Below are 71490 nucleotides of genomic sequence, written 5' to 3' on the forward strand. Positions count from 1 at the left end.
TAACAGCGAGTGGGAGCAAGGAGAGAGAGAGAGAGAGAGAGAGACAGAGAGAGACAGAGAGAGAGCGCACCGCAGGTAATTATACTCCATACACTTGTAATGTGGGGGTCAGCCCGAGTCCCTCCCCCTTTGTTCTACAATCAATAGCCTCGGAGGAGGTGGTGAGAGCGAGGAGGAGAGACAGGGAGGAAGCGAGGGGGAAGAGACGGAGTAACAAAGTTGGTGGGTCCTTATATTCTACATGAATCATTTAACAGCAGGAGTGTGGGCAGGTGGGAGAGCACAAACACAGCGGCGCACAAACACTTAAGTAGTCAGGTGCAACAGGGAAATATCTGGTGGCATTAACAGGCCCCTACAGGAGAACAGAGACTGAACCTCGCAAACGGATTGGTTGAAGAGGAAGGCACAATAAAAGAGCCGAAGAAGGCGGGAGAGAGAGGAAGAATCACTTTTACTTAATCTGGTGATCTGTGGGGAAAGAAACAGCAGTGACTTTATTGTCCCCATCTAGCAAGATAACTTAGTGGGTTTATTTGACAGGAGGATGGTGATAAAAAAAAAAAAAAAGAGAGAAGAAGAAGCAGAGAGCGGGAAAGAAAGTACACCGATATTCCTCCTCTAACCAGTTAGACAGAACATCCTTTATTTTTTAACAAGCACCAACCTGAGTGCTGCATTCTCCTGAATCTGCTGCTGTTCTCACCACTCAGAGAAGTTACTGTATGTTTGCATATATCCTTCCTCGAATAACAACCTCACTGCCACAGTTACTGATGATTGGCTTCCCTCCATATATAAAGTATACTGTATATCTGTCCCATCAGAATCTTATTGAGGCTTTTGTGTTTATCACAGCCCAAAATTAATGAGCTTGTGACCATTTTTGTTATTTTGTCACAAATTTCGCCAATATTTAAGCATGATTTCATTTCTTAGATTTCAGAAATGCCCTGCTTGATGAAGTGCTTCTTTTCCCTGTATAAGGTAACCTTGGCACTTCTTGCCAACAAACTCCAGAAAACAAATGGTTCCTTTTAGGTCAGCAACTCACCATTATTTTTATAAATAGATGAATATGTTAATTTCTCAATGTTTTGGTCTAAATAATGGCAGAAAACACTAAAAAGGTCCAAGGTGATGTCTGTGAGTGCAAATATATTTAATTTATTATTGTCGAAGACTAAGAAAACAGCAAATATTCATATTTGAGAAGCTGAAACCAGCAAATTTGTACATTTTTGCCTAAAAACGAATTCAACAATTGATCTTTTATGTAAATAGTTGCCAATTTATTTTCTGTAAATCAATTAATCTACTAATTGTTTCAACTTTAGTTTGTTTTAGGTGTTAGAAATGGTTCACTTTAACTTTAAAAAATGGTCAATCGAGAAGCTTTGCTGGAAGAATACACAGCTTGGGGCAAGAAGTGCCTGAGCAGACAAGTTCTGCAACAAAGTCCTGGCCACAGTGGTTAAAAGGAAGGTTTGTTTTTGTAGAGACTGAAGCTTTGTTTTTGACCTTGGCTCATAAAAAGCAATTCTGAATAAGGTCATCTGCTTCGATGTAGCCTATGAGGTCTGCTACCTGGCCCCTAATCCGACAGGTCCTGACAAAGTATTAGGTTTCGGGTCAGGTTCAGGGTGTTTTGATGTGTAAAGAGTAAAGCTTCAGGCAAAGGACGTGTGCGATTTATTAACAAACTTGTCTCTCTCTCACTGTCCGTTTAGACTTGCAAATTAATGCTCAGTAATGGATAAATTTTACAAAAATATAGCTTTGGGTGTGAGGTCAGGTTTGGGTCTCAAATTTGGCAGAAACAGTCGGGTCATTTAGGTCTTAAAGATGCAAATATGGGCTTGGCTTGGCTCTCAGATTTAGGTCTGTGTAGAACTCTACTGTGGTGAAAAAACTGCAAGCTGCAGTATCGCAGTGATTGGTTGAATTTGCTTTCAGTTTTGCAACTTCAAGATCATGAGGAATTCCTGGAGGAACTAATATATGGTGAAGCAATTATTTATGAAGCCCTTGTTATATACAGAACCTTAAGGATGAAAACGCAGATTATAAAACAGCACATCACGCTGTGTTTGTTTGTGCACCTCCGCACACGTATGAATGGATAAAGGATGCCACTTCAGCTGTGTCTCCACATGGAACCGAGATAGAAGGCCATTGTTTGCTTCTCGGCTGAAATAGGAATCTGTCTTGGTCCGCATTCGCTTCCTCAACCTCAGAAGCAGATGGAGATAAGGAGGGACGCTATTGCAGTAATGTCAGTCTTCAGCCAAATGGATAAACCTGGATGGCAGGCTTTTTGCCGGCGATAAGGATGTTACTGCCACAGATCTGTGCCAGACAAGAGTCGGCTATCTAAAAGCCGAGGAGAATGAGGCTCGCAGCTTCACAACACAGAGCACGGTGAGCTGATGCTACAATTTTCAAAGATCTGAATGGTATCGCAGTGACGACAGTCTCGAGGTATCTTTATTCTGGATGTCTTTGGGATTGATGGTAGCTTGCGCTGTATAAAAGGCTCTTTATGTAGACACTGACAGCTAATGTCACTGCGGAGACAAGTTCAAATGCCTTTCACTTCAGCCCAGTTTTATTTCAGGCACCATGCTGCCATTTATGGACGTGATTAGGCCTTGATGTATACCGGGTGGGAGAAGTTTTTGCCTGTTATGCAAACCAGGAGTTGCCACACCAGCTCACCCTAGACAGAGCTGGGTGTGGCGTTTCTGACAAGCCCGCCACAAATCATTGTTTTGTTTCATCCCATCAGTGCTTTGAAGCGTGAGGCGCCAGCAGGGGAAGTGCGATTATTCAGCTAAATTCTGCAAGGGAAATTACAGCTCTGTGGTAGCAGGTGCATCTACAATCACCCACCCCTCCTCCCAAACACACGCACACACCCCCTCTTCTCACCCTCAGGTATAAACACGCATGCAAACGTGGACAGAGAGGCGCATATGCCATAAAAACACACCTGTACATAAAATACATACGCAAAACGAACACACGCATCAAAACAAGCCTTCTCAGTCACACCTGCTCTTTTTCTCCTTTGCACAAATCCTCCCCTACATCCCTGGAAACATACAAGCAAGCACAATCACTCAGCGACACAGATCCGCACATGATCTCGCCACAATGCGGCATGCGGGGCAGGCAGGAGCTGCTCCAGAAGAGGTAATTCTGTTCCTGTTTGTTCGACAGAGGGGAAGATAGGAGCTGGAGGGGAGGGTGTGGGGGGGAAGGGGACACAGGGGGGGAATGGAAAGTGTAAATCTAACATAGGGCCCTGTGGCAGAGCCCCCAGGATCAAATCCAATTCTGCCAAGATACACATTAAGCCCCGTCAATCACAACAGTGTCCTTGGAATGCGGCAGAATGGTGATGAGAACAGCGGGGGAGTCTCTTTTCCGCAAGAGCCGGGATGAAGCCACTCGGGCCGGAGATATACTTGCGTTTAACTACAGGTTTGCGTGCGCATGATGGCTGCCTTGTGTATCCTGCGTCCGTCGCGTTGGTTGCGCACATCCTTAGAAATTAACGCTATGCATCCGGAAGATGCAATACATACATGAACAGTAGGGGCAGTGTAAGGGGCAATATGGGGATGTGAGAAGGTCAGGGGTCAATAGGACAAAAATGGCAGAAAGTTTTTTGAAGACAAGTTAATAGACCGAGTCTGTACGATGTGTCATTGCAGCTGCACAGTGACTAATATGCTTGTAAGAAGTCTTTGCTTCTTGTTTACATTGTGCAAATCCGGAAATTCAATTTATATCCTTGGTGTGAAAACATGCGAAGTACATAGCGAAGTATGTGAACAATTCCATTCACTATGCAGCCGGTTGTCTACGTGAACGCATGGTTAAAAAGCAAGTATATCTCCAGCCTAAGACACACATCTGTGCACACAAAAAACACTCACAGCACCCCAAGGGGTCCCCATGTTTAACCCCACCCAATCACACACACACACACACACACATGCAACATCCTCCACACTTCTACATGTAAACTGCACCGAAACAGAGAGGAAAGAACATGCATCCAAAACAACATATTCAACATCTGAGCCAAATCACACTCCCTAAATCTAATTTAACTTTCAGCAAAGAGGAACATTGCATGCTGTTTGGCTCGCAGCTTGAGTTCATTCGGGCTACAGTGGAAGCGACAGTTAGCCTATTTACTTTTATTCTGGACTTTTGCTAATTATCTTAACTACACAAGTAATTATCTTTCACATCAAAGGGCTGCGCTCTGAGCCCTGCTGCCCCCCCCCCCCTCTCCTCCCAACACACACACACACACACACACACACACACACACACACACACACACACCACCGTCCCCACATTTCCGGAGCCAGCTGAATCATGACATTAATAGATAATTAGGCGATCGCCTCGCTGCCATTTGATGGGGGCACATGTGATGAGCTGAAGAGTGACTGACTGGAGATGCACAGGGTGAACGGCGGCTGTTAGATCTCAGGTGTTAATCTGCAGGCTTGGTGGAAGCCGACATAGTTTGTTACAGATTAGCAGTAAATAAATGACGCCCCAAGGGACCATAGACACTTTTTTTTTTTTTTTTTTTTTTTGGCTTCATACGTGCTGAGCAGCCCTTTCATCTCAACCATTAGCGAGGCAGCTTCTGATCACAGTCCGCTCTGATCAATGAATAATGTAGCTGCCGGTTTGATTGGTGCCCAAAAGCCATGACTTAATGGCAGGACCTTGCAACTGAGAACATACAGCATGTATTTGCTTTCACTCACTTTATCTGCTTCATTCACAGATGCCTCTGGGCTTCTGTTTCTGCAAACAGACAATAATCAGGTCATCTGGCATCAGGCTTGAATCCTTCATTAACAATCTAACGATAATCTCCACAGAAACATGTGACTGTGGGAAAAAATTTACATGAACTGCATTTAAATTCTTTTGAAGTTGTTTGTTTTGCTCACCTTGGAAACACACTATTTCTACTTCTCCTCTGTGGTAAGAAGTAAACGCACCCCATAAATATTTATCTACCTAGGGCCCGTGCTATTCTGGCCCAGTGTTTTGAACCTAGCCACTGGAGATTGGGCCTATCAGGGACCCACAGAGAGAGAGAGAGAGAGAGAGAGAGAAAGAGAGAGAGAGCGAGAGCATGAGAGAGAGAAAGACAGAGAGAGAGAGAGAGAAAGTGGGAAGGAGAGAGGGGAGAGGAAAAAAAAAAGAAGAGGGAGCTGCAAGGGAGTGGTGGAAGATAAAATTTTTGTGCGTGTTCCAAAATGGAAAGTGGACAGTTTGCGTGATGTTTAATGCAGGAGGATCAGGGCAGGGTTCAGAGTGTGTTTCCTTTACGAGTCACCTCACACACCTCCAACTTTCAGCCGCAAATAAGACCACTCTCAGCAGCAGCATTTTTAAGACATTTTGTGCTTGTAGAGAATGTTTAACCTCTCGCCCCACAGGGAGGTCAGCCCTGTGTTGTTTGTTAAGACCTACAGAACTTAAAGTTCTGGCTGAGATCCCAAAGTTTATAAACATACTAAATATGTCAGGCTAACTTTGCGGGGGAATATGTATAAAATGATGCAAAGACATGCATAGAATATTTCCAGGCGTAACAGCATGAACTCTTTGGGTTTGAATATATTCAGTTTAAACATCATACAGCTTCAGTGAAGAGCTGGAACAAGCTGATATCCAATGTATTCTGTATGTCAGAGAGGCAGAATAAAATGTTATCTGACCTTAAAGTTACTTAAGAGGAAATATAAGTGAAAAAATTGGATTTCAAGAAGCTGATGTGCTTTCACTGCAAGCAACAGTGATTTTCCTTATCAATTAATCTGGTGATCATTCTTCCCATTAGAGCTGCAACAATTAGTCGATGAACCGAGTATTCGATCGACAAGAATTTAATCAACATGTGTTTTGATAATCAAATAATCACAAGTATTTTTTTTATGCAAAAATGACAGAAATTGCCAGGTTTCCGCTTACATATGTGATTATTTAATGCTTTTCTTTGTCAAACATGATAGTAAACTGTATATCTTCAAGTTTTGGACTGGTTGATCAAATAAAACTAGACATATGAAGATGTCATCTTGGATTCTGGGAAGTTATAACAGGCATTTTTCACTGTTTTCAGACATTCTAAAGACAAAATGACTAATCCATTAGTCAAGAAAATAATCACCTGATTAATCCATAATGAAAATAATCATTAATTACAGCCCTACTCCCTACTTATCAATTATTCATTTAGTCTATGAGAAGTCAAAGAAATTGTGAAAAAATGCCTGTCATACCTTCCCAGAATCAAAGGTGACATCTTAAAAAGTCTTGTTTTGATGGATCAAAGGTCCAAAACCCAAAGATATTCAATTTGCAATGATATATGACAGAAAATTCCTCTTATTTGAGAAGCTGAAACCAAACAATGTGTAGCATTTTCCCCTATGTATCCCAAGTTTTGCTTGAAAACTGCCTGAAACATTTAATCAATGCTCAAAATTGCTGTCAATTATTTTTCTGTTGTTCAACTAATTGGTTAATAGACGGATTATTTCAGGTCTACGTGCTTTAACTTCATATTTATCAAGAAGCTTTACTGTATTACAGCATCCAATAGCCATAGTTTCTAAGTGACATATATGCAAAGACCCAAGATCTTTGCTGTGAGAAAAAAAACAGTGGCTCAGGCACAAAATAAGCAGCTTCACGCTTCAGTGTCATTCAGTCCTGAATTAATCTGGCGAGAAAAGTCAAAAATGCCAAGAAAATCTGCGGAAAGGACCTTTTTTTGTTCTACTTATCATCAAAATCGTGCAGGTGGAGGGAAAGTTATCAGGAATTAGTTGCCAGGTCTGACACCGGTATGCAACACAGGCAATTTTGGCTGTCATTTCCTGATGTGGAGCCACAGAACTGCTGCTGGTGGCACAAGTTCATAATAATCAGATGCATGAATATGGAACATGCGCGTGCACATTCACAGCTATGAACTTGTGCGGTTCCCCTTGTCTGCCTGCCTGTGCATGCAGAGGAGTGTATCTGTATGAGAACGTGACATTTCCTCCCCAAAGCCGGGTGACACCTCTGTGCAGGGGGGGTTGCATTATACATCCGCGGCCCTGTCTCACACACACACACACACACACTCTCACCTGTTCGCTAGTGAGCTCTGCAGGCTTCCATAACTTCAGAGCCCTCCACCTGGATGTTATTGCCGCCCGTGGCACCCTGCTCCACCACTCTAATGAGCCCGCCTCAACTCAGTCAAAGTCATCTGATGACACTGATGTGGGAAGATTGATATTCACGCTTGACTTGCCGTCCTCTCCACTTGACTGCTGTGTTTACCTCCCCACACAATTAGTATCTGGTGAAGACAGACAGACAAAGAGAGAAGAGAGAGGGATGGAGTCAGACTCTGCTGTGTGTTTGTGTGTGACCACATTAGCTGCAATTGTTTATAAAGATGGGAGATGTCTTTCAACGCGGCTTGAAGGTGGCTTTCTATATCACAGGGCCATTACTTGCTCATTTAATCCCCATAAAGCTACTATACCACTCTGAATGTCGGCAGCTTGAAAAAACAAAAGCTGGATTGGCTTAAGTAAAATGCATATTTCATATTTTCATCCAAATTTGCATCTAAGACGTGCCTCGCTTAGGCCTTTTAAGGCACTCTTATGAATGAACCCGCAGAGCAAACTCCACTAGTGTGACAGAGCAGGTTCAAATCCAGCCCACACAGCGCTGTTTACATGTCTCTCCTTTCCATCTCCATTAGTTAACTTTCATCTGAATATTAGCATATAAACAAATAAAACACTTAAGAGCAGAATTGACTGCCCACTCTCTGTGAGACAAAAAAAAAGAAAAAGGGGGGAGAGAAGAAGAGATGGCTAGTGATTGGCATTAGAAGACTTTTAGCTAAGCTGGAGGGGAGAGAAAGGCACCAAACCAGCAGCCATGTCAACAGCAGCCATGTCTTCAAACTGATTTAGCATTAATTGACATTCTCTCTAATCGGTGCATTCACCATTTCAACACAGTGATGAAAACGGTTTATATGCTGAATACTGATGCCCACCTGAGAGGAGGAATGAGTGCAGCTGAGAGGAGCAGGTGGACATTCAGGTGGGTTTGTAAACGGACGTCTTGGCAAAATGGCGGGAGACTCTGTATGGAGCCACAGCGCCCCTCAGTGGACAGACTGGGAATGGCGGGCTCTTTCTGTGGAACTGATACCAAACATACTGTATCTCTGAGCAGTTTTTAGGGTGTTGGGCAGTGGTGGAAAGTAATTAAGAACATTTATTCAAGTATTACACTTAAGTACAATTTTGAGGTTCCATTTTATGCTACATTATACTTCTTCTCCACTTCATTTCAGAGGGAAATATTGTGCTTTTTACTCTACTAACTGACAGTTAGGCTGCTACCTTTCAGATAAGATTTTACATTTAAAATACATATGATAAGCTTACAAGATACAATGTGCTGCTACATATTAAACCAATGGTTCAACCTTTTTGGTTTGTGACCCCTTTTAAAACAAACAAAAAAAGCAATATGTCTTCTTGTCAGGTTACAGATGTTGCTGAGGTATTAGCTACCAAAGATTTCCTCTCTAAACTTCTCAATGCTTTAATTTAAATAATGTTCAAGAGATAACATTATCCAGTATTTCACCACAAAATAAAAAATAAATGTATACAAAATGATGCAGTAGAGTGCATTTTACTGATAATACATCTGTAAGTGGCCGTGTGAATGTCAGACTCTCAAACCTTTTATTTTTATGTTGTTGGATTGGTGTCCTTCACTTTAAAGGATCAGAGTATTTCTTTTACCAGCTAGCTACAGGTTTGTAAAATCAGTGATGAAATAGCTCCAGAAAAGCACTAAAAAATTTACCTTGCCAACTGGAGAAGGGAAACTGTATTGATTTAATACAGTTCCTTTTCCTACTCTATGAAATCGTACCTTGTTTGTTTACTTGTGACCATTTCTGTTGGGAGCTGATTTAGAAACTCAGAAAATCCTAGATAGGAGACTTTAAAACATTCAACTGGAAATCGTGTTTTTGTCTTTTTATATGTATATTTTGTAGTGTTTGTGCACCATGCCTGACCCTTAATAATCACATGTAAAGTGCACAGAAGCCTGGTGAGATCAGGTTTGATCCACAATATAGGCACATTCTGTCAGAGCCCATTAAAAAGTTGATCCTTCTCAGCAGCCCATATTAGCTTCCAACCTATAGAAAACAATTTTCCATTTCAGTGGACAATCAGCAGCTGAGTAGATGATCAAGGTGCAGCACCATATGCCCAGTGGTTGGTTGAATTTTTGTTTGCCCACTGCCAGTCATGAAGGAGCTGAAATCCTTCAAGTGACCTTCAGAGGATGAGTCCCTTGTGTTCCTAAATGGTCCAATTTTAAAGGGGCAGAAAAGGCAAGTTTTCTTGACTGGATGAAGCTAAAAAAAAAAAAATCCTGGCTCCTACCATTCCCTTAATATCCCCACATATTTCATTAGACTCCCCTGCCCAAAAAATGTCCATGTCTTTCAAACTATAACTGTTACCTGTGTGTCTGTAAAAAGGAGATGAATATGTGTTTATATCTTTTATTTTTTGCTTTACTACAAAAAAAACAGTCCCAGCAATATTTTGTATGACCTGATTAAAAAAACTACTACAGTTAAATACAAAATGAAATATACCAAAACTACCCAATGCTACCCAGAAAAAAATAGGCAATAGTATAAAATGAAATGTTTTGTAGTCTACATCTACAAAAAAAAAAGTTAGAAAAGGTTACTTAAAAAGAAGGCAAGTATCCACCACAAAATGTGTCACTTTACCACAATCAATTTGCACGTCGTTCCTTGAATATGAAGTAATCCAAATACTTTACAATAAGTTAACGCAGGCACATCTCCCTACGACTACAGCAAAAATCAATAACAGTCAAATGTATCACATAAAATACATTTTCACTTTTTTCCTCCTTTTTTGGCAACAATTTCACACATCACACAGAAAATCAATCAGCAAAAACTTCTGGGTAGCAACATTTTTGGTTTCTTGAGAACAATATACGTCCTGTGTCCACAACATCAGACTGCCTGTATGAGCTTCAGAGACTTACATACTGTATAACTGTGTATTCAAATCATATAAATATATAAGAACAAAAATATACTAAAACTATTTTTAATACAAAAAGGATTAATACCAAATGGAAGCTTACGATTATAAACTTCAATAACTTAAAAAAAAAAAGAAAAAAAAAAGGAATACTTTGATACTTTTCAGAAAACATGACATTTTAGCCCTAATCTCCTTAATACTAAGGCTTTTGCTGTTTTTTTTTCTCTTTTGATATACAGCACTGGCAAAATAGCACTCACACCTCAGTGCCAAGAATGCATCAAGTATAAATACTAAGAAAACTCCTGTACAGTACCCATTTATGTCAAAACTACAAAATAAGTTAGTGTCAGGCAACTGTACACATTATTTACAGTTTAAATACAAAGGAAGGTACTTGTAAATGGAGATGATTTGAAGTATGGAAATGTGACCTTGACATTAACAAAGACTTTGGCTACAGCTGATTCAACTGAATGTACAACTGAAAAGCCCTCAAGTAGGCAGGAAATGTACGTTTTTGTCCAATTTAGCTATTTTGCCAGCAACTGTAGCTGCTTTTTTTTTTTAACCTTTAAGAGAAATAGTGATCGGCTACCTGCCAAAATAACGGACAGAGTTGAAAATGTATCAGTGGCAGCCAAAATCTACGAGCATGTGATTGGTGTGAAGTTCTCATCTTATGTCTTGACACCAGAGACATGTCTGGTAAGGTTACCAATATGTAGGAAATCAATCACTAATGTTTCCACCTTGAAATGATGAATGATGGTGGTTGGAGTGAGGATGGAGGGACAAAGGAAGCAGTCTCTAAGCACAGTTACAAGCCTGGAGGTGGAGAAGTAAGATAGACACATTCATTTCAGCAGCAGCCGTATCCCATCGGCACATGGTAGGAGTGTGTACGAGTAGGAATGGATGAGGAGAGACACCACCTGTTACAGCAGGTGCCAAGTAAACATTTGAGTCTCCTGCAGAGACAGAGAGAGGGAGGGGAGAGGAAGGTATTTGGTACAGGAGAGGTACAAGTTTGTGTGTTTGTGTGTGAGGGAGAGAGAGTCAGGGAGTGTCTTCAGTCTACGTCGCTGAGGTCACTGACTGGCTCGTCCTGCACTATGCTCAGGTGGTTCATGGCACGGCTGAAGGCAATCTGGACAGCCTTGCGAATGCTGGATGTCCGTCCTTCCATCATTTTGATCTTGTCAATGGTCTTGTCCATCCCCAGGGGAACCATCTTGGATCTAGGAAGCCACTGCCTGAAGGGGGAGAACAGATTCAAAACATTACAATGTTTAAATACTTCCCAGGAATAATCATGTCTCTTTTCATGCAAAAACTGTGATTTCTCACCATAAATGAATTTTCATTTTAAACAGACCTACAGATAATTATCATAAACTGGTGTTTATTCTCATTTTTTGATGTTATTCTTTCATTTCAGGTGGAAAAAATAACTTCTGTGTCTCAACATATCCATCTTGCCGACAGATTTTGAACCTCTTTGTTTTTGCCAAACAGCTCAACTGCCAGCTGCCTTTTTTTGGATGAAAAGTAACTGCAAGAAACTGTTGCAGCTGAAAATATGATCCGTTAAGTTTTCATAATAAGAGCAATGTAAGATCTGACTTTAGTATTAAGCTACAGCAGTTGCTTGGAAATGTTAGAGGCTTAAAGTAGGGATGCAACTAACCAGGTAATCCACAACATAAGATGTTGAAAAAATTGTGAAAAAACAACCATTACAGGTTCTCAGAGCCAAAGGTGACATCTTCCAATTGCTTGTTTAGTCCACACCCCAAATTTACTTGATTTACAATGATATAAAAACAGAAAAAAGCAGCAAATGACTGAACTGACAATTGACTGACTGGAATCAGCAAATGTTTTGATTTTTTCCTTAAAAAAACGAATTTAACAATTATATGATTACTAAAATTTTCCAAGAACATAGAGGCGCTCACAGACACACAAGCACATGTATGCTTAAAATTACAGGTTTTCTGCAGGCAGTTTGTCAGGGGGAAAATTGTGGCGAGAACTCACAGTTAATGCCAAAATTCCAGTTTCTGCTATTCGACCATTATAGTAGCAAGAATAGTAATAAGTAACAATAATCCTACAATGCTACTATTGCCTCTGTGACTGCTTTAGGATGGGAAAACTCAGGAAAAATAGGGAAGATACATGACTGAATGTGTGCCATGACCAAAAACCAACCAAAGAGTTGAAAAACTAGATAAAATAAAAGATAGATAGAGGAGTAAGTTTTAATTTATGTAATAAACCAGTGGGTGGATAGGAAGGAAAAAAGAACTTTTTACTTTTTTTACCAACTGATAGGAGCTTAAACTAAAAATATAAAGCTTTATATTTCTTTTTACTCTTTATTTTAATTATTATTTAATTACCAATATTATGTATTGGTGTATTAAGTTGTATTTTCAACTTGACTGATATCCTTTTAGTACATTTTGTTAATTTCAGGGCTCCATAATGATCACTCCAAGATATGGACTGTGACACCGAGGCTACAGCACCATCTTCACTGTCAAAGAGACTGGAGACATTTTCCTGCTGATGGGAGGCGGAACTTTCAATTGCCTCTTGAGGCGAGAGCCATTTGTTGTCTCTTGAGAATTTATGCTATGCAGCTACAACAGAATAATGATCAGCTGACGGACAGCTTGACAGGTTTACCCTTGTCGACACCTGTGTCGGCTTAAATCATTCCCACACTCACCAGCTGCGCTTGTTGTCGAAGAAGAGGACGAGGTAGAGTTTCTCTTCGGCTTTGTACTGCATCTGTTCTCCGATGCGGAGCACGTCCATGGGGGGCATGGGGATGGACACCCCGTTGTGCTGGCAGCCCACACGCGGCATGTGGGGGTCGATGATCTACACACAGCGGGGGAGGCGAGAGAGTTTTACACACACACAAACACACACATACAAGCTTGTGAATGCAAACGCATGGTAAACGTCTACACATGGAATCATTTGAGCATATAGTTAATGTAAATATATACACATACGCTACAGCATGTAGCTTGTGGCGATAGGATTCTTTTCCTCATTTGTCCTTTCATGCTAAGGTCAAATTACTCTTAACAGCTAAAGGCTGCCACCTAGAGGAAACACATTAAAAATGCTACTAAATCCATCTCTTCTCTCTCTTCACTCCTAAAAGAACAGCTGTAATAAAACTATTGCTTCCCCCTGTGAGATAAGACCATCGCATTTATGTTCCAATGTGTCTCTATGTGAAGAGATGTCAACAACACTTGAGAATAAAAAGACCTTAGTCAGTGATTGTCATGCGTTGTCTCCCCCACAAACACTCACCAAGGCAGGGTAGGAAGGGTATCCGCTACATTTGGCCCAAACTAGCTTTAGGGGTTCCAATGCAACTGTTGCAGCACTAGTGGGCATCCAAATATTGCTGTTGCCAACCTCTATGGAAGTGGGAACGACATCAAACAAGTTACGTGTGGGTTTAAAGTCATTCTCTCTCTCTCTCACTCACACACACACACACACACACACACACACACACACACACACACACAGAGCGACACATTTGCAAGGCCATGCTGCACAGTAAGTGCATGAGCATAAAGCGAATCAGGGTGGGAAATTAAATTTGCCCTTCAAGAGCTGCAGTGAACGACAGATATTACAATTTACCGGCTGCTTTTACCTGTTTAACCAGCCAAATGTGAATTTTAGACAGGGGAAAAATGTCCAGATGCTGACTGGTTATATGCCATGTGTGACAGGCAGAGTTACAAAGACTCGCCGGTCACAGCCAAAAGTCACAAGAACTTGGCTGGTAGTTGCTGTTAATTTCCAACCCTGCTTTTTATGTGTATGAATACCAAGTGTCTGCACATTCTATCAAGTGAAACTTTTTAAGACCGTATTGATGTTGAGGCTAGATTTAAATATGCCTTCAATTCTCCTGTTAAAACAGGGAAGGTTACAGGGTTTAATTGTAAAGATTTTAACATTGACAGAACCTGCAGACATCCAGGAATATACACCATTTATTGTACTACAAGGCTACAATAAATTAATTCACAGATGTATATGTTGACTTTGTTTTTAATAACTGAATGTCCAGTGAGGTTAACCATTATCTTACATTTAGTCTGTAGCCAAAATATTCTCAAACAAGCAAAATGCAAAGATGCAAAGAACTCGACTAACCGGCGGCGATTCGTGCAGCTTTTGCAAAATTCCCATTTTCGATGCAGGCGATTAATTCGCTCTTATCGTCCACAGTGTTTCTCCGGACCAACGCGGGTTTGCCTTTCCCGCATTTTGGAAGACTGAGAATGGTGCTGGAAACAGAACAGGAATCAACTTTGTGAGTGAAACATCTGGTGCCATGATGACTCAAACACAGAAAAGATATATTGCCCTGACAGACAAACTAACTGACACCCTATCATACCCTAATTCTAGCAAGGTAGTGTTTTATTATTCACTGTTGCTGTTCAGCTGCTGCTTCGGTGACGAAATGTCAAACAATTTAAAAATAAATGTCACAAGACACGAGAAATGTATCTTTGATCTAGTGGATTACCTGGTGCCTCCTGGCAGACTGCTACATGAGGAGATGGAGGACTCGGAGGCGCAGCGTCTCCGTGGCTCCACAGGTCTATTGGCTCTACTGGGCGTTTCAAGCTCCTTCTCCTCTTCTTCTTCAAGGAAACCGCTTGATAGGCCTGAGAGGAGAGACGGGCAAAAAATTCAAACTCCAGTCAGTAAATTTGGATCCAAAAGTCGCTTCTTAGCCGCTCCTGTCAAAATGTATCTGCAACAACTACAGGCTGTCCAATCAACCTTTAATCTAATTTAAGCAAACGGATGTATAAGAGTAAACAAGTGTGCAATTTGGGATTTGAGTGCACTGACTTGTAGGCAGCTAATTGCAATATTTACACTGCCAATTTCTTGGGTTGGCAGTGGAGCTAAATGCTGTTTTACTAATTTAATCAGGCACTTAAAGAAATGCCGTTCAAATTCTCACATATGGTGACTCAAAGAAACGTTTACCTGTGCAGACAAGTTTTAAAAATGTCCTGTCGTGTTGTTTTAAAACCCTGTTTTTCAGTGTGTTTTTCTCTCCATACTTCCTACCAGTGTCAAGTCTTTTAACAGGGGACTCGCCCTCCTCTTCATGTTCTCCATCTCCTCCCTCTTCCTCGCTATCTCTACCACCGCTGTGCTTCCTCTTCTTGCCGTGAAGTAGGGTCTCCAGCCTGGGTATGACCACTGACAGGAAGGATTTGGAGCCCAGCTGTGCGCCGTCTTCATCTTCCTCCTCCCCCTCTCCCTTTTCTCTGTCAGCTCTGTCAACATCCTCTTCTCCGCTCTTCGGGGGCTTGTGCGGACTGGCGGCCTTCGATTTGCGGAAGAGCACGGCAGTCCGCCGGTTGACGGTGCCCGTGGGCTCGGCGAGAGTGGACGTGGCCACCACGCTCACGTCTCTGTCTAGCAAAGAATTCTGGAGGCTGTCGTGAGAGTGGCCGTTGAGGCGTGGAGTGGAGGACAGCAGGTCTGGTATTTCCCTATCGAACTTGACGCCCTTGCTGTGAGTCTTGTCTTCGCAGTCTGGGGCAGCATCGATTGGTTTGAGAGTAGGGGGCTCGGGGTCTGTGTCTGAGTGGATGAGAGGAGGAATGGAGTCTGAAGGCTCCAATTTAGGAGGAAGAGACTTGTCTCCTGGAGGGTAGGAGAAGAAAAAAAAAAAAGCATTCATAAACCATTCACAGTTGGAATTTTCACTGTACAGCCAACATTCATCATTTAAACTGTGACCACTAAGTGCTACACACATTATTCACTTCATGGTGCACAGGCTGTTTTTTACAGTTTTTGATTATTATGCGCTACAATTGTTTTTTCCTTGGTTTTTTGGGTGCAATGCATCAGCTTTTATTATTTATATTGATGTATTTTTCCTTTGGTCTTGTGCCTGCAGAAGTGCTGACACTACAACTGATCATGTGGCTTTTAGGTTTATCATATGACTGAAACCAGGCTCTATTTAGCATAACACCGAGGCACTTTAATAAATAAAAAAATGAGAGCAAATGACTTTTTCCTTTCTTTTTTCCACATGCTCATTACAATGCGATCTTCACCAGACTTAATGTGACTCTGCACGCTGCAAGTTTGAACTTGAAAAAAAGCTACCGCAGTGACACAGCGTGATCCGTTGTGTTATGACTGTTTAAAAACGTTAGCTGTGATTCTAATAGTGGCAGACACTCAGTTGTGAACACAAAGTGTGCACCTTTGGTCTGTTCAGGGATTAGTTCCAGGAGAGAACACAAGAATGTTGTGAGGATGTACCAATAACCTGTTTTCTCTGTCGCTAAAGCTCAAACGTCACCTCAACGTGTTATCCTAAAGGTGTGGCTATCTGGTTCTGTGATTTGAGATAAAGAGTTCACGTAAGGTTTTGTGTGTTGGTATCGGTAAGCTTCTTGAGCAATTTTCAGTTTGAACAAAACCTGCAATGAATTTTATGACCTACAGAATGTTTGTTGGACCTTAAAAGACATTAAACATTATATCAGCACTGATAATGTTTTTATAGTATAGGTTTTTATCAGTTAATGATATAATAAAGAGGCATTTGGCTCTCCTATTTCTACTATGGGGGGATAAGAGTTAGTTAATGTTTAGAGGTGTAGACTGTACAAGCAACATGGCAAAATTTGAAGTATAATTATTATGTGTTGTGGTACTAAAAGCACCTAAAAGGAGACTATACATCAATGTTTCAGACATTGGGGAGGGGGAACAGCATGTGACTTTTTAGCTCTGTGAGGCTATGTTTTGCGTTGGGGTTTGGGGGTTAATCTCTGACCTCTGACCCGCGTTCCAGGATACCGAGGACATGTGACGAGCGCAGAAAAACAGAAAATCGACTTCCTTATAAAGCTGAAACGGATCCATACATACCCTCGTCGTCTGGGAAATGTCCATTAGTCTTCAGTTTCTCCTCTTTAGGTTTACGCGACTCTGGCTGGTAGGGAACTGATGAAGATGATGCAGATGTGGAGGGGGTTGTGGAGGAAGAGCGGTGGTGGTGGTGGGAGGGTAGGACTCTCTTTAGGCTCATTTCGTTGCGCACGTCGTTGATGGTCTTTTTGAGCAGCTTGATGCGTTTGCTGCGGGAGGGGCTGGACTTCATGGCATAGGTCAGATCGAACTTCTCCAGTAGCTGCTGCAGCTGCTTGTCCAGGGTCAGGTGCTCCCGATGGGCTGGTACTAGTAGGTGATCCACTAAAGAAAGAATCAAAGCAATCAAGCAAAATATTAAAAGTTGCTTTTGTTCAACACATTTTATGGATATTCATCTTTCACAAATGCATCACAGAGAAATGTATCTTTGTTTCTGCCCTTACCGTCCTCCCAAGAAAAGGATGGTGGTGTTTTGATTTCAGGAGCTTCTGTCAGATGCATGCCGCTTTCCGTGTCAAAGCCGATCCTCTCCACATCACGCCGCGCCTTCCTAAGCAGCGCACCGCCCTGGTCTCGGAGGCGAACGGCAGCCCGGTAGAAATATGTGTCCTTTGAGTTATATTTCATGCAGTTGTCGACAATGAGGTTGAAGTCAGCCTCAAACTGCTCAAAGCTGCAGTAGCGCTGGGCATCGATGCGCTGCCGCATGGTGGAGAAATCCATCGGGTGCTTGATGTGGTCGAGGTAGTCGGGCACCTAAAGGAGACGGCGGATATAACGAGTTATTTTCAAACTAATTAAAAAATAAAAATATATCAATGTATTTTGCATTATCACCAGACATTTTTCACCAGATTTGAATATTGTACATGCAGCATCTAATGTCATTAATGTCAGCAAGTGCTAGACAATATTATCCTTTCCATGTAAAACAGCATCTAAAAACACTATATTTGAGATTGATGCAAAGTTCCTTAACTTAAGAGTCTCACTGTCAACAAAAATACATGCACAGCTAACTCAAAACATGACGAATCTACTAGTATTGAATTGAAACCAGACTCAAAAACTGCGCCCAACGTGGGGCTCGAACCCACGACCCTGAGATTAAGAGTCTCATGCTCTACCGACTGAGCTAGCCGGGCTTCTGATAAGAAGCACCCTTCAATTTTTTACAGACATCACCATCTGCCAGTGGACCTTACTCTCGAGTTACATGTGCAGTTTAGCAGGAAGTCACATTGCTCAACACTGACTACTAAGGGAGGGGTGGGCGGGGGTTGATTTATAACCCGAGCCACCGCGATCTGAACGTGTGCCACGGAGTGAGTGGATGTCTGTTGGTTGCAGTCTCTGTGGTGTGTTCCGAGTACAACTTTTAACAGAGGTGGGGCGATGTGAGGGAAAGCTTAGCCTGTGGTTATTCTCTTTGTGTGTGTGTGTGTTAGTTGTTTGAAGTCTGTTTGGTGTATCAGGGCCAAGGTTAAATCAATGATCATTTAACAAGGGCACACTGTGTTTTTCCCTGGATTCCCATGTACACTTTGCTTTGCTAAAGGCACAAAAAGAGTTAAATAAAAAATAACTGCATGGGTTTAAGTCAACTGTAAGGTTTTTAAACTCTAGATTATGTTGTATGCTTTTTCAAAATTTCTGAAGCAATCATCAGCCAATCGTAACACAGAAGAACTGGTAAAACAGGCTGTGTTGTGGTTAGTGGGTTTTCATCCAGACAATAGCACAATGGCAAAATGCAAAACGCTGTGTTGCTACAGGGTACAGGTAAACATGATTAAATATAAACCAGCAAGTCCAGTTTGAAACTTTATCAAACAGCAAGTCACTGTATGGCAGTTTCAATCATTGTTCTCATTTAAAGCTGGGTTGAACACCTCTTGAAACACAGAGATATACGCATACACACACCCACACATAAAAATGTCCCTTACGAAGTGAAATTGTTGTGTAAAAAAAGAAAAGATAGATTGCAACATATTCTTGCATAGGTGAACAGTATGGGTGAATATGTGGAATCCAGAAGTTTTCAAGAATCTAGTGAAGTTCACCTCGCTGACATCAACCGGCTGGGCGAAGATCCTGGCCTGGTCTTTAGCCAGGAGCTGGTCCAAGAGGGCCCTGAGCAAAATACTGAAGGGAGTCAGCTGCATCTCTAGAAGACTCTCCTGGAACTTAATCTGCCACACGGTGCAAAAGAAAAACCATCATCAGACCAGATAGTTTCATTCATTTTGCAGATCTGGCCATTGTCTTGAATAATTTCTCCCACCTCTAGTAAAATATTCAGAACTCGAACATCCACCTACCTCTTCCCTCTTCAGCTTCTCCCTCTTGCGGATTAGCTCCAGCAGCAGCCGGGCTCTCTCCAGGTCGTGCCGGAGCCGGTGCCATTCCTTCAACTGGTCCTTTAATGCTCTGCTCTCCTCTTCATTCTGCTTCTGCAGACGAGAGAATTGAAACAGAAATGAATACATGGACGGATAGAGTGGGATAGATCATATATAACAGCAGCGGCATGCAGGGCAAAACAATAAAAATGTGAAATACTTTATGAAATGTGTGAAAATGAGACATTATGACACATATTTCATGTGCTACAAGCTACTGGTTCAATAGTAGAAAGCAAAAAGAAGACTCAATGTCTTCTGTGATTGACTGACTGATGAACAAACCGGTTGTGCATTCTTCTGAGACTGCAGGCTTGTCTGGAGGCGTCTGATCAAGGGAAGCCCGTTTCTGGATTGCCTTTTAAGAGTCCAGTAATTTAGGACCAGCTCCACAAACGCTTTCTTCTTCTGGATTGACACCTGGTTCAGAATATTTTGTAACCTGGGGGAGCCAGAAAGACGGGTATTAGAAAAGATACTGCCAGATAACTGGCAAGAGTCACTACTTGAGCAGTTAAGTAAGTCAAGAAAACAGACAACGGGAACATACTGGTTTCCTGTGGTTGTGGTTTACAGAGTAATAATAAAACTCAACAGCCACACACAGAGTTTAACCGCCATCTGACGGTAATTCACAGAAGCAGTTCGCTGAGGCTTTAATTTGTGAGGACAAACATTAACCAGTGTCACATGTTCAAATCCTGCAACGGCCACATGTCCTCACACACTCATCAAGCATAAATGTAAACGTAACTGAAAAAGCCACCCATTCTTAAAAATACAGATAAGTAATATATTTTACACCATCCATCTTTAATATAGCTCATAACTATACCTGTGAGCAGGAAAAGTAGGCACAGTAACAGGAGTTGCATCTTCAATTTCAACTTCAGGCTCAGGCTTCTTACTCTTACTCTTCTTCTTCTGTTTTCCTTTTGACTGTCCTTTACCAACTCCTCTCCCCTTGTCCACTTTCTTACATAGTCCATTTTTGGGTTTCGCATCATCATAGATTGTAAGTGGCCTCCTTACGCAGCCATTAGGTGTGTGAGCTCCACAGTAGGCTGTCTTTTTCACAGAGAAGGTGGGCTCTCCCGTATCTGTTATCTCTTTGATCGGCTCCATCTTCATGAAGAGGCCAGCCTTTTGGGCACAGCTGACGTGGAATGCGGTGTAACAGTTGGCTTTGTGGCACTGAATGCAAGCCCCGACGCCTTTCTCTTTACACAAGTAGCAGGTGAGCTTCCAGCGGGCTGGGGGAATGTGGCTGACGCCATCGATGGGTTCGATGAAGGTGGTGTTGGAGAAGCCGACCTCGGGGACCCAGAGGGCGCATACAACGTGGCCCCAGCGGTCATCTTCCGTCTTTTTTACTGCTCCACCCTTGCTGGGACAAAGGATGCAGTCAGCAGGTTGGGTGGGTGACTGGAGGCAATGTCTGCAGAGCCACTGGCCCTCAGGAATGTAGGGCACGCCGTAACATTCCTGGTGTACAGCCACGTTGCACATATCACAAAATAGAATAGCGTTGCTGTTGTGACACTCGCCATCCATACAGATACAGCAGACAGCATCGTCGTCAATGGGTGCTTGCTTTTCACTGCTTTTATCCAGGCTCTCTAGGTACAACTCTTTCTCAAAGCGGTCGACCAGAAACTCAAAAACGTTATGAGAGATCTGACTGACCCCTTCACTTCGCCGTTTTTCATTGACCAAATCAAGCCAGGCGTAATCTTCCTCATCCATGTCGTACTCCGTTTCCTCGTCCAGCTCTTCCTCAGTCTTCTCCTGATATTTATAAAAGGCAGCTGGACGCTTAGGAACTGCTGGAAGGTTATATTCCACAGTACGAAATTTAGCGTCTGGAAGAGTCGGACCAGCATTACCACCGGCATGATGTCCACCTCCCTCTCCATGACCAGTGATGCCCAATGCAGCGTTTCTCTTCTCCTGGTTGTTTTTTAGTCTGACTGACCTCAAGAGGACCTGCTGCTGCGGTTTATCAGCATTCTCCTTATTGCTGGTGCACTCCATCATCTCCTGCACCATGGGGTTATCATCTGAGATCACCTCCAGCTTGTCATATATGCTGAGCCGATGGACACGTCCATCGATATCAAGCTCCACCATACGCTGCGCCTGGGCATAAGTCAGGATCTGCTTGTTGGGGGAAGGCTTGATGGGAGACGGCGGCCTCTGCGGCACCGCAACCCGGTGGTGCCGAGCTTTCTTCTTCATCTTGAAGCTCCGTGTTGCTGTGGAGACAGAGAAAGGATGGAAACAGTCTGAGGTCTGCATGTATTTCACTGGGGTCAAGTAAATTATACCAAGAGCAGAGGACCTCCAATCCAATTTATTGAGATGGCTGTCACATAAGGGCTAGGTAAAACAACAACCAGGATAAATTACTGATACAGTGTTCTATGATGTAACACGCTTATTTATGATCGACACAGACTCTCACTATCCACAATTCAAACCATTCAAACAGTAATATAACATGACAAAACCCAAACTGTGTCCAAAAGGTAAGTTTCCATCAACATCATGAAATAAGGTTATCAAAATATAATGTTCCCTGCAAGTAAGATAACAAATAAAGTCTTTGTGTAAAAACAGATATTTGTGCATGTGATACATTTATTGTAACTGATTGCTATGATGATGTCCCTGTTGTACACTGATACATAAGCTCTTCAAATTTAAACATTTGGTCCAAAACACAGTTAAAAATAAGTTTAACATTGTGTGACTTGAATGCATTGTACTAACTTAAAACTTACTAGCTGACTCAGAAAGCAAAAGAAAGGTGCAGCTTTTATTGGTGTCACTGCCTCCGATTAGAGTGACTGTTTATGTTGTGAGATGTAATGTTGCCACAAGCCAGCTGTACGTTAGTTTTATCAATGAGAGGCATTTAAACGCGGTGGGAGGCGGCCACACAGGGCACAGTCAAAATGACTGCGCAGGACTTAGCACTTGACCATTTGGTGCAGAGATGCAATTGCCTTTTCACTAACAACTCACTAAGTGGCCAAGTTGCTAACAATAACATTAGCTAGCTAGCTAACTAGCAAGAGGAGCTAGCCACCCCCCTAAACGGAGCAAATGGCGTCAAACAAAACAAGAGATCTTTAAAAACGCTTGCGCCGCTTTGTAAACGTACAATCACCAAATGCACCGAATGCCTCATTGCAGTCACATATAAAGCAAATAAATTCAAATAAACCCAAAGTACATACCTGGGATTCACGAACAGCTTTGCTAGTTGAAGAAGACGATAGCTAGCCAGCAGCCTTACAAAGCAATGGCGACACGGCCTGCTAAGTGGCTCTATTTCCTTACACAATGTTCTCATCCAACGGGCGATACTGGGGTGTTTTCAGCTACTAATAAAAAGAGAAAGATGGCTGCTTGGTGCCTATTAGGTTTCGATGGTAGGCTCTACAGTGAACACAGTTATTTGCTTTGTGGACCATTCATAGGCTAGAGTCTCACGCTAGCCACAGTCGACCAGGAGCAAACAGCAGCAGCAGTACGGACGGCTCATCCCCCAACACAACAATGCGTTTCACCAGACAACTCCCACCCGTACGCACTACTCTACGTGTGACGCTGGAGGTCATGTTGTTGGTGAGTCGTAGATTTCACACAAAAGCCCATCTGTCTGTCACACAATCAATGCATTTGCCTTTTTGTCGATCCTTACAAGGCTGCACACGCACAAAGCTCCAAACAAAGCGCGAATCAGGGCAGCAGCACTATCTGGGTCAGCTGAGACACATATAGCTCGGTGAACAGGGGTGATCATTAATAAATGAATGAGTTTTTCAAATTGCTATGTCTATCTGTCATGCGCTGGGTTATTTGATTCAGCATTTCTCCTCTAGCCACAGTCGGAGGACAGTCAGGATACAAGCAAGAACAACAACAAACCAGCTGCGATGCCCCACCCTGGTGACCAGTTCGCCCAGTAGTTATCCTTGAGGTTTAATGCAGTAACATATTGTACATATTTTATATTCGCTTTTTAAATCCTAGAATGACCGTGAATGCAACATATTTCGTAGTAAAGCTGTATTTTCGATGTGTTAATATGGAAACCAGAACCACCACAGTTATGTAGCTACTGTTGAAAACTGGCCTTTTGAATTATTATTATCATGTATTACTACAGTGAAAAGTTACTTGTAATAAGCGGACTCAGTACTGTCATTTTAATCAATTAGTCGTGCAAAACTGATTTGAAATAGCAATTAAGTATAGTGTCGTATGACATATTCCCTAAATGTATTGTCCCCTTCGCCAGCCACACTGAGAGAAAATAGGCTTTTATCTGACATCACGAGAATAAAGTCGTAATTCTACAAGAAAAAAAGTCATATTACAAGAATAAAGTTGTAATTCTACGAGAAAAAGTCATTACCAGAATAAAATCGTAATTCTAAAAAAAAAAATCATAATATTACAAGAATTAAGTTGTAATTCTACAAGAAAAGTCATAATATTACCAAATAATGTTATAGTCTATGAGAAAAAAGTCATGATAATAAGTCGTAATTCTGCAAGAAAAAAGTCATTACGAGAATAAAGATGTAATTCCAAGAGAAAAGTCATAGTCAAGTCATAATATTACAAGAATAAAGTCGTAATTCCACGAGAAAAAAAGTCATTATGAGAATAAAGTTGTAATTCTATGAGGAAAAAGTCATTACGAGAATAAAGTTGTAATTCTATTTCTATTCTATTTCAAATTCCTGATACTCATAATAATGTGGTGCTGGTGTGCCAAAAGATTAAATATTTGGTTATTTGTGAAACCTATTTCTACCAAAGTATAATTTCACAAGATGCTCCACATTCCTTATTTTAACGCAGGTGGTAGAATGCTCCTCTGACATTTCCCCCTTGAATGGGATATTACATTTTTCTCATAATAACAGTTTATGCTCATAAAATTATGATTTTTTTGTCACAAAACTTTATTCTTTGGTCGTAATATTACAGGAACAAAATCGTAACATTATGACTATGCTTGTAATATGACTTTTTCTCTAGTAGAATTACAACTTTATTCTCAAAATTTCAGAATGTTTTTCTCTGTGGCCCTAATGTAATAACAATACTCATTTTTTTCAACTCTTTATTGTTTCAATCATCACATACAACATGTGACATTAGATCAAAAACAGAAACATTAATGAAATACGGATAACATAACAGATATGACTCCACTCTCAATAGAGTAGTACAGTGGTTCTCAAACTATTTAATGTCAAGGACCCCTAAACTGACACAAATTAGCACAAAGATTTTGAAGATCTAATAAGATTTTTGCTTTTAGTTGTTTTATTACAGGAAGTGTATGAAACCCATGACCAAAATATTCTTACATTCCGTCTTTGTGTTACTTATGGATGGAATTGTAGTGAAAATAAATAATTCCCCTTTTTGTTGGGGACCCCCTGGAACTCCCTCAAGGACCCCTGTGGGTCCCCAGACCCCACTTTGGGAACTATTAGGATAGTTCATCCAACATAGTAACATGACATTGGGTAACTATAATAATAATAAAGATACATTTATATAAAAACATTAATAAAATAATTAAAAAAAATACAATAATATAAAATAATAGCTTAACATAAAATGTAGGCAATAAAATTTAATTTCTTTAAATAATACTCCGTCCTAGTGAAGACCCTGCGCCCAGTGTGACGTCATTAAAACATGTTCCTTCCGTCCGACGCTGTGTGGAGCTGCTTCGGCCGAACGTGAAGTGCTAGCAAACCAGCAGACAAAAGCAACAAAGTGAACCCCCCTCCGGATCAATCAAATGTGTCATATTTAACTGTTTAGGAGCCGAAAACCTAGTGATCACTTCGCCCTACTACACAGTAAGTACACTGAGCGGATGCACTCGTCTGTATTGGTTTTAATGCGGCCAGGACGTCGTGGTGAGTGCTGGGCTGACTCGGATCCCGGGTGGTTCGTGTGTTGCCACGGCTGGGTTCTGCCTCGCCAGGTTAGCTAGTATGTCCTGTGTGTGTGGCCTAGCTGGCAGCTAACCAGCTAGCAGTCGTGGTGTGGTCCGAAATTTACCTAAGGCCTCTCACAGGTCATTATAATGTTGACAAGATAGTTGTATAAGTTACGATGCTTTGAATATTTGCTCCACAAAGCCATGTGATAGACGTGTTATACCTGAGTGTTTGTTTTTGTGTGTATATTAGTTAGCCTTTGCGGCTAACCCAGTTAGCCACCGTGGTGTTTACTGATGATGTAGCGCAACTGCCACTAACGTTTTATTATAATGTTAAATATTTATTAGTCTGGGGGTCGCACACGTTTCAGGATCTGTGGTAGCCGTTGTTGTATTCGGGTAAGCTGAAAGCCGGTTTGTAGATGTCATTTTTTTAAGTCGTGTGTTGAGTGAAGATGAAAGCTAGTCAGCGTTGTGGCTATTTTCTGCTGTCCTCTCTCATCTTCCTGACTAGCACTTGAGCCAAACCCGGAAAAACTGGCTGTCACTTCTCACATAGGAAATAGCGTACTTGGTTTTTTCTTGTCTTTTTTGGTCTTTTCTTTTTCTTGTTTAATTTTTAAAGCCTACTTAAGTAAGGGTATCAATTAATAATACATACGGTTACAAATGGCCATATTGACTACATTCATAAAGTTCGATTAAAGTCAATGATTGATTTTTTTTAGTCTATGTAGAGAGTCCCACAAGTTGGCTGGTTTGCATGTCAGTGGTTCTTGTGTACTTATGCTAATGTGTTGTAACCGATGTGTTATGCATGTAGCCTACATGTACTGTTTCTTTTGTTAATGTTTGTTTTTCTTCTACCGGTTGTTTACTCATGTATTGTGAAGTTATTTGAATATTGTAGCGAGAGAGTGTTATCTCAACATTTTCACACGCTTATTTTATGCTGAATATACAGCACGCAGTACTTTATGTCGATACTATTGGCCCATATTGGTCATAGCAAAACAATATTTACTTTAGATTACATTATAAGGAAAATCACAGTACAAAGATTCAGTGCAAAAGCTGTGCAGTCTAATACAACAACTTAAAAATAAATTCTTGCTTAATGAATTTTACATATATACATAATTACACATATGTATGTGCACACAATTTGCTTTCCAGAGAGGTGTTGATTAAACTTGATGGTGCTGTTTCACTGTATTGCATTATACTGAGAGATGTTTGTAATATTCTGTCCACCCCATTTATATCAGTCAAAAACTGAACATTATAACCTTAATTTATTGCAGTTTTGTGTTGTGTTAGATTGATTAATGCCTTACACATGCATAAGACAGGATCATTCATTTGTGTGGTGCTGATAATGCATTCATAGCTGGTAAGATCCTGATGTTGCCTAATAGCAAAAATGGTAGACTAGCTGTGTCAAAAATTGTAAGGAACTGTGTCTCTCTGTATATCTCTATGTATCTTTTTTTTTTTTTTTTTTTAACCAAACACCAGCTATCCCCCAGCTGATTTCAGTGATTAGTTCCCCCAAGATTTGTTAATCAGTAATATCAACCACTGAAGTGTTCAGATCTTGTAAACACGTCCAAAGATTCAATCTAGTATATCAACGATTTAAGCAGCTTGGATGCAGAGTTGTAGCCTATTGTCAGTCTTTCATAGATCCACTGTGTCATGAAGCAGTTATACATAATCAAATGACGTTACTAATATTTCCTTAGAAAGCTCAGTGAGAAAGAATATTTAATCCGTGGGTGTGAGTAATACTGAAAGCTGAATGAATTGAGCAACAGTTCTGTGGAAGAATCTTGGAGAGGCGTATCTGCCCTTGATGGATGATTACCATTTACCAGACGGTTGCATGCATATGTAAGCTGTGTCGTAATTCAGGGAATGGATCCTACAAAGGCCCATTAAGTGTTTCCTCTAGAGGACCTGAACATCGGGCTGAATCCACACCTGTAGATAAGACATCAGCCTCATAGATACCAAAACTAACACTGTGTTCAGATCATTTCCATGTTTATTACCAGTTGTTTAAAAAGTGGTTAACACCAGTGGTAAATTGTGGGACAGTTTTTGTGAAATGTGGTTTTACAGCAGAAGTTGCGACATACCATTGCTGCGACCAAACCTTGTTTTAAAGGTCAGGTCATTCAGTTTTAAATTTATTGCGGGATACCTGTTAGGCATGGGACAATATGAAAATTACATGTCATGATTATCCTGGCCAAAATAATTGTGATTAACAATACTATTCCAATAATCATCAAAATATGCTTAAAACTCTTAAAATGGCACTAAAACATACTAGAATCACTTTACCTTACATTTTGCTAAGAAACAAATGTTTTTATTGCATCACATTTTTTTTTAGCAACACTGTGTGTCTGTTCTTTCTTACAGAATAATTCATGTATTTTTCTTAAGTCAGGCTCTATTTTTCACTTCTCTACCATGATTTTAAATTGTACAGACAACAATGTCATCAGTTGCATATTTAATTTTTGTTTATATTTAATATATCCCTGACTTAAGAAATACAGGCATTATCCTTTAACAAAATAAAGTCCAACTGGCATTGTGGCATTGAGTCAAACTGTACTTTTTTTCAAGTCACTTGTGAGGATATTCATGATGAACTTAAAGTCATATGTCATCCCATGACAAATACCTGAATAACCTGTTGTTTTGTAATCTTGTTTCATTTTTAGAATACACTTTGATCTATTTTTATTTCTCTTCCTTCTATCTCTCCTTCTCTCTAGGTTGTGTGCGGAGAGGTGAAAATATTTCAATCATAAATGGAGAGGGACAAGCAGGCACCTTGTGTCCTGGACAGCCACACACGCATAACAACACCTGCTTGAGAGCTGCAGTATCGATGACTACAGCTGAAAAAATTGATTACATTTGACAACGCAGACCTGACTATTCTACAGAAACTCTTGGGCTGCTGCCATGGACGGGGAGGAAGAGGTCTCTCACATGAGTGAGGAAATGGTCAGTGAACCTAATGGCTCCATAGAAAACAAGAAAAGAGAGGCAAAAGGGACCTGCCTGAAAATTGAGGGCCAGGATGGCTATGTCTTCAAATCCTACAGCATTAACCCTCATGACTCTGCGGATGCAAAGTCGTCTGCTTCTTCCTCAATAACACTGGATAAAGACTCTCCCCATTCTATCGATTTATCTTCTCAGGGTGACAAACAGTTGGAGTCAGACATAGAAAAAGAGACTGATCCAGCTTCTCCTGCTCTTTCAAACAAATGCCTAAACACTGATACTGAGGAAAATACAGAGAATAAAAAATATGAAAATGGTAATGACGCAAGTCAACATATCAAAGAGGAGAGTGGGGATGCAAATGGCATGGAGGAGGAAACCCAGGATGATGAAAGGCTAGCATTTAGTAGCTCAATTGGCCCTTTTGTAACTAAAGAAGGTGATGAGTACAGTAATTTACTAAGTGGATACACAAGCACCCTTTATGATGTTGCCATGGACGCTGTCACCCAGAGCCTTTTGTCATCTATGAGGAGTCACACCAATCCGAGGAAAAAATCTCCTGCATGGAATCATTTCTGCATATCACCACGAGACAGTACCAAAGCAATCTGTTTATACTGCATGAAAGAGTTCAGCCGGGGTAAGAATGAGAAAGACCTCAGTACAAGTTGTTTAATGAGGCATGTACGAAGGGCTCACCCCACTGTGCTCTTACAGGACGGAGCAGATACATCCACAAACAATCTGACTAGCGCTCTTGCCTCATCTTTGATACCTCCTTCCCCAAACTCACCAAAAAACGGAGACTTGACAAATAGCATTAATACTTCTGCCTCAAAGAACACTTCACCGTCCACCTCCTCAGCTGATCCAGACCTGTCATCCAAAGAAGTGTTACCCAAAGTTGAACCAAAACTCGAACCGTATGCCAACACTGACACTGTTTGCAACATGCTCACATCCTCACATTCCAATGAAAACAACCTTGAAGACATGTCAGACGGAGGACCTGAGCGCCTTCCCGGCACCCCAAAAAGTGCTAGTTCCCGTCGGAGATCAGCTGTATGGAAACACTTCTACCTTTCACCTGCTGACAATTCCAAAGCAGTATGTATCCATTGCATGAATGAATTCAGTAGGGGGAAAAATGGAAAAGATCTTGGGACAAGCTGTCTTATTCGTCACATGTGGAGGGCCCACAAAGAGGTTGTCATTGAGGAAAACGGACAGGGCAATCACATTCCCCCACCCTACACAAACCCGCCCTCACTATTGTCTCGCACACAACTACAGGACCCACTGGAAGTAAAAAAAGAATCACCCCTTCTTCCATCCTCACCAGAAACCATATCGGATGAATTGCCCCAAAGCATGGAGGAGAGCATGGATATAAAGGAGGAATCTGAAGAGGTGATGCCTCTCTCAGGGCAGGAGACCTCACTCAGTCTCTCCTTTGGAGCTCAAGGGGAGGATACACCCTTAACTTCCTCACCATGTGATCGCTCTGAGGGTCCCAGCCTCAATCAGGATCATTCAGTTTTCCAGCAAAACAAGAAGATCATGAAACGGGTGAAATCTGAGGTGTGGCACCATTTCATAGTGTCACCAGTTGACCAGTTAAAAGCACTGTGCCGTTACTGTCCATGCGTCATCAGTCGGGGGAAACGGGGCGACTTCGGTACAAGCTGTCTGATGAGGCACCTCATGAGACGCCACCCAGACGTCCTCAAAAACCAAAAAAGCACAGATGACAAGGAATCCTCCCCTCATCCCTACACCAACCTCACCACAACGGACGCAGTTTCAACCAAAGAAACTGAAAGCCCTGCCAGTGAGAAAAAGCCACAAACCCTGCCTGTTTTCAGTAAAAAGACGTCAAAACTGTGGAACCATTTCTCCATTTCACCTGCTGACCCCACAAAGGTGGTTTGTTTGCACTGTAGCCGCACAATTAGCAGAGGCAAAAAGACTACAAACCTTGGCACAAGCTGCCTCTTCAGGCACATGCAGAGGTTTCATGGACATGTTCTTGAAAATAACAATACTATCTCAGGTGATGTGCCGTCTGCAGAAGTTCATGTCAAACAGGAGCTCATGGATACCTCCGTTTATGAAACAGAACAGACCCGTGAGAGGTTTGATGAACACCACCCGGTTGCCAAAAAAATCACCAAACTTATCGCAGAAATGCTCGCACTGGATCTTCAGCCATCAGCTATGGTGGAGAATGCTGGACTGAACAGACTACTAGAGTACCTCCAGCCTCAGTATTCTCTACCACCTTCTTCTTATTTTACCAGCACTGCCATACCAGATATGTACGAAAGGGTAAAGGATGTTGTGCTGACACACCTAAAAGAGGCTGAAGGTGGTGTTGTCCACTTCACGACTAGTATTTGGGTCAGTAGCCAGACAAGGGAATACCTGACCCTTACTGCCCACTGGGCAACGTACGAGTCAAGTGTCAGACCCCAGGGTCAGGATTTTCACTGCTCCGCTCTCCTAAGTGTCTCACAAATAGACTGTGATCACGATATGCATGACATCCCAAAGCAGCTTGAGTATCTGTGGGATTCTTGGATCACCTCATCAGGGCTGAAAAGGGGGTTCACTGTAACTGATAACAACACCATCAGAAACACCTTGGAGGACCATGGCCATGTCACCATGCAGTGTTTTGGACACACTATAGACCTCATTGTTAGCGAAGCCATAAAGAGCCAGAGAATGGTTCAGAACCTTCTGAGTATTGCAAGAAAGATCTGTGAACGTGTGCACCGCTCGGCAAAGGCCAAGGAGAAGCTGGCTGAGCTCCAGAGGGTCCACCAGCTGCCAGAGAACCAACTGATCCAGGATGTTCCTTCCAAATGGAGGACCTCCTTTTTCATGCTGGAGCGGCTGGTAGAGCAGAAGAAAGCCATCGACGAGATGTCGATCGAGTGCAATTTCAGGGAAATGATCAGCTGCGATCAGTGGGAGGTGATGCTGTCAGTCTGCAATGCACTGAAACCTTTCGAAGTCGCCTGCAGGGAGATGAACAACCGCACTGCCACTCTGGGACAAGTGATACCACTCATTCACATCCTCAATAGAAAGATAGACCTGCTGTTTGATGAGACTGTGGGCATAGACAACATGCTCAAGTCTCTGAAAGAAGCCATGGTGAGCAGAATGTCCGCAACTCTGCATGACCCCCAATACACCTGGGCCACCATGCTGGACCCACGATACAAGACTTCATTGTTCACAGAGGAAGAAGCTGAGCGATGTAAACAAGACCTAATCCAGGAGTTGGACTTGTCCTCTTCTACCTCAGTTGCAGTTAAATCTCCGCTGCCCAACGGCTGCAACGAGGCCCCTCTGTCATCCAACACCTCCCACTCAAACAAGGACAACCTCTGGTCCCTGATGGCTGACATCAGACAAAAGATAAAACATGAGGAAAAGCCAAAGTCCTCAGAGCTGGCAGTGCTGGAGTACCTTGAGGAAGACATACTTGATCAAAGCTGTGACCCCCTCGACTATTGGAACCTGAAAAAGTTCCTGTGGCCCGATCTTGCCAAAGTAGCTGCCCGTTATGTGGGCTGCCCTCCCAGCATCGTCCCAGCAGAGACACTGTTCAGCACAGCTAGCGTCAACTGTGCCCTAAATCAGCCCAGGCCTTTACTGGAGAACATGGAGGGTCTGCTGTTCCTCAAGGTCAACCTCCCTTTGATTTATTTTCAGTACTGATTTAAAATGAAGCATTAACTTGAAAACCCTTTATCAAGGACCAAGAGACATAGCTGTGAAATGGGGTTTTTCTGTTGGGAAAATGTAAAATATCAATTTATACACTGATCGATTCTCAATGCAAAGGCCAGATTTGGAGGTTTTATTGTATTCTGTGTACTACTGTTAAAACACTTTCGAGCTGTTGTGATGAAAAGTCTCAGTCAGAAGTGTATCAGGGAGGGAGGGTTTTTCTAGCTGTAGGGGTTGGTGATGTGTGTTTGCTTGTAAATCGATGTTTTTTTTGTTTTCCGTGTCTACTCTCTCCTTGTGCCTTATCCAAAACTACTTCAGGTCAAAATGCTGTAAATATTTTGTTAAATTTGCGCAGATCACGTCAGGATGCTTTTGATTATTATGGATTAAAGATAGATGCAGAGTTGTTTTCTGAATGAAAACATGGCCCAAAAATAAATGCTGTGACTGAAAGATGTTTTAAGTTAATGTTATTTAATTTTCATTGTGAAATTGTGGCTCATGGTACTGTCATTTAGAAATAGACCTTTTTTTCTCTTTTTTTTTTTTACTTGCTGAAATGTTTTTAATAAGATCATGTATAATATTGCTGTATTTTCAGAATAAGCCGTTTGTTTGGATTATACAATTTTGTCTCTTAAGCACAATTTAAGTTTATGTCCAGGGGATTAAATTATGGGTTTATTATTGAGTAAACCAATGTACTGTACATTTTTATATTAAATGACTTCTGAACCTAATTTGATAAATGTTTTAGCATTGAGACTGGAACCATGCAAACTTTGTGGTCATTTGTAAATAAAGGTTTTCCTTATGCAACATTTCAGATGATTTTTTTTTTGGCTATCAAATGTATTTTGTAGACTCGGAAGCATTGAAATCCAATCAACAAATCTGGTTCCACTCATTTTCAACTTTATTCATCTATAAAAATCTTATCTACACAACATAAAAATTACAGCCTGAGGTAAAGAATACAACGCTGTCTGTAGAAGATACAAGAGTTTCCTTGTCTGTAGAAAACACATTTTTCCTTGCTAGTCATGAAATACAATGCATAATAACTCCAGTATGTTTCTTAACATGAGAAAAGAGAACCATCTGCACTGGAATAACATTTTAAACATGATTAGTTCAATCCAACATGTTTATCTGCTTGGGTAGCACATGTCAGTAGAATGTGACAGATATTACTCCTGTGTAGTTCCTGTAAAATCCGGAGATATGCCCATAATGTACCCATATCCCATTACAACCTGTGAGAACACTGGTTTTACACATTAAATGTCACCTTTGGTCAATAAGAAAACACGACTCCTCACTCCTGCTGAATGTGGCCTTTCTGTTGCCAGGATTCAGTCCTTCTCTCCATCAGCACAGTTTTTCTCTCTAATCGCACACTGACAGGAGGGAAGTGAAACACATTGAAGGCAGTGTTGCTGTAACCTTCTATGAAAGCCAGAGGCTGATGAGTGTCCTGGAGTAGCCGTATCTTGGTGACGTTAGCTTCCATTAGTAGGTGTGAGTACATTTTGATCTCTGGATTCGTGGGGTTCATGTCCTCTCGTTTGTCATATCTGTTGAAAAGTAAAAAAAAATGTGAACAAACTGCTACTATTACTACTGCGGCTATTTTACAGGAATTAGTCCAAATCCATGAAAAACACCTACCTCCAGTTTCTGTTCTGCTCCAAGAAGCGAGATACTCCTGTTTCAGCAGCATAGGTGTCAATATGAACAAAGACATCTGAAAAGACAAAACTAATGTGTGATGATGTCTGTACAGTATACTCTGAACAAATCTTTTATATTATATATATATATATATATACACACACACACACACACATATATACACACACACATATATATATATATAGTATGTTATTTCATTACTGAAATCAAATGGAAAAGCCAGGACTCTTAGGCCTCCTGCATAATCAATATGGTTATTATGGTTTGGTACACATATTCAAAGGAATTAACTACATTTAGATTTCACTTTTTCTCTATTTAAAGCTTGTAAGGATCAGTAGTTTCTGATATTATGTATGGTGACCTCCCTGTAAATCAAAATGAACTAGATGTAATTCTAACCTGCTGTGGGTGGCAACAGCCTGTGTAGTTCCAGCATCCCTTGGCCTCCTGGGTAGTTGTGGTGGGAAACATAGAGACAAATACTAGAGTACAGCACGTTGGTCAACAGCTGGCCAACCACAACTGCAGAGCCCAGTTTATACATCCAGGATTTCTGGTAGTTGCACAAACTAAAGCGCACGGGGGAAAAAAAAAAGTAAGATTACACACCCACACTTTTTCAATATGGCTGGTAAAGTGAAAAAATTGGTATGTGCTGGAATCCACCTAACACTTGATGATAGATAAAATGTAAATTTTTTGCCCTGTGTTTTTCACCGTTAACATCGGCATGTTATATTTCAACTTACATAAAAGAGCAGCCTCGGGCGGCCACCAAACTGAGTACGGGGAAAGTGTATATGATGAAGCGCAGCTCCTTGTGTGGCAGCAGCGAGTAGATGAGGATGAAGCCCACCGTAGGGAGCAGGAGCAGCCTCATCCGTCTATCAAGGAGGCCGAGGGGGACGAAGAGCAGTGTGCAGCCCAGGGCTCGGGGCACCGCGGAGTAGAAGTACCAGAGGAAAGGGGAGGTTTACTAGGGAGGAGAAAGTCAAGGAGAACTGGAGGGTGGAGATGATATTCAAATCTTAATGATCAATGTTCAATTATAGTAAATTCACAAAAAGGTAAGGTAAATGAAGTGATAGCGATTATGAAATTAAAGGATATTCCCCAGTTGGAACTCTTGTTGAGAATAGTGTTGTACCACAAAACCTGTCCCTCAGGCCACAAAAGCTTCTTCCAAAAGAAAGAGTCAACAGCCACAGTCAGAGCTGCAAAATACAGAGACAACGTATTAAAAGCTACCTCTCATTTATTGAGCATACTGCATACTGTTTAACTGTAAATTCACCACTCACCCAGTGACAAGATCCCAGCAGGTACAGCATAGTAAAACAATTCCAACAGTCCCAGCTTCCTGCTCAGCAGCGATATAAATAACATGAGACCCAGGAAGATGCAGAGCTCCGACCGGAACACAATGATGACTAAAGCAGAGAGGCTGATGAATCTCCCGTATCTCTGAGCCATCCAAGACGTGAACGCCACGAGAACTGGGAAGACAAATTTAGTGTCATCATGTCGTTTGTGGATTCTGTTTGTTCCAAAAATGATTTAGGAAAAGAGAAAGATGGAAAGCTTGAGATTATGATGACTGGAGCATCTTACCTATTGGCAGTGCAAACACATTAGGGAGTGTCCTGGTGCTGTAGAACATCAGGTGAAACTGTGAAGCACACATCAGACAGAAGAGCCCTGCAACTGTGGAGCCAAACTGCCTCCTCACCTCTCTCTGCATGTGCCATAATGCACCAACTACACAAAGTCCCAGGGAAGCTCTGACTGCACAGAACACATCAAGAAGCAGCACCAGTTAGAACTCTTTAAAACCAAAGAGCTTTGAGATTATTAACAAATAACTTGGTTGGAAAATGACATTTTGTGAGATGCTTTACCCATCAGCTGTGTGTAGAATTTCGGTGCATCCAGCAGAGAAGACAGAAATACAACAGGGGAGCAGAGTGCGGAGAGAAACAGCGGGCCGATGAAAGTTCTTGGCACAACGCCGGGGAACTCATGATGGTCATACTGAAAGACACAACAGGCACTTTTCAGGCTCTCAACAACACTAACGCATCTATAACTTCATCCACAAGAGTTATTGAGACAAAAAATGGTAAATATCAACATCTACATTTCCAGGACAACTGGGCAAACTCCCATCTACTGATGAAGATCATGTGATATGATGAAAAGCTCCAGAACAGCTATTAAAATGGACCTCTACATGATATTATTTTATCAACAGTTTTCTCAGTTCTTTTGGCACTGTGTAGATAACAATGATAATACCCACTTCATTTAGAAAAAAAATTAGGCTAATATGTATACAATGTAAACTATATTGTAATATAAGGCTTTGTAAAAAATAAAAACACAGATGTGTATGATGTGGGGCTACTCAAAAAACGGTAGAGAGATTTTTTAATTACTTTTTTCACCTAATATGGTCATGACAGGCATGCTTACGTTTATCTTACTTATTGCTATGCACTGCATTAAGTCTGAAATTACTTAAACGTTTTGTTAATCCTCTTTGCAACTGTTTTGCATCTTATATTCATTTCTTACTAATTCATTTATTCCTAAAGTATACAAATATAGGTTTTAAAAAGGAAGGATAAAGCAGATAGCTATATATATATATATTTTAAAAAACCCTGTAAACCTTTAACATACCTGGTACCTGTTAATGTGAGTGTTGTCTGTATTTTTGTTAGCATCCAAAAGACCTGCTTACCTTGTCAAAGTCAAATCTGTGATACAGGATGTCGTGCGCCGCTTGTAAGTTAAAGCTCTCCTCAACTTTAGTGAACGGACACACGAATAAATGCAAGAGAGACACAGAAATGAACAAAAACAGCAGTGGGAGCCCTAAAACCTTCCTTTTTTCAGCCATGACAGCTCAAAGATGTGTCATCACGTCCGGTCAAGACAGGAAATGAGCTACACAATATGTTTTCATATCGCTAAAATATAAACGTTATTTTTATATTGATGGGATTAAGGTGTTGTTCAGAAATTTTATCATTCAATTAAAAAATAATTTGTTTTTAATACAACACACAACCTTCCTTTCCGTTTTTGTCCCGCGCGTGGCGCCTTGTCATTGGACGAACGTTTGATTGACAGGTGTTCACAGCCAATTATCACAAGCCACAATTCGACAGAGAGGCTGACGCGGAAAACTAAAAACGCATCGTTTTTTTCATTCAACCGGCATGTAAATACTACTTTGTTGCTCTTTTGCATAGATAACGCTAACTCATATTTAATGTTAAGCGCAGCTCATTTAGATGTGACCGAGCTGACCAGCACGCTAGTAGTATTAGTAGCAAGCTCGTTGGCGAGTGAAAGCGTGTGTCCTGATATGAAACCGTGTGTGGACTGATCGGCTGAGATGCTGTCCACCGGTACAGAGCTGCGGCTTCTGCGGCGGCTATTGTCTTGTTTAACTCTTGTTTTACTTTTTCAAGCCACCGACGCCAAGAGGGATTTAAAAGCCGCCTGTATCACCTGCCAGCAAATCACTGACAACTTCAACAAGGTCAGAGAACAAGTCTAAACCTCCTCTCTTCTACTGAAGTGATATGGACGTCTTATATTATGAATGTGAAGTGCCTTTCTTGTCTGTATTTTCTCTTTGTTTCCTCCTGCACTAAACATTGACTGGGTCTGTATTTCAGGGCTTTGACAGAACAGCAAAGCAGAACTTTGGCGGAGGCAACACAGCCTGGGAGGAGAGGAAACTGTCCAAATATGAGACAAGGTGAGGCTGTGCATCCTGCTCTGTCCAAACTCCAGGTCACCCTGCCACAGGTGCCGGTGTTATCCTGTATTTGGTGACCCATCAGATTCTGCGACCTGCCCTGATATTCTTACCCTAATCCTAACTATCTCACTCCTCATGCCTAAACCTCACCAACACTGCAGGTCACAGAATCTGATGGGTCACCAAATACAGCGAAACACTCGTCATCAGAGCTGTGTTTGCTTCACACCCAGAGCTACGGTCTGTTGCACTTGGCACAAGAAGTGTATCACATTTTTAGATAAGAAACATGCATTTAAATCCAAATCAAGTGGCTGGTGGTGTGGACAAAAGTGTTGCATTTGGCAGATGTCTGGTGTTAATATCTCACTGTGGTTTGCTTTCCTGCATTTCCACACATGTCAGACTAAATTCAAAGCAACACTTTTTTTTGTTTTTATCATCAAGATTTTGTCTTGGCAGATAATTATTTCTGTTTCTTCCTTGTCTTTCGTCCTTGTTACACCGTGTACTTACCCCATGCTGCTTGTTACAGTGAGATTCGTCTGGTGGAGATCGTGGAGGGGCTGTGTGACAGCAGCAGCTTTGAGTGCAACCGCATGGTAGAAGAGCATGAGGAGCATTTTGAGACTTGGTGGTTCAAGAGGTGAGTAGTCAGCTTTATAGTGGCAAGTACACAAATCAGTGATTCCTTGCCAGTACAATTAGGCAAATAAAGAGAAGTATAATCTTTAGCCAACGTCATTTGTGTATTTCAACAAATCTTATGTGTTAAACCTCATCTGTTCCTGTTTTGTTTCCTGTTGCAATGCAGGAAAACAAAACATCCTGATTTGCATAAATGGTTCTGCATTGAAACCATCAAAGTGTGCTGTCCCAAAGGAACGTTTGGACCTGACTGCAATGGTGAGAAAATTTCTATAGTAAACCAGAAGGCAGCACTTGGCACATACTAAAATTATTTAACTATTATTGTGTTTGTCTGTCTTTCTGATTATTTTTATAAAGCCTGTGTTGGGGGCTCTGAGAGACCTTGTCACGGAAATGGAATGTGCGACGGCGACGGCAGTCGTGGGGGCAACGGAAAGTGCAGCTGTGACCAAGGTTATAAAGGGGAGTTCTGCCTGGACTGCATTGATGGCTACTTCAATGAAGTGAGGAATGACACCTTCTCCTTGTGCACAGGTACAGTTCACAAATACAACTGAATATAAGCAGCTTTATCTGTGACACGTCAATTATCTTTTTTATACGCACAAGAAGAGGAATGATTAGTAAATCTGCTGTTACAGAATGCCACTCTTCCTGCAAGACCTGCACTGGAGCAACCCATCAGGACTGTGATGAGTGCAAGGACGGCTGGGAGGAAGATGACCAGGAAGCTTGTGTCGGTAAGATGAGCAGTAATAAGTCTCCATGTGGTGACTATGCTACAGAGAAAGTAACAGCTAAAACTAGCCTAAAATGTATAAATGTTTGAATCACAGAAAGTCTTTTGTCATTTGAAATCAATGCAATTCACTGTCTTAGAGCTTCTTAGAGCTGAATGTACTTAAAACTCAATAATTATGCCAGCACAGCAAGATTTAATAATGAACAATAATAACAATTTCAATATAACATAGAAAAAGCTGTAATTGTATATTGCTATCACAGGTTGCCAATCTATCTAGCTTGTAGCTATTTGGGAAGCAGAGAGCAGTTATTCACAATGTATTCATAACAAACTGTATGATTTGTCAGTTAACTTCTGAATATGGAGCACTTAATTTGATGTAGCACCCTAATGGAAAATCATAGTGGCACCCATAACTCTGCCTGCAAGTCTACACACACACACACACACACACACACACACACACACACACACACACGCATATCAGACCATGGTCATTTTTGAGGACATTACACAGATTTACATTCATTTCCTGGAGACTTACCCTAACTCAAACCATTACCACTACTTGACTAACCCTAACTTTAACCACTGACCCAAAAATCTGTTCTTTCCAAATAAGACAAGCCGTCCCCAGTTAACTGGTCATAAGTCTGAAATTTGTCCCCAGAAGTAGCCTATGAGAGACCACACACACATACACACACGTCTCAATATCAAAGAACTTTAAGTACTGTGTGATTAAATCATGTTTGGTCCCTTTTCTGACTGCTACATTTCATAATGGTATATTTCATTCTGATGTGGTAAATGGCATGAAGAATGTACAGTAGATTAGTGCTGCAATGATTAGTCAGTTATTTGATTAGTTGTCTGCTATTAATCACAGACTATTTATAATTTATTAATCATTTGGAGTCATTTTTTAAGAAAGAAATGTCCTAATTCTCAAATTCCAGCTTCTCAAATGTGAATATTTTCTGGTTTCTTTAGTCCTCCATGACAGTGAATTTTTTAATCTTTGAGTTAAAAAAAGGTGATGACATGTTTCACCATTTTCTGACATTTTATAGATGTAACTAAAACTAATAACTAATCGATTCATTGAGAAAATAATCAACTGATTAATCGATAATTAAATTATGAAAATAATCATTAGTTGCAGCCCTACAGTAGATTATGCTCTGTGTGCACCAGTTTACCTCACTGCAATCAATCTGATGTGTTAACAGATGTAAATGAGTGCTCCAAAGACCCTTCCCCATGTGAAGAAGATCAATATTGCCTAAACACGGAAGGCTCCTACTCCTGCAAAGGTAAGAGGACATAATGCCATTGGTGTGTGCTCAACGTTGTGGACACAGACCATTTCCAATGTTTTTAAAAAGTCTTACTTAAGTGGAAAAAAGATATATATCCTTGTTGTGCTGAGAAAGTCTAACAAAATTGGGAACATGAACTGAAAATGCATTATGATCTTTCACAAATGTCTAGCTGTCAAACTGGAAAAATTATTCAACAAAGACTTTTCAGTAACATTCATCTAATAGAAAGTTTTTTGTGTGTTTGTCCTTCACAGCCTGTGATAAAGTTTGCTCCGGCTGCACTGGAGCCGGTCCTGATAACTGCCAGGCTTGTGCCAGCGGGTACCAGGTCACAGAGGGCACCTGCACAGGTATGATGAATGAAACAATTCACAATTTGAAGGGTTTCATTTATAAATGCTGTGTTTCCACTCTGGAGGAATTTGTTAGTCAAGGTTCAGTATTTCAAAAAAACGATTCAGTGCTCTAAATTGCTACAAAACTATTTTGCACAGGATAGGGAAAACAATACATTTTTAGATTGATAATGATTGTTTTTTGAAAGATTTAGCACCAAAACACAAACCTCATTAACAGGCATGTCTGAAATGGTGCTTTTAAGAATAAAACTTTCTTGTTAAAAGTTTGGAAAATGTTATTTTGTTGTGAGCAATTTAATTTGTAATGTAAAAGTTATTTTTCTCCTGAAATTTGTTTTTATTTTTCTATTTTATAGGTGACTATAAATACAATACTAAACACTGAACACACTACAAAACATCAGCACCATCCACTTTGATATTAAATCATAGTCATGCATGTTTAGTTATGTTTCTTCCTTTTATTGTTTCATCCTTTTCAGAACACTAATTAAATTACTTACATGAGTGCCAACAGTTGTCATCTAGTTAACTCTGGATTTCAACTATTTAAGATCATAATGTTTACAGTGTTATTTTACCTTAGCAATGAAGTCACAATTATGTCATAACACACTGACTACTTATGTGCACGTTCATGCTTCCAACAGAAAAATGTTAATCGTTTCTGTTGTTTTTATCCATTTATTTGGTCCTCCTTCTCCTTACTGAATTATGTTTTCTAGTGTTTGTGGTCACAGGAAGGAATAGGAGTCCTTTATGTGTTGCTACTTAAAGGACCAGTGTAGCGGCCACTGTAGGTTTTCCTACATGCTTGGAAGGGGAGGGGAAGTGTAGGGGTATTCATTTGGTTGCAATCTGCAACCTCACCACTAGATGCCACTAAATCCTATAAACTGGTCCTTTAATAGCTGAGAGCAATCTATCTGGAATGACTTTAACAGAGGACAAATATGTGTTTTTGCCAGATATTGATGAGTGTTCCCAGCAGGAGTTGGTATGCGCTAAGGAGCACCAGGAGTGTGTCAACACAAAAGGCAGTTACAAGTGCATCTGCTCGAGCGGCTATGAGGAGCAAGATGGCGAGTGTGTCCAAACACCGCAGCCAGGTGAGGATCACTGTTTATTTAAGGAGTGGTTTCATACTGTTCATGCTCTGCTTAATCTGAAACTCTGAGCAAGCTCTGTTCAAGTTCAGTGTTATCAGTAGTTGATAAGATACTAGAGTCTCTTGAACTGTGTGTTGACATTATCCGCTATAAGGTTTTATGTTACAACCAATTTTATAATTTTCACTATAAAATTGATTTTTGAAATTCCAGAATGAAAGTGTATTTATGTTGATCTAATTATTATACTATACTAAATATCTAAACTTTTATATATAAACATTGCTTTTTTCATTCTTCCTTTGTTATCAGAAAAAGAGGAGGAACCAGAAGCATCCGAGACAACCACAAGTCCACGGGGGGAACTTTGATGTAAAAACTGGCATCAATAGGAGCAAATCAGGAAGAACTGTTGGAATTTCAGAACATCTGAAGCCACTTGTTTTAAAATTATTGAGTACATGCACTTAGTGTCCCAGCTGCACTCAGAACCAACAAAAGCCGTCAAGACAGTGTTTTCTACCAGTGGATCATGGATTCAAGGACAAAAGAGACATTTTATGCTCTCAGTGTGCTGTCGTTGCTTTTCTCTGGTGTGCTCAAACTACCACTCATTGTCTTTATTTGTTGTATGGTTTTAAGGAAATTAAAGGTGTTTCAAATAAAGTGAATACAGTCAAAGATACACATGTCAACCAAATGTGTATATTTTCTTGTACAATTATGGTCTTATTTTTTCCTGAGCAAGTATAGTGCAGTGAGGTGTTATTATGAAGTTGGAGTGATGATCATAGTAGATATTGTGTTGCAGTGATTATAGATGACCACAGGGTGGCACTCTAGCCATATGAAATACAGATGCTCAATACTGAGTCTGTAGTGATGTGTGCATTACTTTAATTGAAGTAGTAAAATCCAGACAGTGTCTCAGTTTTAGTTTTGTTTTTAAAATGTCCTCTTACCTTCATATTGTATCTCCTACCATCTTATGTTTTGTTTTTGGGTTTTTTTTGGTTTTGTTTTGGGTTTTCTTTTTGGTGTTTTAGCATATGGAATCATATTCTACATCTTCATATGCACATATTCTATATTTTCATTCTTTGGGTATCTCCAATCACAACATTTATCCACTGTGGCTACTTGGCCCAGACTTCACTAATCACCTATCGCTGACATCCCTTGGTCTTCCGAAAGTACCGTCATCACTCTGGTGTTAGGATGCTTTTTGGAAAGACCTTCCTCTGGCCTCGTTTGGATCAAAGCATATTTTTCTAACCCAAGTCTCACCTTGCAAAAAGGCTTCCTGGCTTCCTACAGGATGATGTCAGCTGTTTTGACTCAACAAGCCTGCCAAGGTGGAGGAACAGCCAGTTGAGACCTGTCTGAGCTGGTAGTGAGGCAGCAGAGATTCAATCATACCACAGGCCCCCACCCCACCCATCATCCTTCAAATACACAGTGCTACCCCTCCAATTTTCACCCCTAGATGTTAACTCCTATATGGAAAGGTTCAGGAAAAGATCGAAAACGTTTCATGTCCAAATGTACATGAAGTAATGCTACACTGATATAAAGCAATTTTTGGAAGAGATATATAGAATTATTCTTATCAACCATGTGACAAAAAAACATGAAAATGTGTCCAAAATTACTTTACAAAAGTGCAAGGCAGATTTTGTCTTTAGCACCACACCTAAATAGAGATAGAGATAGTTAACATTTTGAGAACTATGCTAATTAGCTTTCTTGCTAAGTGTTAGATATTGATACCACTGTGTGTGATGAATATGAAGCTGTCACCAACAGCTGGTTATGTTAGCTTAGCACAAAGACGGCAATGGGGAAACAGCTAGCCAGGTTGTCCAACTGTAACAAAATCTGCCGACTAGAAGCTTTACAGCTCACTAATTAACACATTGTATCATTTCAGGTTCTGTATAGAGTAAATAAACAAAATAACATTAATTTATTAGTAAGTTTTAGGTGTTAGTGCTGGTAGATGGATAGAGTGAAGCTAACTGTGTCCTGTTTCCAGCCTTTAAGCTAAGCTAACCAGTTGCTGGCTGTACTGTATGAATATGAGAGTGGTAATCTAACTCTCGAAAAGAAAGCTGTAAGTTTAAGTAAAAAGTAAGTGTATTTCCTAAAATGTCCAACTATTTTTCTAAAAACAATAATATAATGAGGTTGCACAGAGCAGTAGTTCCATAGCAGCAAATAACAAAAAACGCTCTTAAGTCACTCGTAAAATTCATGTATCCTCAGTTACTAAAGATGGGGAGAAAGTGTTTGTCTTTAGGAGCAGGGATAAGCAAGATGAGTACCCAAACAGAGACAGAAATGGTGAAAACGTGTCAGCATACTGACTAATACATGTGTCAGTGTACCTGTTATGCTATGACATCCATCTAGGTGATTTTAACTTGTCTAGCCTTTAATAGAGCTGTGACACATATTGGATATGATCCATCATTGTTTGGAAACAGGATAGACTCTCAACTTTCACCACCTCGTTGATAACGCAGCTCAACCAGGAAGGTATGTGATCATTTCACAGCAAGCTGATGCTGAGTAACTGGTACGATGAGTAATAGTTGCACCTGGCTTTTTTCTTCTTACAAAGGCTTTACTTATTTGCTACACACAAACAAGTGCAGAAGAAAAGATTTTGTGATTCAAGCTGGAGTAAGATAATATAGTCCATCCCTCTTATCAGCCCAAACCGCAAAGTGGAGCTGCAAAAAGAGTGTTTCATTTCATCTATCTGAGACACACATTCACTCTTTTTGCCCAGACTTGGAGTTGGTTAGACTTTTTTGACCTTTTAAAATAAAGGTATTGATTTAAAACTTAAAGGAAAATTATAGTATTTGTCAACCTGGGTCTTATTCTCATAATTGTGTCCATTCTCACTTGCTAACTTGCACTCGTCACCTCAGTTATAGAAATTTGGGAAACTAGGGCAAATTGCCCCACAAGACCAAGTAGATCCCTATGCAGTGAGCTATAGTAGAAAATTCAGGTGGCTTTACTTTCTGTGTTTACTCTCACTGTCTCAGAGACAAGCGTTTGAAATGAGTTATGTACATTGAAGTTTATCTGGAAAGCTTGCGCTGCTTGCCCTGATACACCTGCTTTGCTGGAGTTTGCTTTTCCAGAATCTCAAAATTGGAGGTGCAAGTGCAAAGTCAGCATGACCTCTTAGCTTCAATAGCTAATTAGAGTGGCTATGATCTGTGTTTACTTTCATTCTGTCTCAGAGAAAAGTTTAAAATTGTTCATGTAAATTGGAAGTTTATCTGGAAGGTTTTAAGAGGCTCACACTGCTTGTCACAATGACGGTGCTTGATGTTGCAATCTGACGTTGCTTGACCTCTACAACAGTGGTGAGTGCAAAATTAGCATGACCTCCTTACCCAAAACTTACAAAATAAAAATTACATTTTAGATGAGCGATACTTAATGATCAGGTAGGTAGGTATTCAAAATTAAATTAAATTAAATTAAATTAAAATTTTCATGGCCTTTCACATTGAACTTGTAACCTCTCTAAGACAGCTCCTCTAACCACTAGGCTTGCCCGCTGTTGAAATTAGAGTATTGTTTATGCTGCATGCTAACCTCCCCTTTCGTGCGGCGTAGTGAATCCCTGGTCAGATTCCACAAAATGCACATCAAGAAAGATGGTGTTTTTGTGTTGGCACATGCACACCACTGCCCGGGTGTTTATACACACTGGAGTAGCATGCGCATGAGCGTGCATGCGCTGTGGTTGGAGGGGCACCATGCTCTTTTCTCTTGACTTTGTGGTGGTTTTCTTCTGCCAGTAAACCTCAGCTGTGGAGCACATGGTCCAGCTGTAGCAGGGTGACTATGAGGACACTGACAGGGTTATTGAGGAAACCCAGGAGCATGCTGGGCTAGAGAGTACCCTGATAGTGAGCTGTTAGCACTGTAATCTCCTCCACTTAGAAATGCTTTTTTATTTGAGTTAGCAGGACACTTTGCCCTCTATTCCCTGGCATTAAATTGTGACTCTGATTCTCATCTTCATCCTCATTCATCAGCAGCTAAATCTCAAGGCTGCTGTTTCCCAAAGCTATCCTTAGACAACAATCCTCTTTGTTCCATTGTAAGGCAGTGGGACAGAGATAATCATAGTGCTGAGGTATGTGTATGTGCTGCCTTCAAAACTAGAAGCCAGATGTGGCACCATGTGCTTTTGTTCAGCTGACAGTGGCCTACACCGCCTCTGATGTCAGGCACTCCTTAAACTTGCTGCCCTCTCTGATGCGGTTGGGCCTGCCTTTCTTTCACCCGCTGGAAGCTCAACCTCAAGCGATTAAGCCTGACAAATTGAAAACTCTGCATAGCAAACCCAACTAGAGCTCAAATATAGAACTTCTCAAGGTGCTGTTTGGGAATCTGTTTTGCCTTTCAGAGCACTGAGAAGGAAGTGCAAGCAGCTTCAATGAATGAACTGAGACCAGTTCTCCTGCTCCAAGATGCTTTATAGAATGCAGACTTTGGCGGGAAGTAGAAGCATTAGATGGAGGACAGAGGAGCAGCTGGGGCTGCATGTGTAGCTGTAGCTGCCTGCCTGAGGTTTAGGAAGGGAAATTGGAAATTTGTGTTGTGTGCGAAAGAGATAAAACACACTGACTTTCAACCTGTGTGACCCCTGAAACATAGATGAACCCAAGTGGTGGACTGCACCACAGATGCAGTTTCTTCAGGTCCAGCTGCCCATTATTACCTATTGTTAAATCTGCATTAATAGATTGTTTGGCCACTTGGGGAAGCACAAGAAGATCTAAATACAATATGGACATATAATCACTTTACAGCTTGATATAAGTGTTAGCAACCAATTGCCTATTTATACATAAGGCAGATATGAAAGCAACATTAGCATTCATTTAGAGTTGTGTATGAGTCCACCTGATGAATTTATTCACTTATATACATGTAAAATATAAGTGTATACACGTATACACTTGTATTTTAGCTGTTTTGCTCTCCGCTAATTTTTGGCTGCTTAGCTGCTAAATATGCCACTGTGTTCATGAGCTAGTTGCTAGTTTTGTCTCTGTTGTTTGGTGCTGGATAGGTAGTGTACATTCAGATTATCAGAGCTTTTTTTTTTCACTGTAAACCACTTCCTGCTTCAAGAAGTTGATAAAACAGTGAGAGTGAACCAAAACACTGAAGTTGCAGGCCGAAAAACCAAAACAATGAGCTGAAAGATCCTAAAACTATAAAGCAGTTGAACTAAGGGGAATTGCAGAGTTGGGTGATTATCTGTGGGTTTGTCACTAAGTGCCTTGCCCCCCTCACTTTACATGTATTAATTTGATGCATCGTTAATATAAAAATATTCACTAGTGCAGCTTTAAGTTTAATCTGGATGAATTGCTAATTGAATTAAATGAGGTTGGAGGGTATATTAAATAGTGTTTTTCATAGTGTTTATTAGTTACAGCTAAATATAGTGTATATTTCTAGTTTAAATGCTTTTGATTTAAGCAAAATTGAAGCACATTTGATGCACTTTCATTCAAAATGTTATGTTTTGATATTTCAGCTATATCCAAAAGCAGGTATGTTGTTCCTGCTGTGTAACTCCTGTTGTTTTTGCTGCCAGTTATCAAAGTTAATGTTTAAAAAGAAGATTAGGGCAGTTCTCTTTACTGGAATCGAGCTGTACTGCAGACTCTGCATTTACTGGCTGTGTTTTGGATTGATGAAAATGTCTGTCTACAGGATATCCAATTGATTTTTGTTGGTAGCAAACAGAGAAACATAATATAAATCTGAATTATTTACGTCATGGGATCATACTTTTTTTTTCACAACACAGTAAGGTGTGCCTCCATCTGAAGGAGCATAGAAATCATAGATTAGCAAAACACCCAATAACACTCGCGTTTTTCTTTCATGTGTAAAAATGATATTCTACCTGGGACAATTCTGTTCAATAATAGTGTAGAACCAATCCAAACATTTTTAATTATTCAGCATGTTATTTGGCCCTATTGGTTAATTGTGCTAGAAATGAAAAGTTGGAGGAAAAAATATGATACCTTTTTTTTTTATTAGCTGGTATCCTGTGAGTAGATGAGGCCATGAAAGGCTCACATTGCATGGACTTTTACTGGAAATATACTTTATACACATAGAGGTGCTATTAAGTATATTAAGGAGTGAATGCAACACCATTAGTTTCTCTATTAACATGTTCTATAGAAGAACATATCCAAATAAAGACTTTTTCATTTCTTTGCTGTTTTGTTTTATTCAAAATAAGATGGTAGTTTCAGCACAGCCTCCTATAGAACAATGCTTCCACTAAATTGTTTTTCAGAGGTGTATTTCATCAGGGAGGAAGAGGAGGAGGGGGAGGGGGTATGAGACAGGGAGTGGCGTGGTGATAGCTGGCACGCTCTCTGCTGCACACAGATTTTGCAGACAGGTAGGATGGATTGATGTTACCCACCTTTGTTTGATCTTAAAGCCAGCGCCCATGTCTGTGTGTGTGTGTGTGAGTGTGTGTCTCTGTTTGCACGTGCAGGCATCCACATGTGTGTGCGTGCCTGCATGACAGTATGATGAGATCTGGCGTGTGTGTATGTGTGTGTGTGTGTGTGTATGGGTGTGTGTGTGTGTGCAGCTCTACAGTGTGACTGTACCGTCTGGCCTCTGATCTCTTTCACCCATCAGGAATGAGAGGAGACAGACAGGGTGACTTTGATCTCACAGGGATTTTTTTAAAGAGATGCTGCAGTCCTCCTTCCTAAAAATCTCTGGTTTCTCAGATGCTAAGGAAAGATGCTGCTGCTGTGCATTGTTTCTCTTCTGTATTGCACTGATTTAAATGACAGCCTTACAATTAGAGGCTCTTAATGTTTTCCAACTGCTGACAAACACAGCGCTTCATGCAAACACCAGTTCACTCACTCTGTGTTTACATTAAGTAACAAAGTTACAATCAGCTTTCTCCGGTAACCTGGTTAATTAAACATATAAACAAAAAACTGGTTTTCTGTAATCAAGGAATGTAATTTTCTTTTCGGGAGAGTTCCCTTTGTGGAGGAGGTCTTCATCATCAACCTTCTAGTGTCAAACTCTGCACATTCATCATTCTGCAAACATCCAACTGAAGGAACAAAAAGAAAAAAAACACATTTTTGAGTGGAGGGGGACTTCAAGGAAAGAATATGACATCCTCAAGTACTTGAACGAGAGAAAGCGCCACCATGGTGACATTTTTTTAAAAGTTGTGCGGGTGCATGTTGGAAGAGGGATACAGGATGACTGTCAACTGTTGGAAAAAGTTTGAAGCAAGCACACCACAAAACAAGAAAATACAACAGCAGAAGTGGCAGTGACTCAGCTATATTGTCAGTTTTAAACGGCTTTAGATGAACGTTTGAATCATCGCCCAATGACCTCTTTGGAAATCTTGCTTCGACACAGAAGTAGAAGAGGATCAACAGCAACAGGCTTCGCCACCCACAGTTACAAACTTTATAACCTTACATTTTGATGTTGAGCCTTATTGTTTTGTGGGTTGATCACAAGATGATTTGGCTTGATTCTAATGTTATTTTGTCTTGTTCTGTTCAGAAAATAAAAATGCAGCCAACAATGAAGACCTGGGTAGGCTGTCAACCCCAACAATACCTTTATTTGAGAGACACAAGGACTCTGCACCACAGCTCCCTCTTTTTGTTCACTTTTATTAAAACTGTTGTGGCTGGCCAGCATTAGCTCTTTTTGGTTGCCATAAATCCACCATGTTCTCCACCATGCCAAATGTGATTTCATTTGTAATATACTTCCAGCTGTAAAGACACATATTGAATGTAGGGATCAAGCTTGTGGTCTTTCATTTGTAGGACCATAACTAACCAGATGTTGATGCTCAGGAGATTTAGAGGTGATTGAAGGCAATGAACTTTGAAATCTTAATGCCAACATCCAGAAGATTTGTCTTCATAACAAAGTGTCTCAAGAGCCTCACAAAAAGTGAGTGAAGTCATACAGCTACCCTGACAAGCAGATGTTCAACACCTGGTTTGATAAACCCTGTTAGGACCCCAAACAGGGGCTCTATACTATGTCAGCACTTTCTTCATGAGTCTATTTATATTTTTAAGGTTTAAAACTGAAATAAAATATGTATCAGTATCAGTCATGGTGCAGTTATGACCTATTTCACACTGGGGTTGTAAAACAGATTTTTTTTTTTTTTGGTATGAATAGGCCATATTTTGTATTGTTGACCTATTTTAACACCTGCAGGAACATAAAACACTTAGCTGGCTCCCCACATCAAAGGCATATTTCTCTCTCACTGTTGGACACAACTTCAAAGTATTTTCCCAACCTTTTCTCTAAAACCAGTTGTAAAACCTTTGGTGGATGCAGAGGCCCCGTGTTAGCTTCTTCTCGTAGCGGTGTGTGTTGCCATGGCGCTCCGGCGGTGTTGACACTGGAGGGTGTAAATAGACGTGGAGGAGAGGGAACAAGGTGGTGGTGTTCAGGGAATAGAGGAGGTCATACACAGGCTCAGACAGACAACACAGTCTAGGCGGCAGGGTGGATTAGCGTTTAGTGAGACTGGATGGGTCACAGGTTTGATTCTGTGTATATCCTCACTGACTTGGTTATAGTAAGCCGCATACTAATTCCGCTAAATCCACATTCAAACACTGTCAAAAAACAGATTTATTGCTGTCTGGTGCGTTTTTTTCTCATTCGACTGACAAATGACAACATGAAGACACATTGTGATTCTTTCTACTGAAGCTACAATCACAGCTCTTTAAAAAAAAATTACAATTGCCTACATGTATAGACACAGAGCAACATTAACATTCATTTGGAGTTGTGTTTCTGGCCACATGGTCAACTGCTGTGGAGAGTATCTGGATCTTTAGCTAACTTTGTCTGTCTGCAATTTGGTGCTTGACAAGTTGTGTACAGTGGTTTTTATCAAAGCTCAAAATGCTTCCTGCTGGCTCTGAAACTGGGACTGATGAGAGCAATGAGACTGAATCAAAACAGTAAGTGCTGCAGGCTTTAAAATGAAAACAATGTGCTGAAAGACACTAAAACGCTCAGGGGAATCACAGCTAATAATTCTCCCTCGGTTTGCATCTACAAGTGACCCCTTTCACATTACACATAGTCGTTTGATCCATTGTTAATATAAATAATGCAGCTTAGTGCAGCTTTATGATAACATGGATCATAATGTTAAATGTTGGTGGATTATCAAAATATAATGTTGAATTTCAATGTGTGTTTAACATTTTAAGACTATGGAGTGGACACTGATGCAGTCCAGTCACAGCTGGCAGTGCCTGGCCCCTTATCTGATTAAATCAACCCTTATCTGATCTAAATCGAGAAAAACTGAACAAAAACGTGACTTCTCGTCCCTGTTGCTGCACCAGCTAGATAGTTGGGGCATATAGTGCATGATGAATCTGAATGAGGTGGGTGGCAGTGATGCTGGAGTGTTAGCAGAGACAGACAGTGCTGCACTGGGAATTTGACGTTCCAAGTTTGGAGAAAGCTGAAAAAAATACTATGAATGTTGGAACAAAATAAATAAATAATGTTACAAAAAAATACTGTATGTTGTTCAATCATTGGTCCAAAAATGGAAGGAACTGTGCATTAGGGATTTTTTTTTTTTTTTTTTTAAATGTATGTGAGACTGCAACCCTGCCTGGAGACTGTGACAGACTGGTATGCTGTTCTGGGGGCAGAAGTGGAAGACTGGCTGATGAGTGGGTTGCAAATAACTACATATGTATATATAACTTCACTCACTCAGGTCTAATTTGTGGTATTTGTTTTTTGTTGTTTTAAATGTGCTCAATTTGCTACATAGTCTAGTCTTAAATGTCAGACATGGTATTTTTTCAATCTCAGTTCTGTCAGTTGCACAGGCTGTATTTTGCCTGCTACTGCATGGCAGCACTGGGTCATCAAAACATTCTCACATCTTCGTCCAGCTTCCTGAACGTGCCTCCGTCTGATCCGCGTTTTATTGGGTAGTTTAGTGGATGTGTTTCATTGCACTGTAATAAGAGAGGACATGAGTCTCTTATGAACCTTGAAAGCCAAACGGCCACATGAAAGCATAAAGCGGCCTGTCACAACAACAACAACAGGCATCAATTCCATTTTCCCCATATTATAATCGACTGGATATGAAACAGGCCTGAGCTTCTGTGTCATTCTCCATGGAACTCATTTCCTGGCTGTTATCAGTTCATATGGCTTTGTTTTTTCTGGACGGGAACCCTAGAAACGAGAGAGCAGCGATCACAGGAGGGCTCAACAGCTTAGCCATGCTGACCACCCCACTGATGGCAGTTATGCAACTGACAAGGCTACTTTCGGTCAGCACAAGGGGTGATTCACGTTCAGTTCAACAACCTCAGCCTAAAAACAAAATCTTTACTTCATGATGGCAGCTCTCATGATCATTTTCAAATGGCACATGCTTTTTAGTCAGAAGGTTTAGTGGAAATTAACGACAACCAAATCCTTTCTTTTAACTGCAAAGTATACATTGGACAGTTCCAGGAAAAAGAGCGCGTTTTGTATTGAAGGCTATGCTGATGAGTCTGCAGTCAGACAGAGAGAGGGAGAGTGAGCAGCACTGCTGGGTCAGCTAAGCCTTGCCTGTCACCTCTCTGTCAGCTCAGCACTTCTGGACATATATCTGCCATGTAGAGCTGCTGGGCCGGTGACATGCCACCCATTCCCCACTGAAGCCCACTCTGCTAAAGCCACTTCCTACATCCCCTTTATAACTTTTCAGTCACAAAATACTCAAAAATGTGCCCAATTAAACAAGCAGTTAAATAAAAACATTATTTTAGCTATAATACCAGCCAAGCTATCTCTAGAAATAGCCCAATATCTAAAAAGGACCCTCAGAATTCAGTATGAAGGAAATAGGAAGGAACTGTTTAAAACCCACTCCACCTTCTTAAAATCTGAAGTTAATAATAATGTAATTTTGAAGATGGGGAAAAAAACAATATAGAAGTAATAATATGAGGTAGCAGATGTAAATGAATTGCATGGATGATCAATAAATCAACAAATTATTTACAAATCCTTATCCATGACATCTGTCTGTGTTAAGGATACATTTTCCTTATCTCAATATATCAGAAAGATTTTGAAGTTGTTTTTTTTTATGTCCTAGCATTCTGGGTACAAGCTCTCTGGCCTCCTTGGTGCTTAAAAATATATTTTCAGAGTCTTTAAATGCTGCTAACTGGCATTCACTCCAAAGTTTTGTGGCAGAGTTTGCACTAATTGTTACATTCCTCTTTTTCTGTGATGTTTCCATTATTTTTTCCTATCACGCAGCATTTGAATCTACACTATCCAGCAGCTTAAGAAGTATTCACATAAGTAGAAGTTGCAATACCACACTGTAAAAATTCTAAATTACAAGTAAAAGTCTTGCATTCAACGTCATACTTAAGTAAAAAGTACAGAAGTATTACCAGCTAAATGTACTTAAAGCAGCTATAAGTGATATTTTATTATAAGTGTATGAAATGTAAATATGTATTTAAAGAATGTGCTTAAGTATTTGAGTAATTGTACTTAGAGTACTTGAGTAGTTGTACTCAGTAACTTTAGTTAACACACTGAGTAGCACTGACTCAGGTTAAATGAGGTGTCTCTCCTCTTGTCGTTACACATCTGACCACTGGGTGGCGACCTTGATGTAAGAGGCAATTTGTCAGCCATACCTCAGTGGCCCGCACATGTACTTACTTAATAGCCAGAAACATCTGGACACACAAGCAATTCAAAGGCTGGACACAGCTGTAGACAGGAATCATCCAGCAGAGTGTTTTCCTCCAGGCGGCCTGTCTTTGTTTTACTGTTCTGAGTTGGTGCCTGCATGAGCTTCTCTTGCCTCAGGACCTGAATCTTTGAATTTACGGCAGTGCCAGTAAAAGACATTGATCCTCACTGTAGTAATGTTAACAACACCATGGCTTTCCATTATGTCCTCTTCTGGTAGAACATGCCATTGGGTGGTGATCTTCAGTCAGATAAGTCTTGTTTGTGTTTTAGTTTAATAGTACACATGAGGAGAGTGATGCACAATCTGTCTTTTTTAAGCAGGCTTTATCATTAATGTAAGCCTGCATGCAAATTTGTGCATGTGGGGGAGGTTGTTCAATTGTTATATTCTACCACATTCACAGCTTTATGATCATTGCTCCTTCCACTCCTCCTTCCAATTATATTCCTCTCCTTTTCTCCTCCGACCTCCCATCCTCCTGCCATGGATGGTAGAGGGGCATCGTGGCAGGTTATTGTGGCCTGACTGAGGATGCACAATGGTGATATAACACACCCTCCGTCTTTGATGTGCAGACAGGTGTTTCCCTTTCTTTCAACCTCTAATTGTTGCTAAAGAAGAGCAGAAAAGAAGAGCTTCCGGTGTTTCATTCCATCGCTGAAAATGTAAATGAAGCATGTGACCAAATGACTACACAGCTTGATCTGGCAGGTTTTACATAATGCTGGAACTGAGTCGGGTTCCCGTGGCCAAGCAATAGCAGCTCCGGCTTGGCCTACATCCTGTTTCTGGGACTCTTTAGTGATGGCTGTGAATGGCTCTGCATTTTGGTAGCAAACGGTGTGGAAGTGTCTCTGATTGCAGAGAGAATGGAAGCCAGTGAGCAGCCCACTCACCAGGCTGCTGCTGCCCCCACACACAGACGCACACAGACACATACACAGGGATGCTTACGTCCCATATTGGCAACAAAGATGGCTTTGGTGAACTGTCATTCCATTCAAAGCATCATGCGGATGAATTAGAAATTATACAATTAAATTCATAAATTGGATTTAATCGATTGCGCTAAAAGCAGAAAGGCTGATACACACACACACACCCACAATGCTCACACAAACGCACTCACTCACTTGACTCTTTCCATCTTGCTCTCGCCCACACGCTGACACACTCTCACACATGTTTGTACGTGCCAATGGAGTACTCCCAGATGGACTACTACCAGAGCAGGAATTACGTAACAAAGGCCTGTTTCAAACTCCAAACTTTAAACTTAAACAGAAAGGCTCAGTGAGAAGATTTTCTTTTTGCCATCTTTTGATGATACTCTCCATGGCTGAAAAACGTTCACACTCTTTAACATTGAGGTTGATGTTAAGGGACAATTCAGATTTATAACAACTTTGGCCATAAATTCTAGCAATAACGATAAAGTTGTGCCAATCAGAGAATTTGCGGAGATCAAGGAACACTGCAACAATAATAAAGGCTGACAAAGCAAACACGAGCAGTCAGATCATCCAACTGTTTGTAACAAGCCAACAAGTTTAGCTCGATTATCTAAACCACTTTTTGGGACATAAAGCTATAAGTTGCACATGAAAACTGTGCTCACACAGCGACAGCTACCGAAGGTCAAAGTTGAACTAGGAAGTCTGTTCGTGAACTGTGATTGGAGATTCTCAGTTACATGAGCTAGCACTGACACTAGTGCACAAATCTGTTAGCATGTTTTACTACCAGCTGACTACAACGCTAGTGAGCTAACAATGCTATTTTATAGACAACACTGGCTGTGAGTGTGACAAAGTATTTTTTTGTAATGTAATGATTTAAAAAAATGTTACAATTGATATAAAAAATTACTGTTTTATTACGTCTTTTTACTACTGTCTCATTGAGCTGTGCCCGCTTCATTATCTAATTTCTCCAGCCAGATCTTCTTTTTCTGGGGGAAAAAACCACCCACACATTTGAATTTGAAGACACATTCTGTGATAATACAACTATAATACAGACATTTTAAAGTATCTTACATTAAAAACATCCCTAAATGTGATTTTTCAAATCTGATTAACTAGAAATTACGTATGCATGAATATTCAGGGTATAATGGAATATTTTTGGAAAGAGGGGAAATTGCTACTAGTCTTTATTTTGTTTGTTCATTTTTTGCATTTGAAACATTTTGTCAAATCAAAATGAGTTGAAAAATAAACATTTTGATGGTTTTCCCTTTGCTGTAGAGTTTTACAAATGTTTCAAAGACACTTGTGTTATGCATTTCTTTACTAATTACCCCTTTATAGCACAAGCTAGCAAGTTTTAAGTGTTCCCAGATTTACTCAGTGTGTACAAAAACTGGCCAAAACTATGAGAATAAGATCCAAGTTGTAATAAACTGGAATATCCAATCACTTAGCACTAAAACTGACAATAACAGCCATCGTCACTCCGTTTCATGCTAACAAACTACTACCATTTATTTGTTTAGCTCTTTTCTCTAAACTCACTAAGATGACTTTACTGAAACCTATAACTCATTAAAACCTCTTAGGTAAATTCTAAAATCTATTGGTCTCCACTTTGAATGAAATGAGCAGGTTTTGTAATGGTTTTGAACTTTCACCCTGGCAAGGCGGCAGTTACACAACTTGAATTTGCAATGGAACAAGATTTGACTGTTAATCTAGTGCATCCCGCCTCATCTCCCGCCAAGCATCAAAACTCCTGCCCCTCACTTCTGCCCCACATGGCTGGCAGAATGCAGCCATTTACAAGCTGGGGAGGAAAGGGGTTGGAGGTGAGGGGGGTTGGGGGGTGGGTAACTGGGAACAGATGTAACTTTGGCCACACACACAAATGCTCACATGCTTCTTAATCCTGCTCTCCCTGCGTCTCACTAGTGTCCTCCCCTCAGACCATGTTTTCAATATCGCTTCCCTCCTTTTCCTTTTTCTCCTTATTCACCAGCTCCCCTACATTTTTCCCCCAAACACCACTATTCCTTACATGCCCACCCCCAACCCCTCTTTTTACCCCCTACCCCCCGCTCTTCATATGCAGGTTTTAACAACAGGCTCAGTGTGGCCCACTGGCGTCACCTTGCTCCTCCACCGGACACAGGCCACTCTGTTTGGGTGCAGGAGGGCCAAAGGGGGGCCGACGTGACTCTCCACTCACCCAGCACAGCCACGACCCGGGAGACACCGGCAGGGAGACCAAGTATGTGGTAAAGAGGGAAAGAGAGAGAGTCTTGAATGCTATTTCAGTCTTGTCTCATTCCTGTTTATATGCCTTTCCCTCTATCTTCTCTTTTTCTGTCTCTCCAGTGTAACACCTTTGCTCACACACCTGTCAGCAGGTTGAACAATGTGTGTGTTGTCAAGAGCATAACACTGTTAGGTGTTGTTTTAAGTGACTTTTCCCACCCTGCCTCCCTGTCTCACTGTCTCACTCCAAACTCCCCCACCTGGCCACATCACACAAAGAGCAACACAATAGCCTTGTTGTATTGGCACTATTGCTCAGAAGGGAAATACAAGGATTGTGCTGTCATACCCTCCCCCACTTCTCGTCCTTGCCCCCCGTGAGTTTTTTACGATCAGCTCTGATGCAAACTGCAATCTGAACAATCTCTCCTTTGTAAAACCTATAATTCCCCACAGCTCAGAATTAGATGGTAAGAGTCAGACTCCTGAATGCTGATCATGGGGGTTCCATCTGGTCTCTCTGGACTAAATTAAATGCATCCTCCTAGTGAGAAAATGTGTAGTCTCTTCTTTGGGGAAGTGCTGCATTATGACCGAAACTAATTGTTAAGAGAGTCCCCTGATGAGACAAATCCTGATAAATGTCATTATCCCCTCTGATGTTAGGCTACCAAGACAAGTGACCAAAGTCAAAGGCAACTGGACTTTCTGTTTCTTCTTGACATTTTACCGCTCTGATGACTCTGATGATTCTCACATGAGTGCCATCTGACCTTAACAATTCACATCTGACCTCAATGACTCTCATGTGACATCAATGTGTTGATGACCCATAGGTTAAAATGCCCGGGAATACCATACAGTCAGCAGAGGAAGCCTCTCGGCTGAGTGGCAAAATAAGTCAAAAGACCAAACCGCATGTCCAGTTGTCCTTAACCTGCCATTATCCCCTATTGATTTCCATTAAATTTATGCTAATCCCATATGAGGAGCTGCAGATGATAGCATATGAGTTAGAGGAGGATATGCAAAACGAGATCTGCCATGGGATTTTTGCTAAAGTGGCTGTAAAAGGTAAAACACTTTTCCAAAGCATACTTACATATACCTTTTTACATTATACCTTCCAGGCAGCCATTGATTTCCATTTATTTTAGTAAAGGAAATGAATTTGCAGTCTTGAAACATCAAAAACCGACATCACATGCTTGTGATCATCATGGTTATATTGCTCAATTAAATCTACCAAAATTCCACCAAAAAGGAGGAGGTGGCTGTGGCAGCTAACAGTGCTGGCATGAGCATCTCAGCAGTACTGTAATGAGAGGTGTCAGGTAATAATAGCCATGCTGTACACCTGCATGGACCTGACTGGATGTTACAAGCCAGCTGGTTGCCACATAGCTGTGAATGAGCCAGTGATTGTGAAGCATGAATGAAACAACTGATGCCAATCGGCTAATACAAGCATGACTTCAGTGCTCTGCCTTCCACATGCAAGATTTTACTGTGGGTTGCCCAACAACCACCAAATAAAAGCTACATGATCCTCTTCATTAAGTCCATGTATCCTTATTTTGACAGTCCAACACTGAAATCTTAACTGTGGGAGTTTATTTGAATGCACCAACAAACTAACTGTCTAACTATGGAATAACAACTTATTACTAACTAATTTTTACTGAAATAACTTACTAAATCATTTTCAGGTCAGCTTAAACTGCTTTGAATAGCACAGTGAAATGAATGGAAACAAGTGGCTACCTGGAAAGTAGAAAAATCAATCTTAAGACCTGAAGTTGCATGAAAATGGTCGTGCAACTAAGTACAAATAGCAGAAAGTATATGTGATTTGTATTTTCAACCGCCAGTGCAGTCCAATAACTTTTTTAAAATAGTTGGAAACACTGTGCTGAATATTGTTTGCTGTGATATGATGCCCATTATCTTTTCTCCTGGCCTTGAAGAACTAAATTTCCATCTTAACAAAAAATAGGACATTCGCCCAGATCTTATTGCTGTTTCAGATGGAATATGGAGGTCTGTGTAGAGGAGAGAAGCCGTGACAGTGACAGATGAGGGCTCTCTCCTCCTTCTTCTCCCTGTTCTCTCTGGTATTATACGAGATGACAATGCTGCAATGTTACAGGAATGCATCCCGTATTCCCTGATGAAAGAGGCAGGATGTTGCTGATGCTCATAGGTTCTTTCAGCCGGCAGGCCCCGCCCTGCGCCCCAGCCAATAACAAAAGACCCCGCTGCCTGCTCCGACTGATTAACCAAACAAATGCCACCGGTGGCACAAAACATGTCTGTAAATGCACGTGGGCATTCCTAACATGCCTGCCTGTTTATATGGCAAGGGGTTCAGAGGGGTTCATGCGTTTGTGTGTCGGTGTGACTGAGGGCAACCGTGCTGTATGGACACTGCCAGTGAATGGCCGGAGTGAACTCTGCGACTGAATTCTGCTTTTCACTCGAGTTGTCGCGGTACCTACTGTTTGTGTGGCAGCTACATAGAGGGTCCAGTGATGTGTCTGTGATTGGTCACGTTGGACTGCTTTGTCTTTTCTCCCAAAGGTTTCCAGTGCTGGTAGTTTAGTGAAAGTCAACATGGAGCTTGTTGAAGAAAGCATCTTCTGCTGCACATTAATATAAGACATACAGATGGGTGATAAATTAAAGGAAAAGCCAACAGCGGTCTTAGTTAGGGCCACCACGAGCCTCCAGAACAACTGCTCCTTGGCAAAAAAATCAAAGAATCTCAAAATCACTGAAACTCTACGGGAGGGATGAACACCATGCTTCCAAAAGATATGTCCTCATTTAGTGTTTTGACATTGTGGTGGTCTTTTCAAAATCTCCCATCCGTGTTGTTCTTTGTTTGAAATCTGGTTACTGCAAAGGCCACAGCATACAATTCACAATACGTATCATACTCACTAAACCATTCAGTGAATCCCTGTATGGAAGCATCATTCATTATGTTGCTCTGCTAATTCAATAATGCTCTGAACTTGTTTAACTATGATTATGACTTTATCTTTTTACTTGAAGAATATAGTTTTCCAACTGCTGTAAAATAAGTAGAATCTAGAATCACAAACAAGTGTGTTAGAGCCTCAGTATGCTTAAAAGAAAGTGTTTGTGGGATCATACATAAGCATCTTAAACCCCCTTTTGTAACGGCAAAATTGGGGATGCTGTGTCTAACAATTTTTGTGACTTTTGCCAAAAGACAATCTGAAAATTAGGCCCACTTTATGTAAAAGTTAAGCAAGGCTTTCTCTCAAGGCCCCTTTTTTCATTCTTCACACAACTTTTTGTGTCACTTTTCATGTGTACAACCAAGCACAACACCATGAATGCCTCCAAGGAAAGCCTGATCAATAACCTAATTTGCAAAATTCATTGTGTTGAGACTGCAAAGACACTCTGTCAGTGTTGCAGTAAGGATCAGGCAGGCTTTTCGACCCACCTTTGAGTGTTAAAGGGTTGAGTTAAGGGTTGAGTATGCTTTAACAAACTCAACCAGCACCACTAAGCATGTAGCCCTTGGACACATTCCCAATGACACACATCCCTGCTGGCCTCAAAAAACAAAAGTTGCAACATCTGTCTATGGTAAGATGATGTGTTAATCAGTCCTGTTTTTGTTCATTCATTTCTGAAATAAAAATAGTCATCTGCATCTCTCCTGTCCTTCCAAATGTATCTTTCCTAACAGGAAAATCATTCTGATGATAAAAGGGAGACGATCTACGTCATTATATGATAAAGACTGACGTCAAGGAGAAGAGAAGAATGAGAGGATGATGGAAAGATTCAGAGGAAAGAAAGAAGAAAAGAAGGACATCAGGAAAGCGAGAGTGTGCAGTGATGGAGGAAGTGTTTGACTTATAAGAGGTGACAGCAAGGGAACAAAAGGTGTTACGGAGGAGGTGGACATGACGCACAGGTGCTCACACATACACGAACATACACACACAATTGTCATCCCCAGACAATGAATTCTCACCTTGGTGCCTTCCACATATGAAGGGGCATCTAATTTACACAGTGTGAGTGACATCAAGCTTTGTCATTCAAGGTCTCATCAGTATTCTCCTTGTCTAAATATGTGCAGTGAGTGAGACCTTTTCAAATTTCCTTATATAACTGTGACACTGAAATACAGTGGAGACCGTAGCACGTAATGTTAGGGTTAGGTTTAAAGGATAAGGCTGGTGTTATTCTATTTTTTTTAATGTCTTATTAGACCAAAACAACAAGTTAGTCCATCTTTCAATAATTTTACATGTATGTGACACTTAGCCCTAAGCCTATTTGTTCCACATGAAGACATAAATATTTAAAAGAGATCACAAAAAGTAATTTTCTTAAAGCTGCACTAATTGATATTTTTATATCAACAATGGATCACATGACTATGTGTAATGTAAAATGGGTCACTTGTAGTAACACACACAGAGAATTATCATGAGACTTGGCAGTTTCCTTCGGCTCCACTGAGCATTTTTGCTTCTGTTTTAGCTTGTTGTTTTCATTTTCCAGCCCACTGTCTTCAACCTTGTTTTCTGCCACAGCTGGCAGCTGTTTTCAGTGAAAAATTACTATACACAACCTGCCAAGCACCAAATGGCAGATATATTAAGTAGCCACTAGCTGGTAAACATTGTGAAGCATTTAGCTGCTAAAGTGTCAGATATTTCCTTCAAGAGTTGGTTTGTACCAAAACAGAGATGAATAATGGTGGCTAGAAATGTGAACGCTAATGTAATTGCTCTTTATCTGCTGGATGTGTAAATAGGAAATAGTTAGCTAACACGTTAGCCATGTTCAGCTTGTTCTGCTGCTCACAATTATTTAAAAATGGCAAATGAAAGTTTAAAATGGCTGGGCACTAGTTTTTAGCAAACATTACTCAGAAAGTAGTAAATATAGTGAATAGACTATTTTCAGTCGCAAAATAATACATATTTGCTGCGCTAGTATTTACATCACTTGGCTAGTGTATATGGAGTATGTGGACTCAAAATAAACTACAGTACTTATGTTCATCGTAATGAAGGAGCATGTCACCAAGTGCAATTGTGTGGCTAATTTATGTGTTTTTAAATGATAAGGTTGGAGGCCACCATGCATGTATACGGACTGTCATGAAGGTGAGTGGAGCAGGTGGACCCAAACGCAAGAGACGGCAGGAAGGCAGGACATGATGCAGAATATTTAATGAAACAATACAAAAAGTCACTGGAGACACTGAGTCACAGGAACATCAACCAGAAGTGCAGGAGACACAGGAAAAACTAACCAGAAACACAGAACAAACGCAGATGACTCGACAAAGACCGAAATGAAAACTGGACTATAAATACACGGGGTGATTGCAAACTGAACACAGGTGAGGGAAACAAGACACAGGTGAAACACATGAGGTAATCAACAAAGTTGGGAAAACCCAGGGGGTAAAGCTAACAAGACACAAGGAGAAAACATTTCAAAATAAAACAGGAACTAAAGTAATCAGACAACAGGTGACTCACAGGCAGACTGGGGGCTGATAAACTGGGGAAGACACTAGGAGCAGGGCTGGGCTAACAAGGGTGATGCAGGGCAGGTGAGATGAGGTGCCCATAAACACAGGAGGAACACACAAGGGAAACAGAGAAAACCAAGAGAACAAAAACAAAGTCCAGGCAGGATGTGACAAGAACACCGCTCTGCTAGCTTGTTGTGCTACATTAGGGTTGCCAACCATCCCGTAAAATACAGAATCATCCCGTAATTGGAAACTAAAAGATGTAAGTAAATTAGTAAGTAAAGCTTTATTTATATAGCATTTTTTAAAAACACACAGTTACAAAGTGCTTCACAAACACACAAAATATATAATAAATAATTAAAGCAAAATGAATTACAATATGTAAAACACAGCACAATGAGAAACAGACCAAAATAGAATGAACATATAGAGTTTGGAGGGAGGACAGTTGGTTCAGGTTATTGGGTTTAGCGGAGAAATAGATCTGTGTATCATCGGCATAAGAGTGATGACACGTCTTGAAAGTGGCTGAAGAAATGACCCAGAGGAAGCATGTATAACGAGAAGAGGATTGGTCCAAGGACCGACCCCTGAGGGACTCCACACCACAGGGGAGCTGAAGAGGACACGATTGTTGATACAACCATTAAAATATCTATTAGTCAAATAAAACTGAATCCAGTTTAAAGCTGTACTAGAAATGCCAAGCCAATTATGCAGCCTATCAAGTAAAATGGCATGAGTGATGGTAGCAGTTAAATCGAGTAAAATAAGGTTGGACTGGAGTAGGGACACAAATGAGTTACAGTGTTTAAAAGGAACTGCTGGGAAATAGATGCAAATTCAGACAGTAAAACAGGGTGGCTGAGTGGGGTGGGGGGTAAAACAGTTGGGGGAAAATATGACCTCAGATCATCGATCTTGCCAACAAAGACTTTTCACAGTCATTAGAAGATGAAGCGGGAATGGTAGTTATTGTAGTGGGTAGTAAGGATGCATCAAAGGTAATACATTTGTGGTCAGAGACAAAATCTCATTGTAGGAAAATCTCATATAACAAAAATTTGTTATAGTCGGAGCTCCTCAGTCTAAGGTTATACCCCAACCCCACCATCCCCCACGTATCATAAAGTCTTGACCTTGTACCAAACTTTGAGAAATTTACAATGTCTGGATCATAGTGTGAATAATACAACGAGGTGAAAAAATGTCTTCTGTAGAGAGAACTGCATCCTCGCACATGAGCGATGGACTCTTTCTGTCACGAAAATACTTTCCACAGAGTCAAAACTTGGTGTGTTATTACTCTTTGGAGCCATTCTAAACAAAACTAAAGTAACCATGCTCTTTGGGGACAAGGAGCATGTCACCCAGTGCAACACCAAAGTCTTTTGGACAACAATAGAGCTCTATGGCACAGAGGAATATGATATATCATGCTTTGGATACACACACAATACTTGTAAGTAGATCAATTCTTTGTTTGTTTGGTTCTGCACGTGAGATTTGTTGAAAATAGGAAAAACACAGAAAACCGCCCTATCCTTTAAAGGTTTTGGACAATAATGGAGGTCTTTAGCATAGATGAATAAATAAGCAGTAGTTGCTGATAGGATAAACAAACAAATTGTTAATTTTGGTCTTTTCATGGGATTTGTTGACAATAAATGAAATCTAGAATAGTGCTAGTCTTATACTTTAATTGGATATGAGACACAGTAAGACTTGAAACAAGGCCACCATTCATCCCAAAAAAATACAACCATATTACAAAATGACAGAAATAGCTTGCCAATACCAGCAAGTGAAGGTACTTGTTGTATTTCTACAAATAGAATATTGATGGAAGCATGATGATTATAGAAGTATGATTAAATGCTTTGAGGCGTATGTTACAATTTTGGGCATTATGGAAGCAAATAAGGGAAGAACTGAGTGTGTGTTCCTGTGAGTGAGCATGTGACTGTACACCTCCTACTCCTATGACGTCGGATGTTATTCAGGAACAGCGTGAACGCGGATGCTCACACAGAGAGCGATAAGGGGAAAAGCCTAGAAGATATTATTATCATCATCCAGTAGCGAGTGAATGACACAGTGACACGCACTCAGCAGTGACGCAGGGGCTTTCATCCGTCTTCCATGTCCTGGAAACAAAATACAGCGAGCGGAAGGGAGGGAGGGAGGGAGAGAGAGAGAGAGAGAGAGAGAGAGAAAATGGCAGTCCTCAGCCTTTTCCAGGTCTTGAATAATTAAGCAGTGCTGAGCAGTTCACTGAGCAGATCACTAAAACTCTATTTTTAGTCAGCATGAGCAACACTCGCTAGTCATGACTCATTAAAACGTAAGAGGCGGAGCTCACGCAAGGATGCAGACAAACACGCATACGTACGGATGCTCGCATTCAAGCACATCCACGTGGAAACCTAATCTTGTTTTCAGTCTGTACACACACTTGTTCTCTCCACTGCATCATATTTGCGTGCATAGACACACACACACACACACACACACACACAAAAACAGTCATATGATGGCAGCTCTGTGCCTCTGGCCAAAACAATGAGCCTAACATCAAACATAAGAACAATGTCATAAATCTTCGTGGATGAGTTTCAAAATAAACATGCTAAGAGTTTGATTCCTGTGACACTTCGAGAGCCAAAAAAGGTCATCACTTTGTTCCAAAACAAGATACACCAAAGCAACAAATGACGCTGACTGATCAAAGAATTGATGTCAGAAAAGGGTCAGATCACCCAAATTACAAAAAAAACACTGCTGAGCAAATCTTTTTTTATGCAGTGTGTCCCAGTTATTCTGAATAATCCACAGACCTCACTGAACATTTTTCTCTGTAACTACTGCCTACTATAGGAAATAGTCCTTATGAAAACTGTTGACAGCATGTTCTGGGAGATATCTCAGAGCTTGAGAAAAGCAGTATACTGTAGGTAATCAAGTGTAGGACCCACACTCAATCTCAGCAAGCAAATACGTGACCCAGAAAAACAGTAATGATTTTCAAAGTGAGAAAAGGCTCTTTGGATTACACTTGTTATTTGACTTTTTAGGCACGCTAACAGCATGGCTGAAGGGATGGCAATGCTGTTCGGATGAATTGCCATGAAATTTTGTACAGACAGTCATGGTCCCCAGACAATGAATCCTCCTGACTTTGGCAATACCCCGACATTACATCTGGCGCCACCAGCAGGTTGACATTTTCGGCTTTTAGTGAAATTTTTGCATGGATTGCCATTAAATTTGTTACAGATATCAATGGTGCTCAGAGGATAAATCCTAACTACTTTGGTGAGCCGCTGAGTTTTCTTCTAGCGCTACCATGAAGCTCACTTTTGTGGTTTTAAGTGAAATGTCTCAAAACCAATTACATTCCCATTAGCCTCAGTTGTAGGCTTACTTTGGCATGCTAATACACTAAACTGGTGAACATTGTAAACATTGTACCTGCTTAGCATCAGCATTTTAGCATTGACATTGTACGCATATTAGCATTTAGCTCAAAGCACAGCTGAGGCTAAATACAGCCCCACAAAGCAGCTTGCATTGCTGTAGACTCTCAAGTCTTGTTTTGCACTTATGCTGAATTCAAACTGCCCATATTCAAAGATGAGGCTCCTGCACTGGACTGAGATATCAAGCAGTCAATACAGAAAAAAGAATATGTGAAATTCTGTATAAAAGATAACCCCAACACAATTTGTAACCATCCTCGGCAAGAAGCACACAACATAACATGACCAAAACTCAACATCAGCCATTTCAAACCTGAAGAGCCTCTCCATTTGTGCCTGAAGATTACCATGGGAGTACTTAGCTCGTTAACCTGCAACCTGAAACTTAAGAGCACATCCATCCAGTAAATACCTTCATACACCTATATGCATTTTAAATCCGCTCCTTTCCACCCGAAAACACTTGACCGTAGCACTTGGCTTATAATTCATGCTTGAGTGCATAATGTTCAAAGAAATACATTAAACGAGCTAGAAATCACTATACAGCATCATTAATATAAGATGAATATGCATATATTTAGAACTATATGGTCAAAGGAAATATCCTTTTCCCTCAAGCCTCTTGTGACCTGCATTTGTGCTCTGGCCTTCAACTGAACCCCCAAAGCCTGCTGGGTAGAAATCCTTCCCAGCAGCCAGGCAGGCTGAGATTAGCTGACTTCACAGCATATATATATATATATATATATATATATATATATATATATATATATATATATATATATATATATATATACACATACACATGTTTCTTAGCAGGTCTCAGATCAGTGTAATAAAGTTGCTGATTAGTGGGTTTTTTCTACTCAACTATGCCTCGCATTTGTCCTCTCCGCTTCAGTAACCCGCACAATCCATGCTGTCATATCATGTCTTATCATCCTGCTGCAAAGGTTTTTTTTTAAGAGTTCATGTGGAATATCACATCGAGGAGAGAGGGAGAATGAGAAAGGGGGACGGAGCGTGTGCGCGTGCTCATACATGTGTGCATGTACTGCATTTTGTGTGGGTGGTTAAAAGTGTGTGTGTGTGTGTGTTTGTGTGTGTGTGCTTGAGGGTGACAAGGGAATGTAGGAAAATGCGCTAGGGAATGTTGACACGCCATCATCTTAGAAAAACACACACACACACACAAAATTTGCCTCTCCATGACATCATCAGTATGCTCAGTGACTCCGGGTCTGACACCTGGCTCCTTGCATACCAACCTGAGCACCTGTTGACCAGAAATGATGTCACTCACTTAGAGCCAGAACCACAAAGCAAACAAAAGGACAAAATTAGTTTGAGAAGTCAATGTGTCCACTGTGATGACACAAGCTTGACCTGTATTTTTGGTTATTTTGTCTGACCTTGTCATGATCATAAAATAGTGATTTTATATGCAACTCAGCAGCATGGTAATGATGACTGCTGGTCAACACAGTCTAGTATTTATTATCCATCATTCATCACATGAATTCATACTTGTTTTGTTATCTGATGACAGGCGCAGAAATTCGGCTACATTAAAATACAGTATAGGTGATCAAAGGGAACACAATGAGGCGGAACGTATGTTTAATAGGCCATCTCAGCCATCAATACTTTCTCTCTACCACATGACCCCTGGGGGGCTCCGTACGATTGAACAGTGATGTTACAGAGAGGAGTTGCTTCCCTCACAAATACAATTTAATTTCGGTTGGACAGTTTGAGTTACAGATTCATGGGTTTAAAGGCTTATCAGATGCTCAAACACTGCACAACAGTTTATAATTCTCAAAGACAGGATTCTACAACTCTGGAAAGTTATCATGGTGACAAGTATCTTATCTTTCGTCACAATGACTGCAAGGTAAGCAGTAGAAATATGGCATTCACATTACGAGGTAATCCACTAGGAATGTGTGCTTGTATGTGATTGGCCAACACAGCTCCTTGCTGGATGACGTTGCATTGCATTGTGTCAAAAGCAAAAAAACCATGTATTTTTTGACATCTGTGAATGAACCACTGAATCTTTACTGAATCCACTGTCAATAAGGCAGTAGTAAAAAAATAAACGTACGTACACAGTGACAATGTTTATATCACACATTACACAGGCTTCATATTGCCTGACACCCCTCACCCCCACCCCATCCCCCCTCCCTGAATTCTGGTATGTTGTCAAGTTACTTATAGAATTGACATTAATTAGAGACAGTTGATGACCTGCCAGTTGTGACATTTGTCATTTTAACCAACGAGAGTGACGGTCAGTGCCACTTAAAAGTGAGAGGCTGCTCCCTGAATGTTTTATACACAGCTCTTTGCTAATAAGAAAGAGGGATATGAAATAACAGATCTGATATCCACGTAAAATCAGTTTTGGCCAAGTCAATGTCAGGATGATGACTTCATAAACTGTACTTTCTCTTCTCATTTCAGCTTAAAGGTCACAATAATTGCAATTCTTCTGCTGTATTTGAGTTTTACCTGCATCACATCTCTGTCAACACAAATGTACGCAGGTCCAGTTTAACTACCTTGTTTATTCACAATGGAAAGGTCCAAAAATAGACCTGACACACAAACAAATGGGCTACTTGATACTCGTAACCTTTTATTGCGAGCTGTGCTGGTGACATCACAGCCGCCTCAGTGATAATCAGGAGCAAATAGAGAGAACGCAAACACGTGCATGAATGAACTGACATGGAAACATCAAACACAGTGCAATGTGGTGGAGAAAGTGTAAGGCCATTGTCATTTATACAACTACACGTGCAGCATATTGGGTTTTATTATGGGTTTTAAATACAGATATTTACAGTGAGTCCAATAATTGAACAATTCTCCTCCAATCAGTGAATGCTAGCTCTTTTGTCATGGTGTTAGACTCTGAAATCTGACATCTACCACGGCAGTCAGTAGAGCAGAAACAATCCTCTGCTGTGAGCTTCTCACCACTCGCTGAAAGCACTCTTTTAGGTACTAAGCTAATGGCCCGTTTGCTTCCTCCTCTCCCTTAAAAAAGAAAAAATAAAAAAGTTCTGGAAGTGTGCACAGCCCTGGCAGCATCATCGCTTGTTGAGTAACAAAGTCTCTTGGGACCTTTGCCATCCACCTGAACACGGAAACACCCACATTAGTATCTCTCTCTGGTTGTCTTCCAGAGTTTTCCTGTGTTTTTCAGGCCTTTTCTGTCTTTTTCTCTGCTGTTTGGCAGGGAACAGAAGAGCAAGGTGGTTTATAGAAAGTTATTTTGAGATCATGTGCTCTCACTCATCCTCCAAACTGAGTACAAGGATCAGATGAAGAAGGAAACCTTTCATGTGTTCAAGCAGATTATATTGATTCAGTGAACCCTTGCATGGCTAGAATTCTGTTTTTTTATGCTGTACCTGAAATTTTCTAGATTTAATAGGAGAAATATTTCTGAATACACACAGAAATACAACCTTTAGACTTGTAAAATATATAGGCTCTGATCTGTAAATGTGTTTCTAAGTGAAGGATTTATAAAAGAACCACATATACCACATCATGTGTGCAACAAAAAGGATTGTTCAAAATGTCATTGGACTGTATTTTCTGTGTCACCGTGTCTTTTGTGTGCCATAAAACTTTTGAAAACAGCAAGGTTGCAGAAAGAGGCAGAAAGTAGGCCGTAATCAGTGGCCTCGCTGCAACCATATTTCCACTTTGCTGTTGTGTGTTATGACGTTGGATGTGACCTAGTTCTGTTTGGCCAGCATCTGAGTTCTCTGCTGCAGGTTATACTGCATTGCACACACACGCTTCCTACAAAACTAAAGCGTTTGCTACCCATCCTGGCTTCCTGTGGTATGCTGTGTTGCGGAAAAAGCCTGTGGGAATTCTCGCTCGGCTGCAGCAGAGCCAGAAGAACAGCGGCGTCTTCTACACAGCAGTGTGAGTGAAAACACTCCGTTCAGCACTGACCTCAGCTCTGTTGTTTTCTTCCCCTTTGCTTTATATGACACACTTAAGACCTGCCTCTACCTCTACATACACACACTAATTTCTGATAAGTGATAACAAGAAAGAACATTGACAGTGAAATGGCAGCTTTCTTATTTCTGATAAGCCAAACATTTGCTGCCCTAAGCTTCACTTGTCAGTTAGGCCTTTCCCAGGAAAAATCCTCCGCCCGCGTGGTTAGCATGCACATACATAACTCAACTTTCATTAGCATAAACCTAAGCAATGACTGCATTAAATAAGTAAATAAACTAAAGTCCTGTCATCAACATGAGGTTGCCAGGCAACCAGTGGAGAATCCAACAAGATAAAACATTGATTAATGAGTTTTAGAGGCACTGGTAGGTGGATTTTTTTTAACTTTCTAGGCTAGCTGTTTCCCCTGCTTCCAGTTGTTATGCTAAGCTAAGCTGATCACCTCTCAGCTTCAGCTTCAAACTTGATGCACAGAGCGGTACACAGATATTCTCCTGAGCGGACACATACATGAACAGATGTGGAAACCAGGGACGCGTAGTAGCTCTGTTTATACTACTTTGTGGAGTCTGCTTGGAGGATGTGTTCCTCGGCGTCTACAGGAAGACAGCGTTGAGACCGTGCGGACAAGTCCATGCGGTCACAACAAATTGGAGGTATGTGGATGTCTGCACAGAGCCTACGCGTACACCCTCTGATGATGAAATTTACGTCACACGTCAACTCTCAGCAAGAAAGTAAATAAGTATATTTTCCAAGATGTCGAATTATTCCTTTAAAGCTAAATTAGCTGTTTTTTTGTTTTTTTTTGCTTTACACATTTGTAGCAGTTCATGAACAAGTGAAACCAGATACAAATAGCTCTGTTTTAATAAGCCAAATCGATTATATTAGTGCTAATACTCGACATAATGTAGATGTAACTGTCAGCTATGGTGTTCTTGCAGCCAAAACATGGTGCCACATGACCAAGATGGAAATTAGAACATATCATATTGGCCCCAAAAATTACATTTGAAATAGCAGACCAGACTTAAGGACTAGGAAATTATGTGTTATTCTTTCTTTTTAAGTGAAAAGAGTGTCTCTTACAGAAATTGTCACATTATGGCTTGTTTATAGCCTTATTGTTGTTTCCAAGAGCCTAACAGGAGAGAGCGTGAATATGTGACTGATAGACAAGCTACATAAATGTGGGATTTACATTATGTTTTATTGGAAGTATTTCATGTTGTACCTTTACATTTTATAATCAGTGTCATCACATATATTGTCCAATACGTTAGATATCCTCTGTGTGATTACTTGATCTGAAATTGAAATTACACGACTACTCAATCTGTGAAAAACTTGAGAACATCCCTTGTTTGTTGACACTTGTCATTTTTGTCACT

At 40.7% G+C, this 71490-nt stretch overlaps 4 protein-coding genes and 1 non-coding gene across 9 annotated transcripts; 2 read left to right on the forward strand and 3 right to left on the reverse strand.

Annotated features, from left to right (window-relative positions):
- Positions 1-9653: 9653 nt before the first annotated feature.
- brd1a (bromodomain containing 1a) lies at positions 9654-22901 on the reverse strand. Of its 3 annotated transcripts, none has more exons than XM_042403167.1 (13): positions 22813-22901; positions 20406-21825; positions 19856-20012; positions 19490-19621; positions 19232-19360; positions 17609-17921; positions 17163-17486; positions 15330-15914; positions 14773-14914; positions 14394-14527; positions 13530-13639; positions 12928-13082; positions 9654-11443 (listed from the first exon to the last, which is right to left on the reverse strand). In XM_042403167.1, the coding sequence occupies exons 2-13, from the start codon at positions 21806-21808 to the stop codon at positions 11260-11262; spliced, it is 3768 nt and encodes a 1255-aa protein (XP_042259101.1). In that variant the 5' UTR covers positions 21809-21825; positions 22813-22901; the 3' UTR covers positions 9654-11259. The 3 variants fall into 3 exon arrangements, with proteins under 3 accessions (XP_042259101.1, XP_042259099.1, XP_042259100.1); XM_042403165.1 differs by having other exon boundaries at positions 19844-20012; XM_042403166.1 differs by lacking the exon at positions 22813-22901 and adding an exon at positions 22354-22773 and having other exon boundaries at positions 19844-20012.
- On the reverse strand, positions 18238-18310 carry trnak-cuu. Its single transcript has one exon. It is a non-coding gene; the product is annotated as a tRNA-Lys (tRNA).
- A 216-nt stretch (positions 22902-23117) lies between the features above and the next one.
- Positions 23118-33156, forward strand: zbed4 (zinc finger, BED-type containing 4). 3 transcript variants are annotated; one of them, XM_042403169.1, is made up of 2 exons: positions 23118-23203; positions 28346-33156. In XM_042403169.1, the coding sequence occupies exon 2, from the start codon at positions 28539-28541 to the stop codon at positions 32316-32318; it is 3780 nt and encodes a 1259-aa protein (XP_042259103.1). In that variant the 5' UTR covers positions 23118-23203; positions 28346-28538; the 3' UTR covers positions 32319-33156. The 3 variants fall into 3 exon arrangements, with proteins under 3 accessions (XP_042259103.1, XP_042259102.1, XP_042259104.1); XM_042403168.1 differs by lacking the exon at positions 23118-23203 and adding an exon at positions 25267-25467; XM_042403170.1 differs by lacking the exon at positions 23118-23203 and adding an exon at positions 25515-25688.
- Positions 33157-33226: 70 nt separating this feature from the next.
- On the reverse strand, positions 33227-37055 carry alg12 (ALG12 alpha-1,6-mannosyltransferase). Its single transcript, XM_042403171.1, has 9 exons — positions 36775-37055; positions 35930-36062; positions 35643-35816; positions 35333-35527; positions 35142-35245; positions 34781-35004; positions 34431-34600; positions 34005-34080; positions 33227-33910 (listed from the first exon to the last, which is right to left on the reverse strand). Exons 1-9 carry the CDS (start codon positions 36931-36933, stop codon positions 33652-33654), a joined length of 1494 nt encoding a protein of 497 aa, XP_042259105.1. The 5' UTR covers positions 36934-37055; the 3' UTR covers positions 33227-33651.
- A 139-nt stretch (positions 37056-37194) lies between these two features.
- creld2 (cysteine-rich with EGF-like domains 2) lies at positions 37195-42680 on the forward strand. The gene is made up of 10 exons (XM_042403173.1): positions 37195-37581; positions 37721-37803; positions 38342-38452; positions 38621-38712; positions 38815-38991; positions 39099-39197; positions 40435-40518; positions 40782-40877; positions 41855-41995; positions 42308-42680. The coding sequence occupies exons 1-10, from the start codon at positions 37435-37437 to the stop codon at positions 42364-42366; spliced, it is 1089 nt and encodes a 362-aa protein (XP_042259107.1). The 5' UTR covers positions 37195-37434; the 3' UTR covers positions 42367-42680.
- Positions 42681-71490: the final 28810 nt, after the last annotated feature.

Source organism: Thunnus maccoyii, chromosome 23 (genome assembly GCF_910596095.1).
Source record: "Thunnus maccoyii chromosome 23, fThuMac1.1, whole genome shotgun sequence".
In the NCBI taxonomy this organism is placed as follows: Eukaryota; Metazoa; Chordata; class Actinopteri; order Scombriformes; family Scombridae; genus Thunnus; species Thunnus maccoyii.

Bases quoted from the DNA above. Each gene is read 5' to 3' on its own strand.
- creld2 (XM_042403173.1), top strand. From the start codon at position 37,435: ATGCTGTCCACCGGTACAGAGCTGCGGCTTCTGCGGCGGCTATTGTCT. The intron at 40,519-40,781 runs GTAAGAGGACAT...TGTCCTTCACAG, and splicing joins AGGCTCCTACTCCTGCAAAG to CCTGTGATAAAGTTTGCTCC. The intron at 41,996-42,307 runs GTGAGGATCACT...CTTTGTTATCAG, and splicing joins TGTCCAAACACCGCAGCCAG to AAAAAGAGGAGGAACCAGAA.
- zbed4 (XM_042403169.1), top strand. From the start codon at position 28,539: ATGGACGGGGAGGAAGAGGTCTCTCACATGAGTGAGGAAATGGTCAGT.
- alg12 (XM_042403171.1), bottom strand. From the start codon at position 36,933: ATGGCTGAAAAAAGGAAGGTTTTAGGGCTCCCACTGCTGTTTTTGTTC. The intron at 36,063-36,774 runs GTAAGCAGGTCT...TGTGTCTTTCAG, and splicing joins ACAGATTTGACTTTGACAAG to TATGACCATCATGAGTTCCC. The intron at 35,246-35,332 runs GTGAGTGGTGAA...TGTATTTTGCAG, and splicing joins TGCTGGGATCTTGTCACTGG to CTCTGACTGTGGCTGTTGAC.
- brd1a (XM_042403165.1), bottom strand. From the start codon at position 21,808: ATGAAGAAGAAAGCTCGGCACCACCGGGTTGCGGTGCCGCAGAGGCCG. The intron at 15,915-17,162 runs GTATGTATGGAT...CCTACCCTCCAG, and splicing joins ACATTTCCCAGACGACGAGG to GAGACAAGTCTCTTCCTCCT. The intron at 14,528-14,772 runs GTAATCCACTAG...TTCTGTTTCCAG, and splicing joins AGTCTGCCAGGAGGCACCAG to CACCATTCTCAGTCTTCCAA.